Below are 72,089 nucleotides of genomic sequence, written 5' to 3' on the forward strand. Positions count from 1 at the left end.
ATGCAAAACAGTAGTGTCACAACATGACGCCAATTGGCGCCAGAGCCAATTACTTCAGAGGGGGATTATTTACATGGGACCAAAAAGGGATTGAGTCCATAGTCCATAGCTATAAGGAAAAAGGATGGTTAATCAAACATTAGACCTGGGGCCAATCTGGCGGGGCCAATTCAGACTCTCATCCTTAGGGGGGTTGGCTGGAAATGTAAGATACAACATTATGCATAAATACACCTCATGTATTATAACGCCAATCCCCACCCCTGTAAAGGAAGAACAACAACAGAGCATTACAGCACATACTAGTCAGGAGCACCTGTAAGAAATCAGTACGGCAGGCTCATTAACAAGGCATAAACAGGGGCCTGGAATAACTCATCAGGCCAGCATAGGGGCACACCTGCAATAAAAGGGCACCACAACATACAATCCACCTTCAAGGGTAAAACATCAGTGTACCTTGGCTGTAGTAATGCCAATAATGACCGTAGGCTCAGGTCACAACATTTCCAGTGAAAATCCCCTCTACACCACTACAAAAGAGGCAATAACGTGGGGAATTATAACCTTGGCATCACACAGTTAAGTAGGATTTCTAGGGGGAGGCCTAGGTATCCACAAGAGGTCTCAACAGGAGCACCTGGGGCATATGTCTCCTTAGCTCACAGGGGGGGGGATTGATACTCTCCACCCCAATAGTATTCAATGAGGGCAATCCCGTGTTTATCTGGTGGGGCAGGCCTTATTCAAGGGGCAGACAACCCCTCAACCCAGAATGCACATCTCATTAGGGCCCAAACACATTGGCCCGAAACAGGAGTATGGGAGTAGGGGGGGGGCAACAGACCTTCAACAGCAGTAAAGGGACCACCGGGCCTCCTCCCTCCTTATGAGCCCCCTAATCACACTGGGGAGACCATGTCCTCCCCAATAACCTTTACTCCGGGCACCTTACTGGGTTTGGTTCGGTCCCCACGGCAGCTGCGTACCAGTTGGTGAGTCTTTTACTGATGGAGTCCCCTCCGGGACTTGGAAGTCATGTAGGTCCCTCCCAGGGTTGCTCCGCTCGAGCTCCCACTCACCAGCTTTCCAGAGCTCTTCCTTCGGTACTGCCAGTAGCAGCAAGGCTTCACTGGCTTCCAGGCCGGGGCGGAGGCAGGCACCGATCATGTGCCTCGAGGCCCCCACCTCCCGACAACTGGGCTCCCTCTGGGGCACCCCCAGGGGGAATAGACACCCTCGCGACGCCTCTTCCAGGCCGGCAAGGCTGGCACCGACAGTGTGCCCCGGCCCCGCCTCCCTCAGCGGCACGTCCTCCCGGCAACGGCCCTTCGTCCACGGCCACAGACCGGCGGGGTGAGCTCCCGCTCCGGTTGCTCCTCTCGGGGCCCCCTCCTTGGCATGGGGGCCCCGCAACGAAGCTTCACCCGGGTCCCCCTCCTACCTCACGGGGACCCGGGGCTTCGACTCCGCTTCTTCCTGTCTTCCCGGCCGCCCGGCAGGCGACCAATCCCTGCGCGGCGTTGGCGGGGGCGGGCCAATGACGCGGCCGGACGCCCCCGTCACATGGGCAGGTCGAGGCTGGCTTCTCGGGCCCAGCGCGGCCCTTTCTCTACTCCGGCGGCCCTCTCCTCACACCGGGGGCCGCCGCAACGGCATCCACAACGGTGGGGGTCCCTCTGGCGACACCGGGCTGCGGCGGTGACGACGGCACCAGTAAGGGGTAGGCTCCCTTCTTGAATTAATTATTTATATAGCAGACAGCGCAATGACGCGAGGGTAGGCTCCTCACAGTATGATTCTCCTCAGGAGAATAGCGCTATTTACAGCGCACTGCTCCTTGCGCACACACGGCAGTTCTGGGGCAGATTGGCGCTTCCAGATTATAGCGCTTCCTAGGGGGAACACAGCAGGCCCTCAGAACGCGTTTTTCTTCCCACAGCACTACTTCTCCTCACAATCTTCTCAGCACTATGGCGCTATTCACAACGCACTGCTTGTTCAACAGTCCAGGGGCAGGTTGACTGAGGCAGATTAGTGAGGCACAGTTCCCTGGGGGCACTATCCTCCCCGGGCAGCTCCTTCCGGTCCAGCGCTTCCACAGGGGCCGCAACTTCCCAGTTCAGCACTTAAGGCAATGCAGCAGCAGCACTTCCCAAGGGGCCACAGGTTCCTCGGGGGCACCAACCTCCCCAAACAGCGTCTGACAGGCGCTCCTCACGGAGGGGGGCGAATAGTTCCACAGCCAGCCCCAGGGGCACACTCCTCACCTCCTGGGGGGTTCAAGCCCACAGCATTCCTCCTCATGTGGGCACCTCTTTCCTTCAGCGCTGGCGTAGTTCAAGGTCCCACAGCGTCAGTGTCCTGGGTAGGGCCCTCCCTTGTCAGGGGCCCATGGGGACAGCAGCGGGGGGGGGGGTTTATAGGGGTGCAGGGCCCAGCTCACAGGCCCATGTGGCGGTCGCACCTCACAGCAGGTCCCCCTCCCTTCCTTGTCCCAGCGCTGACTGACTCTCTGGTGACACTTCCCCCTATTTATACCCTCCTCCCTGGCAGTGCCAGGACCTTCTAGAATGTTGGCACATCTAGCCTAAACTGGTTCTAGGGGAGGGGGTGAGCACCCTGGGTGCCAGGCTTTCCCTCCAAAACTAGGGGTAGCTGGGTAATGTTATCTAGACAGCTGACCTATGTCAGTCCAGTGGCAAAACCCATGGCCATGGCATCCATTTTAAAAACAATACATTTCAGTCAGGTACATTTCCAAAATGGGGGTGCAGTTTTAAAATGGGGGATTTTACAAGTGCTCACATTATGTCAGGTAATTACATTTTCACAAGGTGTCTCACACCACTCATGGCCTATACAGGTTTAATCCCATGGGGGAGACAATCCAGGTAAGGGGGTCAAAAGCGAAAAATTTTGGGGGAAAAAGGCCAAGTCCAACAAAGTGCCTCTGTTTGTTGAATAATGCCGGGTGGAAAAGTATGTTAACTACCTATGAATATGTTGTGCCAGGTCTTCTGACTCCAGCAAGTCAGATAATGGGTAGGCTTGAACACATAGGTTAGTTATTGTGTTATGATGTTGTAAAAGCTCCAATAAAGAAGTGTAAACAAAAAAAGCTTCGATTTAGAAAACACTTTCTGCGCTATCATAGACAATAAGGGGGCTACTTATTCACTAGAAAAGCAAGCACTGTAAATTATCTATTTATCCAAGACACTTTAGTAATGTCATATGTGTGGTTTGAAGGTCAAAGCTCAAGCAGCTGGATAAATAAGCAAAGCCTTCACAGCTGCGTTGAGTGAAAGCACTTTTCTATGGTGAACACTACTGCTGTGCAATTGAAATGTACTCCTGGCTCCAACAGGTGGGTTGAGGCAAAGCCCCTTTCCTGGTAATTCTCACGTAATTGTCTGGTGACATCTGCATTGTCGACCAGGCGAAAACAATGTTAATTATAATTAAAACTAATCCCAAATAAAGGCGTTCTCAATGTAAACCCTCGTGATTTAAAGATGCTCACTGATGTACTTACCATTTTGTAATGACTCCCAGTCCTTAGTACTGGTATGCGAAGCAAAGACTGATATTTGATTCAACTCCTAGTAGAATCTCTAGCATTCGTACAAATAAATAATATTTCCGTTGTGCTTGTTAACAGCACTCTCTCTTGTTTGCAGTCTATGTTTGTATTTTTTTTAATTAAGAGTTACTTACTTTCCCTTTAGTGTGCATATATTTTATGGGAAGTTTGCACCTTGGCTGAAAAAAATAATCCTATTTTTACAAGCTACATATCTTTGTGAAATCACAGAATGATATGGCTGCACCATCAGTTACAATACACCAATGCACTGAAAACTGACTCTTATTGTCAAGCCTAGTACTATTCCCTCATCATTATTTGTACCACAGTATGTGGAGCAGTAGTTTACAGAACAATTGAACAATGCACCACTATTTTTTTCATAACTCCCTTAGTCTTAAATACAGAACTGGCTGCCGTTCAGTGCCCTAATAACATTAAAGAACATGGCAGTGCAATTCCTGGTAGTGCAAACAAAGGCTGTAATGAATGCTGTTACTGTCTAAAAAAAAGATGAACTATCACCGGAGTACAATATGGGTCAAGTATAAAGCAAAATGTACAGAGTAGGACTTTGAAGTCTGTTACTTCCCATTCAATTAGTGAAAACCTTCAAATGTCATTAGGACTTTAGAAAGCGTTAGCCTTCTGTGTCACAGGTCAACTGTAAGTAAAATTAACAGAAGGATTCCAGGAAATGGGACATTCTTAGATATGTACTAAACCACTTGCCGCCTGTATCTGAAATAATTTCTTGAATTAATATGTGAGGTTCCATTCTCACTTTCAGTACTGTATTCCTGATAATATCCTACTACTGAATGAGTGGGTTCTGTATTGGTACTGTTTGAGAAATCATCAAATGTATTTTAAATTGTAATGCATTGGTTCTTGATCAATTGCAAAAGATAATAATTAATTCAACCTACAAGGGACAAATGCACATGAAAAAAAATAAGAATTGGCCCCATGTCCAACAAATCTCCACAAATTAAACTACATCTTTTTCTGCAATAATTGACGTTTTTGCTATTGGTTGGTCATTTCCTTTCTCAAACCCCCTTTATTACCTTCAAGAGCATACATATTTTACAAAACAACAGGGCATGTCCTGATTGGTGGCATGTGAATTTCGATAAACTTTCTTATCGAACTACAAAACTTGAGAGGAGTTTTTCAAACAATATTGGTAACAGCAAAGGTGAGGCTGCAAAAACAATATTGGTGACAGCAAAGGTAAGGCTACAATCTACAGATTTCAGTGCCAAACAGCAGTTCCAAAATGTCTCTATCTGTTTTAGCCAACATTAGATTTTTAATTTGAGTAAGAAATTTGAAGAGGACAAGTACGAGTTTTACTTACCTGGAAGCGTGAGGGAGATCACATACTGTTAAAAGGACACACTCTCGTTACATTAATTTACCAGGACTTTAAAATAGTTTTATGTTTCCATGTTTAAGTCTAAAAAACAAACCGAAAAACAGGTAGGAATGCAACGTGAAAGTTGGCTGGGGGTGAGTTGCCTTGCTCCAGAACATGCATTATTTTTGGCCCTCTCATCACTTTACCAGCCTATGTGGTGAATTTCAGTCAATGAATAACAAAGGGACATATTAGCAAGAACCTTGTTAAAATTTTCGCTGTTTTACTGGCAGGAAACTGCCGCTAAAACGGCGATAATGGGCTTGCTAATATGCGCTAAAGAATTCCAACAGAAGCCCAGGTTAGATGTGCAGGACATCTAACCTGGGCTTCTATTGGAATTCTATAACGCATATTATCAAGCCCATTATCGCCGTTTTAGCGGCAGTTTCCTGCCGCTAAAACGGCGATAATGTTAACGAGGTTATTGCTAATATGCCCCAAAGTGCTTTAAGACATCTAGGAGGCTTAACTCGTGAGCACAGATTCTGAACATCTCTCATAGTTATGGTGGAATCTCACCAGATTCCTGTATGACAAGAGATCAGGGAAGTTCCAGCTCTATCTCAAGCAATTGCAGGCTCATTATTTGTTATAGTGAATTATGCTTAGAGCTGCAGGAAAATAAAGCATATCATCCATCATCTAACAGAGTACAACCATTCAATGGTGTGAAGCCCAGTGGAGATCTGCCTGCTGGTATACGCTCCATTGTTAGCTGCAAGACATCATTAACATACCAGTGGAAGTTGACAAACAACATTGCACTGCAGATCAAGTGGTGAAGATGGGATGTTTAAAATTCAGACTCCAGATCCTGTTCATTTACTAATCCTAGACCTGAGCATTTCGACGAATATGTTCAGATCCTTCAGATTCAGTGGTATATTAGAGCAGTATTAGGGTTTGAGACACTGTTTTATACTCTGGCTGATCTTGATACCTTTCTAGTAAGTGTAGTTCACCTGTGTTGATTTGGGGTGTCTATCAATTGACAAGGCAACTCCTCAGGAGTGACAGGTTATTTGTTTCTTTGGGTGGTGAAGATGGACTCTGTTGTTCAGCCTATTTTACTTTGTCTTGGTTTCTTTAAAATAAGCCCCCCTGTCCATGACAAGTCATCCTAACTCATAAATATACTGACATCGCCCATAATACTAATAAACACACAAATATATAATGGTGGTGGGGTAGAGTCCAGCTTGGGAACTAGCCTAACCCGAGAGTCAGCCAATACGCCAATCACATTGGATGTGGAAGCCTCACCGACTTTCTGTGGCATTCTTTATCATTGGCAACTGCATCCCACCCTTCTATGGTGGTGCAACCAGGGAGATTTGACCTCAGTCAGATGGAGTTCTTCATAAGAAATAAACAAGTTAAAGACAGGATCCAGGTGAGTATAAAAACACTTAGAGATAACATGTGTCTGCCCACCCTTGGGCCAAAAATTGGTCAGGGGCATCAGCGCTGAAATAATTTCTGCTCCTATTACTATCAACATGCAAAAACAACAGTTGATGGACAGAATGCAGAACAATGTCATATATTCACCCCAGTAAAGAGATCTGGGCGTAAATCCATCGTTTTTTTGCTCTCCACACCACCCCAGTTCAGACATGGCCATATGCAAATCAGCCTTCCCTGTGCCTCATGGGAACAGTCCAGCCTGAACTGCCAAGCCATGTCTTTCCTGGACCGGAATCAAGCATCTTAGGACCGGTTTCTGGCTATCAGCCGTCTTCAGCCAGGATAGCTTGACTCCAGTGGCGTGGAGAGCATGGGACTCACGTCTGAGCATACCCATCCCACTCGGGGTGACAAATGCAAAAACAACAGTTGATGAACAGAATGCAGAACAATGTCATACATTCACCCCAGTACAGAGATCTGGGCGTAAATCCATCGTTTTTTTGCTCTCCACACCACCCCAGTTCAGACATTGCCATATGCAAATCAGCCTTGACCCTGTGCCTCATGGAAACAGTCCAGCCCGAACTGCCAAGCCATGTCTTTCCTGGACCGGAATCAAACATCCTAGGACCGGTTTCTGGCTATCAGCCGTCTTCAGCCAGGATAGCTTGACTCCAGTGGTGTGGAGAGCATGGGACTCACGTCTGAGCATACCCATCCCACTCGGGGTGACAAATGCAAAAACAACAGTTGATGGACAGAATTCAGAACAATGTCATACATTCACCCCAGTACAGAGATCTGGGCGTAAATCCATCGTTTTTTTTGCTCTCCACACCACCCCAGTTCAGACATGGCCATATGCAAATCAGCCTTGACCCTGTGCCTCATGGGAACAGTCCAGCCCGAACTGCCAAGCCATGTCTTTCCTGGACCGGAATCAAGCATCCTAGGACCGGTTTCTGGCTATCAGCCGTCTTCAGCCAGGATAGCTTGACTCCAGTGGCGTGGAGAGCAGGGGACTCACGTCTGAGCATACCCATCCCACTCGGGGTGACAAATGCAAAAACAACAGTTGATGAACAGAATGCAGAACAATGTCATACATTCATCCCAGTACAGAGATCTGGGCATAAATCCATCGTTTTTTTGCATAAATGGGTTAAGTTCCCATGTCTCCTGCAACACTACGATGTCTGGGTTCCCCACTATAGAGTCTATATGTGCATTGTGAATTTTCCCCCTCAAACCGTTAATGTTCCATGAACATAGTCTTATTATTTCTTTATTTTTGCCATTAGCTCCTGTTTGTAATGGACTACCATTTCATTGTGTCTGATTACTATGGAGTGCCATGTTGATCCATTTTTCGTTTATTTCTAGATTTCTTTCTACCGCGTTTTGCGAAGTGGGACATACATTTTTTACTGGTGATCTACCAAGAGCATTTTTTAAGACTGATACAATCTTTGACCCTACCATTTTTTGTTTCAGTGATGTATCAGCTTCTATAAAAGGGGTAGGGTAAACCTCTGGGATTTGTTTGGTAAGAGTTATGCCCCAGGTTTTGAATGTCTTTTGCTCCTTCATTATCTGTTCAGCTATGGATAATAATGATGTTAGTGAGATTAAGGTTGGAGTCTGGCTGCTCTGGTCGTCCTCCATAAATTGTACAGATATAATGTTGTTACTTACAATGTTATTCAGTGAGGGTATGAATTTAAAAAGTCGAAGTAAATTCTCTCGATTAAGTATGTCGTGTCTACCTCTAGAGCGGAATTCTGCTGTAATTTGAAGTTTCTCAGTAATTTTAGGGCTGTGTCGATTAGCAACCTCGTTTTTCTCAATTTGTTTAGTAATTTAGCTGAATGTTTTATTCCCATCCCTACATTTAATCTGCAAATGGTCTCGTTCAGGTGTTATTTCAGGGATGCTTTCTGCCCTCCGCATTATAAGGACGGTGTCTTTTTTTGTATCTTCCTTCGTGCCAGCATTGAGGTGGGGAATCATTGTTTCTGTCGCTTTGGTAGAGATGGTTCCATTCTTTTTTGTCAGAATTGTAAGTAATTAACTCTCTTTCTTCTTTATTTTGGTTTTTATCTTGGTTATGTACTATTTGCAGACTCTCTGCCGTACTATTTATTACTTGCACTTCCAGTACTCTGTTTTCTCCCCATACCGGAATTTGTGATTCATTTATTTTTTCAGATTTTATTAGAATTTGATCATTTATTGGGTTTTTTCTGAAAATAGGGAAGAAGTTGTTTTTATCTTTCTTTTTAGATCCTGGGGTAGATAATGTGTGCTCCTCGGCTATGTCACTTTTGATATTCAGCCTCGTTTTCTCATTTTTTCTTGCTTTACGGAGTTTTTTCTTTTGGCGTTTTGACATCGTAGAGAAACCGTCTGACTCAGTGTCGCTATCATTTTGGTCATTTTTGGAGACTTTACACGTAGTTTCACACATAGTTTCATTTTCCAATGGATCCTTTGCCTGGGAGATTGGTAGACTAACTAAATCTCCAGGTTGTCTTATTAGCTGTTCTGGTTCTTTAAGTTTATGGTTGTCCATACTAACCCCAGGTGTAATTTTTTCCATTCCCTCCATACTAGCGATGTTTGTTTTAGATTTATCTTTACTGTGTTCGATGTTTCTTTTAGCGTCTTCTATTATGCTTGTTAGTACTGCAGGTAGGGCTGATAGCTTATCCATGATAGGCACATAAATGCAGTCAGAGGTTGTTTTTTCATTTTCTCTTTGTGCTCTGATTATCAGATCATTTAGTTGGGCCAATTTGTTGTCAATTCCCGCCACATTGTTTGCCATCATTTTTAAAAGGTCAATTTTTATGTCCATTTTATTTGATTGATAATGAAGGGCTTCTAAGGTAAGGGTTGATGTTTGGTAGAAGACATCCCAGGGTTTCACTGCATCCTGTTGCTTAACTCCTATTTCTATTGTTTGGGCAATTTCACGCTTGGGTTGCTCAGATACCCCGGAGTCTATAGGTTCCTCCCTGGTATTGACACTAATGCCAACATTGTCAATCGTGTTTGAGGTTGGGTTATTAGTTCCCTGAGGTTCTTCCGACTTTTCCCCTATCGTCCTAGTATCATTTGTTCTTTCCTTGAGTGTGTTGTTAGTCTGAGGGCTCCTTAGGAGCTCCCGATAATGATTAGGGTGTATTTCAGTTCCCTCAGTGGTTGTGCCCAACTTTTAATTTATCTCAACTTTCACTTCAAGGGGGATCCTTTGAAATGATTGCTCAGACCTATCTTGGCAGTCTTGTTGAATAGTTTCCATAGATTGCGACAACAACTTGTTTGTTATAGTGACATCCAAGTTAGAAGTTACAAACTTGTTAATATCTTTCATCGTTGTTATATAGCAATTTCGCATCTCTTTTGAGGGTTCTTCCTGAGTTATCCATGGCTGTTGGTCTCCAGTTGATATGTCTAAGTCAACTGGTTCGTTTTCATTCCAGATTTGTTCTATTTGGTCCAAATCTATCATTTGTTTGTTATTTTGAGACAGATTTAGGGTTTCAGTTTTAGTATTAATAGGTTTCATGGGAGTTTGTAGTTTATCCTTATTTGTCTCCATTCTCATTGACATCATACCTCCTGCAGGATCCTTCAAAAATTGAAATTTGTCTGGTATTTTACCAGATTTCGCGAACATGCGCACGATCGGGGATATGAGAGACTGGGTCTGACCTGGTGCCTTTGTTTTTACTTTTTTTTGCTACAACAGATTGCTGCAATCTTTTAGTGCGTTTAGTTGCTGTTCCCACAGTCCTTACTTTTCCTGATCTCATATCGCTGACTGTGCTTTAGTTGTAGCTTTAATTTGTTCCTTGTGTCTGCTAATTGGTTCATTTGAGGCACCCCAGCACCCCAGCACAGTCCTACAGCTCCCTCTATCACACACATGTTTCAAGCCTGAAGATGTCAAAGCTCTCTATCCACACAACACCACGTGCTCTCCCAAGCCTGTCTTCTCCCTCTGAAGCTCTGGTGCCCTGCCACGTGAAATTCCACACAATCAGGTTAGTCAGAGCAAAGGAGCATCTGCCGTCAGGGGCAGCATTGCATTGAAGGCGGATTGAAGTGTAGAAGGACCCCCAGAACCTGAGGGGTATGTTGTCCAAAGTCCCAGTCTGATCGTGAGCTCTTGTAACGGCTGTGGGTGTGGTAGTTCTCCGCCTTGTCCTACCGACCCAGTAACCAACCCAGTTACCCAGAACGCATAAAAAATTGTATGTGAACACACGACCCCCAAACACTGCACCCCCTACCTATTCTGGTGTGGTTTTGGTCGCGATACGTGGTGCACAGTCTGATCCGCCGTCTGATCCTGGAGCAGGTCCTTTGGAGCAGCCTCTTGGTGCAGCCGAAAACCTCCTGCCCTCAGCAGCTTGGTTTTATTTGAGTTGATGGTGGTGTTGTTATAACAGCGCTTAATGCAGCTCTCACACCTGCCAGCAGCCAGTAACACTTTGTAGCACCTTGTAGCACCTTGTAGCACCTTGGTCCTTGAATCTTGCTCCTTTCTTCTTTTCCTATATTGTGGCTTGCAGAGGCACAGACTCGCAATGGCGTAGGCAGAGGCAAGTAGGGTGCTGTTATCACAGCGCTCAATCAGCTCAGTCAGCGCTCGCACCTACTCACGCCTGCACGCTGCAGCGCTCAGGCACCACCGCTCCCTGCTCCTCCCCCGCTCACAGTCACTCCCTCCAGTGGTCAGAAGTAGTCTTGGTGCTCGCCCGCTTTTCAACCTATTCCGATGTCCTCTGGCACTGGATGTGTACAAATACAGTACACTCAACCCCCAACAATATGGAAACAATTTGCTCCATGTATTTTTATTTTCCAGAAACATTCCTATAAAATATTCCAAAATTTAAGACGCATTGGTCTGAAATTTTATTTTTGAAGAATGCTCTGGATCTCATTCCGAATCTATTTCAGTTCTCGACGACAAGCCTTTACACATGATTCTGATATATGTAGTGGAGCATGGTGCTGATGTATTGAAGCCTGTCTGATAAGTGCTTGCATTTCACTGCTTTAATTCAAGCAACCTGCCAATTACTTTTTTTCTGTCATCCCAGCTGTAAGTTAGTATTCTAGTTTTAAATTATTTAGCGTGTGTCATTGGTGCCCCTAGGGCATTCAGATTATTTTAGTGTCCCGGGGTTTTCAATCAGAGCAAAATAAATCATTGCAGGGCTTCGACAGCTGCAGCTCAGCCAATGAGCACAACTACGACTAGGTAAGTGATGTCACAAACTTCATGTTACTTCCCAGGTGCGATTGCAGCCATGGCCACTAGCTCACGTGCCTTCTCCTCCACAGATGTACAAACAGAGACCGGCTCTCTCAAGTACATCTGATTCCAGAATTTACCGAAGAGGATTTAGCTGGGGAGGCAGTGCCCAGAGCTATCGGAGAGAAATTTGAAGCACCTTCAGCGGATGCAGCTGAAGTGGCAGGAGCGCTGAATGAAGTGCTGCAGTAGAAGAGGCAAATGTCCCTCAGTGCAAGCTAGTGGGAGGTGTTGGAGGCAATGGGGGCAGCTGCACCACTGCGGGCGCTGGTTCCCTGCCAGACTGCCATCTGCTGTGCTTCTGGATGGTGGTCTATGTGATGTACAGTGTGGGGAAGAACTTCTCTCCCCCGCACCCTTCAAAGGTATTACCGTGACTCCACAGGTGGGCGGAACTCCACAGAATTCCACTGAGTTTTTAGCTAACGGCACAGAACTTTGCTGAGCTGAACTCCGTGAGCTCCGCACTCCCCTAGTCGTAAGTACCCAAGGTGTGTAAAGAATATTAACTCACCCATGGTATGAATGGCACAAAGAAATGTAACACATTTGCAGCCAAATTGATGATGAGCTGCTTTGCGGCTCATAAAGCAATCTACGTGCCGCAAATCAGCTTTGTCTCACATTGGATTGCATCATGCTTCAAAAAAAACACAAAAAGCAATGCCTTTCAATAAAATGTACTTTTCCAACACATCAAAACGAAGAAATGGAGCAAGCAGCAGCAGTCAGGGCAACAACCCTAACACCAGCCAGGATGTCCAGACAGAACCCCAGGGAAGAGGAAGAGTAATTTCAGTGAAGAGGAGAACCAAACTATAATAACGGAGGTGACAAAGAATGAACACCTTCTCCTTGTCACTACCAAATTGCCGTTCGGGAAGAAAGAAGACATTTGGCAGTCCATAGTGGAGAAGATAAACAGTGTAGGGGAAACTAAAAGGACAGTGCCAGAGTGCAAGATGCACTTGTATGACTAAAGGTGCAGGAACAGCAAAATCTATCCAAGAACCTGAGGGCAGCCATGAGGAGCTGAACCCCTTGGTGGAGCAAGTAGTATTAGTCATTTAAGGAGTGTTGTTGGCAGGAGTTGCGGTCAGAAAGGTGCCGAGTTTGAGGACCAGGACGATCTACAAGATAAGGGGCAATATGGGCAAAATTAACCCTGGGTGTAGTGTGCGTAGTGGGGCTACGCGAAGCACCACAAAGTGTGGGGGAATCTACGCCCACCCACACACTTTGTGTAGCCCCACTACACGCAGCGTATGCACATTTGTCTGGAAGAAGTCGACGCGACACCAGGAAGAGGGAGCCCCGGGACGCCCCATCGCAGGTAAGTTCTTTTTAATTAGTTTTACAATGTTTAACATTATTTTAGGCATTTAGAAGAGGGCGGGAGGAAGGCGGGTGGCAGGCAACTCTGCTGCGCCATGGCGTGTGCATAGTGTTGCCTACTACGCCTACTTTGCGAATCGCGAAGTAGGCAACACTACGCACACTCCGTGGACGGAGCGGAGCACTGCACCCACCCATATTAAAAATGTCATGCAGTGTGGAATAGCAGGCTAAGTTCATGTGCTGCACTGTGCTATGTGCAAGGGAAAGGGCAGGAATCTCTCCCATGTTTATTCATGCATCATATAAACCATTCCTGCTCTGTAAAGTTTGTTAGATCCATGTGTGGTGTGCTGCCCCAGTCCAGGTTCTCTTTTGTTTACTGGGACTTGTAGCGCAAAGTATGGTATGAGTGACCAGGATTACAAGTTCCACAATACAAAGTAAAACATGTGGCCTAGAGCAGCACTTCATGCATGGGCATTTGAATCCTGCCCAACCTGACTGTGACAATGCAGGTCCCCTTGCACCATGAGGTTATTATGTCTGTCTCTGGCATATGAAGGAAAAATGGAAGTGTGGAGTATGAGTGAAGTATGTGAAATATCTCCAATTAGGATCATGTGAAGAGCCACATGTACAGTCGCTAGCATGAAACTCCATTGCCCACACTGTCCTGATGTGCGGGCTGAGATCACACAGGTGTCATGCACCATGTTAGAGACCACTCTACCTCTTGTCTTGTACAGATGAATACCGGAGGAGTGGGTAAATGCAAGTGATGCACACCAGATGACCATGAGTGTTTGTTTAAAGCGTAAATGGTGTGTGAGCTTGGTGGACCCTTGGTAGTATAGTGCAATGTAGATGTGACTCAGCAAATTTAACTTGCACTGTGCCTAATTGGGGAGCTATCAACAGTGATGGCCTACCCCTTGTACGCTCTATGGCTAAAGGAAATTTCTTTATTTTAGTAAGGCAGAGGGTATACATAAGCCTTCTGTCTGTATAAACTGCACTCTGTTACAGATTTGACCGGCACATGCGCCTATATATGTGTGTCTGAGTAGGCCACCACCAATCTACCTATTCCCTCTATCTTCCAACTGTGAAAAAAGGGGAGGGGAGGTTGACAGTACCTCACGGAAGCAACACCAAGGGGAGGATTCTGACAGGCTGGTACTCGCCTGATTCCTCACTTCTCATCATCAGCTACTGTCAACCCGAAAACAAAAATGGGAGAAAAAGATAGTGCAATCAAACCAAAAAACCATCATGTGTTGCACGTGTTATATAACCCATTGTGATGTTCCCATATCCCTAACAAGTGGAATACAGATATATCACCATTAAAAAGAGCAAAGCAAACTGGCAACTAATATCTTTATTCTGTGCTGTTAGCTCACTCTATTAAAAGTCAACCGACATGTTTCATCACTGTTTTTTACTTTACCAGTGATTTTTTCAGGGTTTTGGGTCAGCATATGAATTGCACGTTTAAAATTCTTCCCTTATTGTACCTGTAGTCGGGTATAGGACAAACAGCACACATATATGTTATACATCAGTCATGTCTCAACAGGTAGCACCGTTTCCGGTGCAGATTAAAAGTAATAGGTGTACTTCTGGTTCCTGGCGATAGTAAAGTATACATTACCAGGTGGCCTCCACTGACGTGCCTACCCGGCCCCCGTGGAAGAATGTATCGTTGTTTACGAGCCCCTATCTCTGTAGTGGGTCCCTGTCGACCGCCAATAGGTCGGTATCTGCGGTAAGACAATAAGTAGGTGTGAGTCATATTGTACGTATACCCCCTTCCATTGCCTTTCCTCATCGCATCCATCGATCTTTGGATCGCACTTCCACCAGTCTCTTTCACTGTTTACCTATTTAATCATAGTGCCACTCCTAGATTCCCATATCGTGTGTTGGTCTGCCGCTCGAGCTCCTTACCGTTAGCGCGCACTGGTGTGGTCTCTGCTCACCCCTCGTGTGTCTTTGCCTCAATGGCGTGCCGTTTACATCCTCGTTCTTCCGATCACGTGATCAGAGCGTACTATGAGAACGTGAACGCGTCATTGTGACTAAGCGCGAGTGCCATTTTGGATTGGGAGATTAGTCCATAGTATCGGATCCCTGCTGATTTTCAGTGTATGTGGTTAGTTTTGGACTAAAACTGCAATGTAGTGAATATAACGGCTACTGACAACTCAATGCCATTTTTCTTAAAATGTCAGATGACATCAAGCCATTGTTCATTACAATTATGTATGTAATGTTTATTATGTTTAGTGTTTGTATGTTGCCTATCCAGATAGTCATTGAGACAGAAAGAACTCTCAAACTTCAATGTCTAGGCCTTTTTCTATAGAGCTTAAGAGCCTAATGATTATGCCAATAGCTTAATGCAAGAAGGGTCAGCATTTATTTCAGCGCTGTGTTTCACTATCATGCAAAGAAGCCTACATGTGCAGGTAAAGCATTAAATGATGGTATATCTATTGGGGGGGAGCCCTACACTGCTGATACTTTATTCCACTCAATAATTTCATTGAGGCCATGTTCATCCGTGGATTCTTCAAATATCCATCGGGCCTCCTTCTTGAGCAGTCTGTTACTCATATTGTACTGATCTCCTTGCACTCTTTCAATGACTACCCAGCGTAGGTCCCTCGGTTTGTGCTTTTGACTGGTAAAATGTTGCACCAGTTTAGTCGAGAGTTTCGCGACTTTGAGTGTACTAAGGTGTTCCTGGATTCTGACTTTGATTTTTCTAGTCGTTAATCCAATGTAGTACATTCCACAGGGGCATGATAACCTATAGATCACATTGCATGTATTGCAGTTGCTGAAACTGTTTAGGTGCCAGGTCTTACCGTTTGTTCTTGTGATTGAACTAGTTTTTGTAGTAAGGGAGCAAATGGTGCACTCTCCACATGGGTAATGGCTTGGTGGGAGATTAGAATGGGGTACCTTCACCTGCGGGCGTGTGTGGCCCAGCCGGTCCTTCAAGCTCGACGATCGCTTAAAAGCAAACCGTGGTTGTGGCATTCGCATGGAATTGGTGCTTAAGATATGCCAGTGTTTCCTCAATATTTGGCGGATTTTGGTGGAATGTGGTCCAAAAGTAGTGATTATCGGAATGCAATCCTGTGGTTCTTTAATATGTCGATCAAGCAGAACCTCTCGGGGAGTATTTAATGCCCGTTTTTTGGCTTGCTTCACAGTTTTTTGTGGATAGGCTCTGGCAGTGAGTTTGTCAGCCAGTCCTGCGGTCTGCTCTAGAAAACTGTCAGTTGTGGAGCAATTCCTCCGGTATCTCATGAATTGCCCCACCGGGAGATTATTTCACAAGGCCCTGAGACGAAATGACCTATAATGCAACAGTGAGTTCTTATCTGTTGGTTTCTGGTGGACTGATGTTATAAGCTTATTATCTGTGGCGCATATATCTATATCTAGATATGTGGCTTTATGGCGATCTACAGACCATGTGAATCTGAGGCATCTATCAAGACTATTGAGCCACGATAGAAATTGATCCAGTGTCTCAGAGGAGCCCCTCCAGATACACAGGATGTCATCTATATATCTCTTCCAGAGGACAATGTTCCCCTGGAAGAGATTAGATGCATGATGGATGTAGTTTGCCTCGAATTGGCCAACATAAATACATGCCAGGCTGGGGGCAAAAGTTGCCCCCATCGAAGTTCCGGAGGTCTGCAGGTAGAGTTGTTGTTTGTAAGCAAAGAAATTGCATGTCAAAGCTATTTTGATGCACTGCAGTACAAAGGTTTGTGCAGTGTCATAAACGGGGAGCCACTGGATAGCAAAGGGATGAGTTCTGATATGCATACTGCAATCTAGCCTGAGCACTGCTGTGTCTGAAAGTGTCATACTATTGTGCATCTGTGAAGGGATGGTGTACTGCATGCCACATTTAATGTGGGCCTGAGTGAATGTGTAGCAGGTGTAATGAGGGAGCAGTAAAAAAGTGTCTGACTATGCCACATATGTCAAAGCAGGAGGATGTGAAATAGGGAATAGTGAAATGACAGAATGAGCTATGTGTCCAGGATCATAAGCAGCTTTTTGGGATGACTGGAGGTTGAGGTGTTTCGACCTAGTGTACAAGGTATACACATGTGACAGAATATCTTTATTAATGTCTTGTGGGGTACAGGTACAGCCATAGCTCTAACATGCAGGTAGGCATGTTTGTCAATTGCATATGATACCATATTTTGTTGTTGGTGTCACATGAGAGTTAACACCATCGCTGCTTGAGTTATTCTTCTTCTGTGCTGGGCCATAATGGAAATGGGTGTGGTCATGACGAGCTCAGCTCGTCATTAGCACAGGAGCACGGAAGGGGTTAATGTCTGATCTGGGTGTCATAAGTGTTTGACACTTATTTGAATCCCTGAGTCTAAATGTTGATTGCCAAAGGAGTCATGTACAGGTACAAGTGAGCGAGATGAATGAAGAGATGTGTGATACTCTGCAGATAACCAAGTTTGGTAATGGCAAAATGGGGTGACCTTCAGTGGTAGCAATATTCAACGTTTGTGGGGCCTATCCCTCAGATGCTATACAGTGCCACCTGTTATGAACTAAGCAGAAGACTGTGTGTGCTTTGAAATTACTTTATTACACAGAGATAACTTAACCACAGTAAGTACATGCCCTTATACATTCCCGCAATGTAGTAAGGCTGCTTGCTATGTAGAGTTGTATGTCAAATATGAGCCCTTGGCCACATGAATGTACTAAGTACATGACAGCACAAGGCAGATTGGTGTGGTGTGGTGCACTTTGTGAAAGGCACAGTACAGGACCAAATCTAATAAATGAAAAACCTTACATCACTTTCAATGGAGCTGTGGCCTAACTAATGGCTAGAGGAGTGTAGACATTCTGGTGACTTGGTGCGATTTGCACAGTAGTGGTGTCAATAAATGAACCTCAGATCAGTCTAGGCATCATGAAAAACATAAAGCTACCCAACATGGTAAATGTGGCCCTTATCTGCACTAACTCTCACAGGCAGGGCAGAACATCAAGCTTCGTAACTGCATTGCAATGTGTGGTATGACATGAAAAGGCACCCTTGTCACACAGTGGTTTTGTGGTTGCATGAACAATGCAAAGATATTGCCATGTGAAAGGCAACTGCAGTGTAACTTGGCCCCATTTACTTTCAGTAACATATGTTGGACGCATCAAAGTTGAACCTAAAGGGAATGAAAAAAAAGTCTGTATGTTAGTCAAATTACATCAGTAAACATCTATCATAAATCATCATTACCATAGTCCAATTTCATTGCAGAGGGACAAACAATACCTACTGTTCAGCAGCCTGTCTTAGATGTCCAACCTGTTGGTGATGACTTACTGCCACTCACTAACGATGACACTATCCAGCAGCTCCTTGACTCCATTGGAGCTCATTCTATGGTCATGTCAAGAGATGGCAGGATCACTGGGTCTCCAGAGGAACTGCCTACCAGAGGAAATGCCCCATCTGCCAGCCCAGGTCCAGCTGTGGACTCCAAGGATCTTCAAGTTGTCTTCTAATGGCTAGTGGTAGGAGTCCAGCAGCTGCTGGTTGATGCGGCGCGGGGATGGAGAACATAATGGGCAACCTTGAAGGAGTGCCTTACTCTTATTGAGGACACCTCCATGACTAATAAAGACACCAATCCTTGGCTCCATAGAATGGATGATCCCTGGCTGATATGGCTGGTGTCATGAGGTAGAGTCAAGGACAACAGCCCTGTAAATGAGACACCAGTGAGGCTGCCACCCTGCTGGGAGCCATAGCTATCATCATAGTATACTATGGGTGCATCCACAGTGACATTGTCACCTTGTTGATAAGCCATCAGGCCCTTGTCAGGGCTGTGCAGCCTTCCTTTGCTGGTGCAGACAAATACTGCCAGGGACAGCGACGCCACAACTTCTACCCCCAATGTGTGTGTGTCTCAGATCCCTCCCACACAAACACTACCATCTTCATGGGAGGCACTACACCCATCAGGGAAAGAAGACGTGGACTTCTCCAGCTTCTATCAGTGAACTGCTTAGTAACATTTGTCTGTGCCTCCTAGCTAGTTTCTTAGTGGTTCCGTGTTTAAAATCATGCCACCTCCTTTCTCACTTGCTACTGTCCCTTTTTATTTGTGCACCTATTTGTGCACCTATTTATCTAATCCAGGTGTGTACTGGAATTCTCCCCATCTCTACATGTCACATGACATGTATCCCATATGGACTCAGTCTGGATATCCTTTGGTCACCATCAATGTAGGTGCTGTTGCCCCAAAAACTGAACATATGTTTATGCAGACTAGGCTGATGAGCCTTCTTGAGGTAGATTGGGAGGGAGGGGCTGATATTTGCATCTGAATAGGGTTGAGCCTGTCCCCACAAAAAGGGATGCATACTCACCTGCTGTGCGTCTGGAGCCAGGGAAAGAAGGGAAGGGAACTTATAAGGTTCTAAGGCCTCTTTGATGTCTCCCCCACTTAAAGACACATTTTGATATAAGTACTGAATCCTTGACAACCCAAAGTTATTTCTCTTTCGGGTCTTGAGTAAAATTGGAGCAGGCAGCAGGAACGAGCACCAGCGGGCAGACAGCAGCCTCAAACCTACCAGGTGGATGTCAGAGGTCTTCCACAGCACAGCGGAGCTGCTGTGGAGAGAGCCGGTCTAGACCAGAGGTCAGAGGTCTCGCTTGCACTCCCCTGTAGTGGGCGCCATTAAACAGGGGATGGTGGAGGGACGTGCAGCTCGGAGGGGGAAGTGGGTACTATATGAGGGTAGGGGCTGCAGCGGCAGGAAACGGAGGCAGGAAAAATAAGGGAAATTAAAAAACAAGCACAGTAGTTAAAAAAACAAGACTGGAAAATGGTAAATTTTATCCTATGATAGCAGAGGCTATGGAGCTGCAGGTGAAGCAGACAGTGAGTGGAGATCCCAAACAGAGCCTCGAACCTACCATGTGGAGGTTAAAGTCTTGCTCAGCACAGCGGAGCTGCTGTGGAGAGAGCCGGCCTACACCAGAGGTCTTGCACATGCTCCACCGCAGTGGCTGCCATTAAATAGGGGAGGGGGAGGGACTGCAGTTGGGAGGCAGGAGCGTGGACTGTCCAGTGGGAGGGGCCGCAAGGGCAACATAGGTGAGAAAAGTAGGCAAGGGAAATTAAAAAAGAAGTGGAGTAATTAAAAAAAACAAGAATGGAAAATGGAAAATAAAATCCTACAATAGCGGAGGCCATGGAGCAGACAGTGCGTGGAGTGGGCTAAATACCAGGCTCGATCCCCGGTGGAGCGGGCAGTAGGAACAAGCACCAGAAGGCAGACAGCAGCCTCAAACCTTCCAGGTAGAAGTCAGAGGTCTTGCACATCACAGCACAGCTGCTGGGGAGAGAGTTGGCCTAGACCAGATGTCAGAGTTCTTGCTCTGACGACAATGTAGTATTTGTACACCAAGTCTTTACATTAGCTGGGCCGCCGGTCCAGTGTTATTGTGGGCTGAGTAGCTGCATGTGTAGCCAGGGTAGCAGCTGGAGCCTGCGGTTGGGGTAGCAGTTTCGGGCTACGGACACTTGTACCTACCTTCCTGGCAGCTGTAGTGGCTGCTGTCTCCTGGTGGTCAAGGATAATCCAGGATCCCAATGCCTTTTTCTGCTCGTAGAGCTGGTCCATCTTCCAGAAGATCTTGGAGATGTGGCGGATGTAAAGCTACAATCTCATATCAAATGTCTTGGCATCTTCAGCTGACATATTAGTTTGGGTGGTAAGAAATAACAACTCTTAGATCAAGCTGTACATGTACATAATGTGCGTGTAACTAGGCAGACATAGTAACACAAGCATATGTGCCTGTCCAAACCAACTCAAGATTGTAAGATGGCGATATGGACACCATACCATCACTACAAAGACATCCCCTACTTAAGCAAGGAAAATTAAGTCAGGTACTGTCTATGTAGGTGCACAATGTGGAAATGTAGTTACAATGAGATTACAACCATTTCATACTGAACAATGAATGACACTCATGATGTACAGATTTCAAAAGGTACGGAGGGTCTAGACAGTGGGACATTAGGTTTTGGGATTGCATCATGAAGGTGGGCTCAGTCTTGCTCATAGATATACGTGTAAGTGGTTAAGGTGATACTATCCAGGTAGTGTGCTTCTGCGTTGCATTCCCCATCGGGAGTCCCACGAGGCAGCACCCATAGCTGATTTCACCTACTAAGTGTTGAGTCTCATTCAAACATTTTCCTGTACACACATATTCCCAATGGCTGAAGTTATCTACACAGATTTGAGATTGCACAATGCGTCTCAGTAGTGTGTGTATGTTTGCTGAAGTACTCACCCGAACAAGAACGTTGTGCATATTATGCAGGGACCCCTGCACCATGATGCAGGTTATCCACGTTGTTGGCACCCAATCTCAGTTAGACCACCAGTATGTACAATCCCAGCTTGTCAACATCTAAAGAATGCTGCGACAATACAGAGTATCCGGCAATGCATGAAGGCCTTTTAGGTATGGGACAGTGGGAATTTACCAGATATGGGTTTGGCATGTAAAGGCCTATCTATGTGCAGACTAGTGTGTTTGTCCAGCTGGTCACAACATTCCAATTAGACTGAATCTAGGCATTGAGACCAACTGGCACTCCATAGTCTTCACACCAATTACAATTGCACAATAGGCTTTCAAAACAACACACTGCACAGAGATCAGAAGTCTAACATCCAGCTAAGACCAGGAAAGCAATGTGATCACAACATTACCATGTGGACATCGACACCCGCATTGCACATCAATCAGTACGTCAGGTATTGATCTAGACAACACCGTGGTTACCCAGAACAGCGGGCCTATATCCCAACAGATTCTAGATCATTAGTGTAAATGATCCTGTATCACAGCATTTCACGGGGAGATGACATGGCCTACTCTGAGGGTAGGGTAAGAAATTGAAGATCTGGAATATACAAACACATGTACAGACACATATCTTATTGTGAGATTGGTATTGTTGATAAAGGTAGGGCATCCCTATATAGATAAGACCACTTTTTTTGTCGCCCATAGGGACCATTGTGTGTTTTTCTCCAGACACATATGTAGACACGTCTTATGTTAATGAAATGGGTCAAATCCATTGATGAAGACAATTTGGGCATATCACAACAACCTATGCAGCTTCTATCATATTCAAATTGATTCAATTTCGATGGCTACCCTGCTGACATTAAATATGTGGTGAGTACACGCACAGCTATAATTTTACCAAGGGTTGATTTTGGTTGTAGCGTGCTCCCGGGATATCATCTCCAGTCCTGTTATCTTTAGCCGACTAACGCTATGCCGAGACCTGGTTTCATGCACATGGCCACATGGATATGCGTTCACTCGTGATTCTCTACACTACAGAGACTTGAGCAGCTGTCGCGTTCACTTTATATTTTATCGACCGACAAACAAGTCTTCAAAACCCATTTGTTCGGTCTCCCACGCCACTTACAACGCATGAGAGGCCCTGAAGAAGGGCACACTGATGCCCAAAATGCATCGGGAATATTTTGAATCTGCAATGAAAGATATATGATTTATGGATTCAACAATGATTTGAAAGTCTGAAAGATACAGACATCATTAAATAATTAATTCAAGACTTTGGTTATGAACTTTTCATTTACGCTATTGGAGACTAAGACAATACGCCTGAATAGGCTTCAAAGCTGTGCCCTAAGGGACATCCCCTAATTAGGGGGTGCTTAAAATTTATTTACCCTGCTGACACTATCATACATGTTTCTTCTATGTTGCTTTTGGTTTGACATAGTGCTACATGGACAGGTATGTATCTACAAACAAATTAAGTGTAACACAACAGGTATATTTGCCCGCACTTATGGTCACTCACACTTAATTGGTATTGCGGGAAATCTCAAAGCTGTGCTGCATACATGAGCATGGTTGTTGCATGCTAATGGAACATATGTGGCATGTTATCTAACAGTATGTGTGACTTAGAATTCATGATACCTACCTGTTCATCTATGGTAACACTTTTTGGACATTAACGTTGCACATCATCATCACTTGTGTCATACACAAGTTTGTATATATGCAACAGAAACCTTGCCAAGCAAGCACAGCAACAGACTCTTGACTGTGCTGCTACATGGGAAGAAACAATGCCATTGTTTTGTCCAACCTAATGTGTTTGTTATGATGGTCACTGTGCCAAAAGCAGGAGGACAATAGAGGTGCTAAGATAAACACAAATGTAAAGATGCTTAGATCCTGTGGGCCTTCTTACATACACCCTACATTTACAGTTAAATTCCTCCTTGTTCGTACAAAGGAATCTGTGGGCAGGTTCAGTGGTATAGCTACACTCCGTGCCAAATGGTAGTAGGTGATCATTACCTCCCAGAACACATCACATTCTAGTAATTCACATGCATCACACAGGCGTGAAAATGTTTGATACATGTATTCATGAAACATATTGGTAGCATTTTTGTCCTGGAAGCTGTAAATGTAAATGTAAATGCCAGCATTTGTAAAGCGCACAGCTACCTCCAACGGAAGTGTCCCGGCGCTGTCCGCATACCGCTTAGGAACCATTCCTAGTTTTTCCCTGTGAAATGTCCACTCCTGGGCACCCCCAAGGTGAAGCCAGGCATCCCAGCGCTGCTGGACGCTGTCCACCTCGCCACGGGTGAATGGGAGATGTCCTCCTTCAAGACAGGTAATTGGACATTGCAGTGTAAATAGTGCAGTTACATATGTTTACTTTCATATCTTACAAACTGTCATGCCACTGTTTCAGTTGTACACAACAGGTTTGACACACTTTTCTAAATAGTATATTTATGTGGGACACAGCTGTTCAGCTTGCAGGCCTGAGCTGCCTAAATGATGAATGTCTGAGGTCTCCATGATCACATGCTTGGACCATGCCTCAGGCATGTGATGTATTCACTAATGCTGGACAGCGTCATGTCAGACTCCATTCTACCATGGCACATGGGTGACGCCATTTACCCTCGGAAGGAATGAGTAGTCATTTGATGATAAGGACAGACACACACTGAATGTGATATTTTAAATACTATACTCAACCATAATGGCACTGGTGCACACAGAATTTCTTGGTACCTTCCAAATTCGTACAAGGATGTATTCCAGGTATGATTCTCTGTAAAATCAACTCTTCTGCACATGTACATCATAGAAAATGGCATATTGACATGTGTACATGTGTAGCACAATGCAGCACACATGGATCATTTTTATGAAATGGAGTCTGGACACATATCTCCAGCTCAGCCGTCAACAGTGTTGCTCTGATAATCTTGTAACATATTTTCATCGCAAAATGAGCCACTCCCAGTTATGTGACCAAGGTGCTCAAAAAGTTACTTTGTGAGTGTGGACATCTCACAAAAAGTGTAGGACTGGTCTCACTCACTGCCTGGTGTCATGCTTCATCATTGGCCAGTCCTCACCCTCTAAAAACTAGGTTTGTTAGAGGGTGGGCATACACCTAACGACAGGGATGCACTTCTAAACTAAGTGGGGGCCAATATATGATGAGTGAAGTCCCAAAAAATATTACAGTTACAAAATTAATTTTAATGTGACAAGTAGCTCTATGGTACTAAAAACAAGTGAACGGTATGTTGGGGAAATTATTGTCCCCTTACCGTAATAGATGTGGTCGACATGTTTCTGCCAAATGGCCATATTGGGTCTGTGGCATTCATCAGGACCTTAAAGAGTAGGGGCTCCATTCCCACCAACCTTGTAGTGGGAGGGTACCACTTTGTGGGGTGACCTGTTTTACGCTCCACTGTTCATTTGCTCATAGTAAAGCCCAAGGGCCAGAAAGGCAATGCCCCATGGAAGGAAGAGAGAGGGACACCCCTGTAGTCAGACTTGCCTCAAGGTGCGTCTCCCATAATTTCAGCTAGATGTGTGTTTCCCTGACACACATCAGATGCTGTTGTTGGGTGTTGGAAAAGAGAAGGTACTGCGGTGGGAGGCAGATGATTGCATCCAGGACAGACGGTAGGAAGGCAGAAAATAATAAATGCAATATTACTGCCACTATGGCTGTTGTGATCTGGAAGGAACTAGATGCCAGATGTGGAGGATTGCCATAAGCTTAACCTGCGGAGAGATGTTATTGGGCCTAGCAGTTGATGGCTGAAGATTTTGTCTAATCGTCCCTGCTGGGTCTGTAAAATCTCATGACCTCATCCTCCATGAGGTCAATGAGGGAAACACGCTGCCAAAAAACATGCTCCCTTCTCCTGCACTGGTGGTGATGGTCTCCTGGCGACTCCCACCTGTAGAATGCCCACCTCCATAGTGTAGTTGACCTTGCCAGATTGTTTTTTGTGGCTTTTCTTTACGTGCCACAGATTCTGCATCATTTTCCATGTCTGGGTTTCCGATTTGCAGGACTTTTGACACATTACAGGCTTTGTGCCCCACTTGCAGTTGATGCGTCACTCATTGACAAAACCATAAAAATCACTGCGTTAGTTTTATGATCCATTTTGCAGGGGAATGCCCACCTTGCATATTTTACTGTGTGTGTGCACCATAGTAACTACAGGTAGTACATAGGAGTCTGGTAACAGCCAACGCTGATGTTCTGACAATTCCGTCCAACACCCTGTTGAATCCAACATTCCCATATTTTCTCTCCACTTACTCAATTCCTTCTCGGTAGCCTCTTCTTGAATCGCAGATTCTACAAGTCGCATGTGTGTTGCGGGCCCTGCAAGATGGGTCAGAGAGGGAGGAATGTGTGAAGACATGATAGAAAGTGTGAGAACGATTCAAGAAGAGGCTACCGAGAAGTAATTGAGTAAGTGGAGAGAAAATATGGGAATGTTGGATTCGACAGGGTGTTGGACGAAATTGTCAGAACATCAGCGTTGGCTGTTACCAGACTCCTATGTACTACCTGTAGTTACTATGGTGCATGATCCCGCCCACATTAGTGCAAAAGGCATATGTAAACTTCTGGCTCCAGTATGGCAGAATGAAGGAATTCCTAAATGTGCAGAAAATGTGGTGAAGCATTGCAACGTTTTTTTAATGCATAAGCCAGGAAAGGGAACTCTAACTCCAACAGGTCATTTTGCACCCCCTACGTATCCTTTCGAGGTATTGCAAATCGATTATATTCATATGGATCGTTGTAATAACCTCAAGTATGTTCTGGTGGTGGTGTGTGCCTTTTCCAGATGGATAGAGGCCTTTCCCCTAAAGGACAATACTGCTTTGTCTACTGCCAAAGTTCTTTTGAAGGAGTTTTTCCCAAGGTTTGGTTTGCCGCGCATTGTCTGGAGTGACAATGAGAGTGAATTCGTAGGCCAAATCATGCAGAAAGTGTGTACAGGTCTAGGTATTAGGCAGAAATTCCATGCAGCAAACCACCCTCAGTCAGCAGGTTTGGTAGAGTGCTATAATGGCACTCTCAAGCTTAAATTGGCAAAGATTCAGGCCAGCAAGGGTCTTGCTTGGCCTGATGCCTTACCATTGGCACTTATATCCACGAGAACTACTGTTCATTCTCGTTTAGGTCTTAGTCCGTATGAGGTTGTTTTTGGGCGCCCAGCTAATGTCTGGGGAGTCTCTTGACCTAAAAAGTATTCTGACATCCCATACCCAATGTTGATAGACTACTTGCATGACCTCTCCACTAAATTACGTGTTCTTCATCAACAGGTTCAAAACGCTCTGCCGGAGGCCTCTGCGGATCCAGGTCACTCAATCCAACATGGAGACTGGGTGTGCTTGAAGAATTTCCAGCGGAAAAAGAGTCTGGAACCTCGTTGGGGCCCGCCTCTGCAAGTTTTGTTGACGACACGTACAGCAATTAAGGTCGTCGGGAAAAAGAACTGGGTCCACGACGTGCACTGTGAGAGGGTACATTTGCCTTTACCTTTTGATCAGTGGGTATCTAAGGGCATGAGTGATAGTGAAGGCGAAAGGATCCCTCGATTTGTACCTTTTAGTAGTGCACGCCTGGATCAAACGAACTCGGAGAAAGAAGATGACGACGTGTTGCAAGAAGCTGTACCATCACATCTGCGATTGAACACAAACAACCCAAAGACTTTCTTTAAGGAGCAAACCATCCCTAATAAGACTCGGTACAATTTAAGACCCAGACAATTAAAATACAATTGAATTTTTCCTTTTTCTGATTACGTTTTTGAGAGACTTTTTTTTCCACATCCATCAAGTTGCAGGCTCACGGTAGGAGTCTTAAGCTGTGACCTGAGTAGTGACATAGGTCTGCAGGACTTGCAGTGTCATAGAACAGCTAATAATCACAGCTAAGTGATCTTGGAAGATTACAGTGAGCAACGCTTTAAAGTATATGAATGCTAAAGTGGAAATTAATAATCAGAATTTAAAGATGAAAAGTAAATTTAAGAAATTATTGGTTAGCCCATGTGGCATAATCTTATGTTTTTTAATATATTCATGTATTTTATTAGCGTGTGTAAGTTGGGTTGTTTATACTATGCAGCAAGCACCTGTTCCGACTTCTGTTTCCTTATCTTTCCTTACTCCCTACATCGGTTTCATACACTCCCAGAACACGAACAGATTAGGAGAACAGAATACTTTAATAATTAATGTATTCAGTTATTGCATCAGCGTCAACTGGTAATGAACACCACTGATTGTTGGGTCTGTGGGCTCATGCCTCATAATACAGAAAGAGGGATGCCATATCTAGTCCTTCCGTTCTCCTATGAAGGCTCCGCTTGGGCCTATTTGGCTATGTTCTCTAATGTTTATCAGAACCAATTACAGTATCCTCCTGGTAGTCCATATGGTGGTGGAGCAGATTTTATTCACAGTTCTTTGATAAAGGGAATAGTGGCCATAGCTAGAATTGCTGAGATTAGTAAGATTCCCGTGGATGAGAAAAGCATATGATGGCTGGAATATAACCCGTTATGTTACTAGCCTTACACATAGGGCTAGGTGAAGGAGATCCCCACCAATTTGGACTGTACCTCATCGAGGTAATTTCTGCCTACAGATAAATGGCTAGAATGTCAAAAATCAACAGGAGAAGAGTGTCTGTTCCCATACTTATGTCTATACACCTCAGATTCCCTCACCATTAGTGCCATCACAAGGCACATATTTTATCTGCCATGACAGAGCTTATACATGGCTTCCTACCTACTTTTCAGCAACTTGTTATGTGGCTTTTCTTCTTCCTCCAACATATACTGCTCCTTCAGGTCATCATAAGAAGAGATATGGCAGGGGAGTTATTGATTTGAAAGACACAGCAGAACAAGAAGGAGGTGACTTTATTAAAGGTTTGCTTCCTTTCAGGGGCCCAATGGCCAACAGCAGAGACATCAGACAACTAGTTTGTGTTGTTGAGGCTACCATAAATGTAACTTCTGGAGCCTTGAGTAATCTGACAGCCGAACTTCAGGCTGATCGCCTTATGACTTTGTAGAACCGAACGGTTCTAGACATTGTCCTTGCAGATCATGGAAGAGTCTGTAAATTGATCGGGTCTAGTTGCTGTATTTAGATTCCTGATAATGGCCCTATGGTATACCAAGCTATCTCCAAGTTGCATATCATCTCCGAGTCTATACATCAGTAGACGGGAGATTAGTCTGTGATGGGATGGTTTTGGGGACTACTGTCTACATGGGAATGGAAGATACTAACTTTCCTTGGAATGGTCTTGGCCACCATTTTCTCTTGTGGTCTCTGTGTACAGTGTGGACCAGCCAGCCATCTGTGGTCTTTGTGCCTCTATGTGTGTCCCAAAGCCTGTGTCACAGAAAACAGAGAATATTAGAATGATGTTGCAGCAACAGCTCGATGACCTCATGGCCATTGACATCGACTCAGACTGACTTGAGTCCTTGGTGTTTTGCCTGAGTAATGGCAAAAGGAGGGTCTGAGGTTCTTCGATTTCTGACTTCGTCACGTATTCAGCTTCCATTTTATGTCTCGTCGCCATTTTGTGTTGCCCTCACTCAGGCAGCACGGCGAACTGAGTGTTTTTGCTTTTCTCAGCTGCTGCGTGTCTTTTCTGTTAAAGAGTAACTCTATTGCCCTTGTTTACGAAACCGATGTCAGGGTCTGGCCGAGTTCGTTAATCCATATCTGGGTTGACTGATCCCCGACTCCACTCACTATTTACCTTCTCCTATTCTCTCCTTACATTATCTTATCCGACTGGCCTTCACTATTCTCTCCTTGTATTCTCTTGTTACACAACTATCCTTTGAGGCACACAAATACATCCTGCCACCTGAAAATTGGATTGTTGGTACCAGTACTGATTAATTTGTTGTGAGGGGTAACACACAGGGTCTGAGAGACATCTGATAGCTTGTTTTCCAACTTTTCCTATTGGCTTGTTTTGTATGTGTAAGGAGTAAACTGTGTAAATGTGTTTCCTATAAAAGATTGTGCGCCACTGATTGAAGTGGCAGTCTCCTCAGAACCCACCTTGCGTGTAACTTCTGGGTTAACTGTGCTTGGCTGTAGCTAATAAACCTGGCTTTCCACGCTCAACAGAGTGTCTTGTGTCTCTGTTCGACAAGGCAGGTGAACTCGGGGATTTTAAGCATGCCCTGCGCCGCCAGGCCCATAAGGCCCGGTTCTCCACCACATGCAAACAAGGGGAGCCCCTCCGAAAGATATTCTACAAGGGGAGCTCAGACATAGTAAAATCCCTTCCGTGAGTGTTCCACAATGTCTGCCGTTCTTTCCATCGCCAGTGTGTGCCATAACCTGGCATGCCATTGAGTAAGAGAGGAACCCTCCACCTTCTTCCGTGCAGTCTCAATAGCTATCTTAGCGGTCCGAGGCACAGTCACATCATGCAGCGATCCCCCTGTGTTTGGCTCTTCAAGGTGGAATCCCTAATCCCCGGGTGAGAGTGTGTTCTAATGTGTCCAGGATCGGATGGTCCAGAATCCCTTTAGTATGGGAAAGTACTCCCTTCCAGAAGGGCCTGTGTACGCGCAGTCCACCATATATGTTTGAAGTCCCCCAGTAGTTCACAGCCCCTCCAGCACATGTTGGAGAAGCTAGGGAAGATAGTTTGTAGCTTCTGAGGGTGCAGGGACCATTCGTTCATAATTTTATAATGAGCTTCCCTTAAAAACATGGAGCGGTTATACTTGGGTATAGCATTATATAGTGAGGCCCATTGTTTTGTTTCCAGTGGGGAGGCTGGTATCTAGGGGTGTGGTGCCGACCCAGAGATTGTATAAGTGAATATAGGAAAGAGATGTTCACTCTTGTAAAGGTTCCTGACTCTACAAACTTTTTGATTGGGAGTATATCCCTAGTAGCAGCCTGTCGTATCTGAGGTTGTGTAACCCAATGTTTGATTTGCATGTTGTGATATTCTTCCGAGGGTTGAAAGTGAAAAGCTTTAACACATTCTGCGAAGGTCATCAATTTTTCCTGTTCAAACAGATGAGAGAGCATGAGACAGCCATCCACCCTCCAAGCCTCAAATGACCCCTCCTGCAATGCCAGAGGAAACTCGGGGTTGAAGTGAGTGGGTGTGTAGGGGGAAAGGAAGGTGGCAATGGGAGTGGATCTAACTAGCTCATCCCAAACCCTTAAGGTGGTTGCCGTAGGGGTACTAATGTAGGCATTATGTGGGTGGTAGTGTTTCAGCTTCCACAGGGGGTCCCAGATCGTCCTGAGATGATCCAGTCCAAGGCTTCTCCTTGTATTCCGACGTTGCTGAGGTGTTGAATGAGGGTGCTATGACAGACTGTGTCGAAGGCGGCGGAGAGGTCGAGTAGGATGAGGGCAACTGTTTCTTCTTTGTCCAGAAGCGTTTGGATGTCATCTGTTGCTGCAATGAGGGCGGTTTCGGTGCTGTGTTCGGCTCTAAAGCCGGACTGTGAGGGGTCGAGGGAGTTGTTTGATTCCAGGAAGGCAGCGAGCTGGCTATTAACGGCTTTCTCAATGACTTTGGCAGGGAATGGGAGGAGGGAAATGGGGCGGTAGTTCTTAAGTTCAGATGGGTCAGCTGTGGGTTTCTTCAGGAGGGCACTGAGTTCGGCGTGTTTCCAGCTTTCTGGGAAGGTAGCAGAGTTGAAGGAGTAGTTGATGACATCACAGAGATGGGGTGCGATGGTGGAGTCTGCTTTGTTGAAGATGTGGTGGGGACAGGGGTCGGTTGGAGAACCTGAATGGATGGAGTTCATTAGGCGGATGGTGTCTGGGTTCCATGCGCTAAGGTTGTTAGAGAGCGGTTCGGGTTTGGGAGTGGTGGGCTGTTCTTTCGAAATGTTCACACAGCTGTTATGTATGTCGGCGATTTTGTTGTAGAAGAAAGAGGATAAAGAGTCGCAGAGGTCTTGGGAGCGAGTAATGTCGTTTGAGGCTGCGGTGGGGTTGGTAAATTCTTTGACGATGCTGAATAGTTCCTTGCTGTTGTGGGCGTTGTTGTCGAGTCGATCCTTGAATGCTGATTACTTGGTGGATCGGATCAATTGGTGGTGTATGCGGGTGGCTGCCTTGAAGGTGGTCAGGTTGTCAGTGGTTGGGTTTTTTCTCCATGTTTTTTCGAGAGTACGGCATAATTTCTTGGAATTCTTAAGGTCATCGTTGAACCAGGGGGCCTTGTTGCTACCTTGTTTGATCTGGTGGTTTTTTAGGGGGGCTAATTTGTCAGCGCTGTGAGTGATCCATTGTTTGAGTTTGGTGGCAACTTCGTTTGGGTCCGATGAGAGGGCTGGAGGGTTTTGGTTGAGCGATGTGAGGAGTTGGTCGGTGGTGATTTTGTTCCAGTTTCTTCGGGGAGCAGGTTGTGGGGGGTTGTGATTCGTGGTAGTTTTGTAGCTGAAGTGGACACAGCTGTGGTCCATCCAATGGAGAGCTGTGGTATGATTAAAGGAGATGTGTTTGCTGGAGGTGAAGATAGGGTCGAGCGTGTGTCCGGCTAAGTGGGTGGGGGTGTCAACAAGTTGTTTGAGTCCGAGATTGGCCAGGTTGTCCAGAAGGGTGGTGGTGTTGCAGTCGTTTTTCTTTTCTAGGTGGAAGTTGAAGTCTCCCAGTATAATGTAGTTCTCGGAGGGGAGAGCATGTGGGCTGATGAAGTCGGTGATGTCTTCTCTGAATTGTTTACGGGTTCCTGGTGGTCTGTAGATAAGGGTGCCTCTAAGTGTGGTCCTGGGGTCGGTGTGGATCTGGAAGTGGAGGTGTTCGGCGGTTGCAAGGTTATCGTCGGAGCTGGTCGTGAGTCTGATGGTGTTCTTATGGACAATAGCGATGCCTCCTCCTGTTTGGTTGGTGCGATCTTTTTGGATGATCTTGTAAGCGTCCAGGATGGCTATGGCGATGTCTGGTGCTGATGATGCATTCATCCAGGTTTCTGTGAGGAAGGCGATGTCTGGTGACGCTGTGTCAAGTAGGTCTCAGAGTTCTGTGGCGTGTTTGTGGATCGAGCGGGTGTTTAGCAGGATGCTTTTCAGGTGGTTCGAGTCGGAGCCGTGTTTGGAGGTCGTGGTTTTGGTGTGGATCTTGATGCAGGCGAACTTGCAGGAGTGGCAGGTGAAGGGACCGTGGGTACGTCCTGGGGCAGCTTCATAGCAATGTGATGTACGTCCGGGGTTAAGGGCTAGGAGGGTTGCGGCGTCATATGTTATGCGTGCGGAGTGGGTGTGGCGGGGGCCAGGGGGTCTGGCGCTGGGCGCGATCCAGGCGCAGACGGGCGTAGACGGGCTTACCTTTGGCGCGCATGGGGCGCGTCCGCTGCGCGTGAACGCTGCGTGCATAAGCATCTGTCATAAATGGTTGGCGGGGTGAGGGGCGAGGGAGGGTCAGCTGGGAGGCGGGAGCGGGGCGGAGCTACGGGCCGGGAGGCACAGTTACAAAATGGCGGCAAAAACAAACGACAACACGGGGCGAGTATGTATGTGCAAGCAGGCAAGGATCTTCACAACATTCAAAGCGGACTTCTAATTAAATTAAAGCGCTACAGAAATATGCCAGCACGATCAGACAACAATGATTCAGGCACATATATAATATGTCAGCACGAGCAGAACAGCAATGAATCAGGTACCAATTGTAATGCGCTGTAAATATGCAGTAAGCGCTACGCTTTAAAATGATGCACAGAGGGCTGAACGATTGAAATGTCAGAGAGCAGCAAAGCAGCTAAGCGCTACGATACCCGTTGGCCAGGGGAGCGTGGGGGAGCGACCACTACTGCCAGGCCAACAGGAGATCCTAAACTATTACCATGAGATTGCCTCTGGGTCCCCAACATCCTTCCATTTGAATTTATTGTAACTTACAAAGTGTTCATAAAATATAGCTGTTTACAGTATAGTTGTCTAGACTGAGACCCCCATAGACAAATGAAGTTGGAACATTTTTACCACGACCAGTATATCCAAAGATATTCATAACAGAATCTCTGATAGAAGCTAGATGCATACAAAGTTCAATACATATTTCGGAACTGCTTTTTAAAATGGTATTCAGACAGAATATCGAGTTAGAAATCTCGACGTACACATATATCGAGTTGAAATTATCGTGACACAGAAATATCGACAGTAAGAATATCGTGGTCAAGAATATCGATTTTAAGGTAGGAAATATTGTTTTTCAAAATATAGAAGTCTTTATATCGTTTGCAAAATTATAGTTGTTTAAAATATCGATTGTTAATCAGTGTTATGCATTTTAGTATATATTTTAAATGCATCTGATGTATTTTTTTTGTATAAGAATGGTTTAAGCTTTTTAATATATGTGTTACATTTTTAGTAGTAATCAAATTTGTTCTGCAGTGGGTTGCAGGTTTATAGGTGAATAAGGTGGGAAGTATTATAATAAATGAATAATTCTTTTTTATTAATTCATATTTATTTAATTGAGATTTTATAGTGTTAATATTAACTAAGTATTAATTGATTGTTAACTAATATTACATAATCATTTCATAATTAATTATGGTAATTGGGTGATTACTTTAAGGTATAAGTTGTGGGGTTTATAGCGGTAAAGTGTGGAAAGTAATTTGTTTTAGAATAACTAATAATTAGTTGTTAATCGATATTCATTAATTGATTGAAAATTAATTATGGAAATTGTGTAATTAATTTTGAGTGTGGGTTGTGAGGTTTATAGGGGTAACGGATGGGAAGTAATTTATGTTTGATTAATTTATAATTAGTCGATCATTAATATTAATTAATTAATTGATATTTAGTTAGGGTAATTGATTTTTTTGTTTGTAGGTTTTACTTTCATTTGGGTAAAGGGCGGGAGTAAATTAATTTACTTACTTTATAATTAGTTGTTAAATGCTATTCCTTTTGTAAATTGAAAACAAGTTTTAATTCAGTAATTATTTTTTTTTACATTCTATTTCAGCTGTGGGTTATGGGGATTATGGGGTAAATTGTGAAGTTAATTAATTTTTATGAGTTTTAATTAGTTTTTTTAATTAATATTATTTCTTCAATTGGTAATTAATTATGTTAATTATGGAAGTGATTTTGTTTAAATTTAGATGTGGGTTGTGAATTATGTGGTATTATAGGGTAGGAAATAAAAACAACTACATTTATGTAATAATTCATGTTTTTGTTCTAAATATTTTCTAATTAAAAATATATATATATCTGTTTGAAAAATATTTTTAATTTTATTTTATATAATATTTGTAGGTATTTGTCATGTATTTAACATTATAATATGTTTTTATTTTTAAAAATATTAATAATAAATATATTTGTATTTACATTTTGAACATGTTTATATCTTTTTTAATGTATTTAGTTTTTGCATTTTTTTGTTGTTAATAATTTGTTTGTTTATAATTTTTAACAGACTGAAGTGGGAATATTAATGTTACCCATCCGCAATTTAACACTTTCCCTACTGTTGCAATGATTGCAGTGGGAATAGTACATGTTATCTCTCCAGAATCCAACACTTTCCCTACTGTTGCACTCACTGGAGTGGGAATAATCATTTGTATCCCTCCGCTATCCAGCATTGTCCCTACAGTTGCACTCATTGAAGTGGGAATAGTCATTTTTACCCCTCCACTATCTAATACGTTCCTTACTGTTGCACTGACTGTAGTGAGAAATTTAAGTTTAAAGTTTGTAAATAGTTGAATGTTTTAATTTATGATAGATTTTTTAAAAGGGGTTTTATGGTATTTATATATATATATTTTTGATCTGGAGCAACACACCTAGCTCGCAGTGAGTGGACTATGTATGATTGCAACAATTTTTGGGGGATCAAAGCATAGGTTCCCGCACCAGACTTAACATCCCTGATTGTCTAATTCTACACAAAGACCACTGCACTACTCTAAATCCTAAAACACTATCTCCATCCTGACCCCCTACATTACTCAAACACCACTGCGCTACCCTAAACCCTAAATCTACCCTCAGCACGACCCCCTATACTACCCAAACACCACTGTGCTACCCTAAACCCTAAAACACTACCTTCCAGCATGACCCCCTATACTACACAAACACCACTGTGCTACCCGAAACCCTAAAACACTACCGCCAGCACAACCCTCTACACACCACAAACACACTGCACTACCCTGAACCGTAGAATACTACTAGTAGCATGACACCCTATACTCCCCAAACACCACTGCACTGCCCTATACCCTAAAACACTAACCCAGCAAGACCCCCTAGACTATACAACCTCCACTACACTACCCTAAACCCTAAAACACGACCCCCTACATTACACAAACACCACTGCGCTACCCTAAACCCTAAATCTACGCCCAGCACGACCTCCTACACTACTCAAATACCACTGCATTACCATAAACCATAAAACACTACCCCTGCATGACCCCTACACTACCCAAACACCACTGCACTGCTGTAAAACCTAAAACACTACCCCCAGCATGACTCCCTACATTACACAAAGACCACTTTACTACCCTAAACCCTAAAACACTACCTCCAGCACGACCCCCTACACTACACAAACACCCCTGCACCACCCTAAACCCTAAATCTACCCCTAGCATGACCCCAAAGGCAGTGCACCCAGGAAATGCAGCAGACGTGCAAGGTATAGGTGGACGTGAATGGAGTCGATCATGTGTTTGGGATGCCCTACCATTGCATCAGTGGCTCTGCTTGTAGCTCCACTGGCTTGCTGTGGGCCAGTCTTGTGGGTGAAATGGCACAGCTTGGTTCATAAAGCCAGGTCTGTGTGCAATAGGTGCAGGGCAGGGGTGTAGTGGGAGTATGTGTGAAGGCCATTTCACACACGGTATCTACGACGTAGGACTTTTGAGTGTGGGGTGTGTACTCGTTGTTCTCAAATCGGGTAGTGCGTAGTGTGGGAGACGGATGCAAATATTATCGTATCTGTCAGGGGAGCTGGTTCCTTGCAAGTTCCTTCTCGGAGCAGCAGATGTGCTATCACAAGATAGCTCAGCAAAAAAACCTTTTATCCCTATAGTAACTTCTTCAGCTGCGTTCATACAGGATGTGTACAGAGTACGGTCATAGGTGTTGTTGGATGTCTGCAACCCTGGTCATCATGGATGACATGCCCAACCTGTGGCACATGGGCAGGTTGCTGTATGTTACATTGCAGGAGGATGTGTGCGTATCTACATGTCCAGGATCACTGCCAACGCTGAGGTGAAATTGTAACGTCCGCTGAAGACAGCACACTGTGATGTTGTAGGGCCTGTGCCCATCATGATAACACAATGACCACACAGACACACTTGCTCAGATGCAGGTTCGGGGGGCATTGGCGGTCCTGGGGTTATTGCGATGAGTTTTGTGGCCCTCATGGGTATCCGTGTAACATGCTCATTGACTCTATGGCACCTGTTCCGGTGTGGCTCTTGGCTGTGTTCCCTATCATGTTGCAGGTAGTCGTCCTGCTTTTCACCAGCAGAAAACAGTTGTAAAATCCCTGGTGCTATCGCGGCTTATCGCCGGAATTTGTTTCGCATCGCAGTTTTTACCTTTTGTTGTGAAAGTTGCTATTTGGTTTTTTTCTGTGTACAGAAAAATAAATGAACTGGGCAGTGTATCCCGTAAAGATCCAACACCTGACCCACTATTCTTCATTGATTTTGTTAGTACACTGTAAATGCACCCACTACCACAGTGCAATTCAATACAGGATTTTAGTATTTAAAATAAATCGTAAAGTTGCACCTTGTGTGTTTGTGCATGGGAAAGCCTACCCTGCATCTCATTATCAGCACTTTAATGCAAATTAAGTTGAAATAATTCGAACACACTATTCAGAAGTTGGTGCAGACTGCAGACATCACCAGTATTTCTGCGATAACTTCCCCAAAATTTAACACCATGGTGGACACCACCAAATAACAGTAATAAGAACGAGAAAAAGTCACACAGCACTTAAGTAACAACCAAAAACGTTATTGAAATTTAACAAACTCAACACAAAACATCAAGGCGGAAGACTCCTGTCAGGTCCATCAATGTTGATGACACAGCCTGGAAAATAAAGCACAAAATAGGGACGTGTGTAATGCGCATATCAAAGGAGTGAGACACAGAGAAAGAGAGAAGGAAAAAAAAGCCAGTGAGAGAAGGAAAGAAAGGGAGGGAGAAAGAGTGAGAGAGATAGAAAGAAAGGAAGGAAGAGAGTGAGAGATAAAGTGAAGAGAGGGAAGTGAAAGAGAGAGAGAGACACTGCCGCCCCTGTGCTTCCATGACCAAATAATTGCCTGCTGCCACCGGAGTGTCTACCAGTGGGCACTTCACGTGCCCATGAAAGCTCCAGGGCTCGGACCCGCCACAAGGGTTTGGTGCACATTATGTGGACCCACTCCGTGGCCCTGCAGATCCCAAACATGTCGCTGAGTCCTGAGTCATCAATGGCGGACATCACCTCAGCTTATGGTGCCAGTAACCCTGTGCGACGCAAGTCGGCGCCACATGGTGGTAATCAGCTGATTCCGAGACAACTTAGGGTGCGGCTAACCCTGTGCAACTCAAGTCTGCGCCACGTGGTGGTAGGCCCTTGACAGCAACATCATCTTCGGGTGGCACTAACCCTGTGCAACTCAAGTCCGCGCCACGTGGTGGTAGGCCCATGACGGCCATACAGCTCAGGGTGTGACCAACCCTCTGCACAACTTTTCATGGTCTCTTTATGATTCAGACCCGTGGAGCGTCCGCCATCCAGTCACCACCGGCAATAAAGGATGTGACGTTGTTGATCCATTATATGTGGTCACATGGCCTGTGACACATGTGCTGGATGGGTGTAGTGTGTGTGCAAACCTGCCCTCAAGGATTGGCCGTGACATGTTGACACCTAGACCACTGACCTGCACACCATCAGCGAGTACGCCTGCGACAGATAGCTAAGTGGGGCCAACGTCGAAATGTATTCGGAGTGGCGTGGCATGGCATATGATGGAACAGGGTAGGGATAGCCACAATGACTCTGAGGCTCTTGGGTGTGGTTCAGTACATGTACGGAAAAGGATGTGACTAATGCCTGTTGCCTTATTGTAGTGTTTACGGCACCAGAAACACAATAGGCTATGTAGCATACTGTGACTGGCATCCCATTAGATGAGCATCATTGACGTAAGGTGAATCACTCTCTTTACATTCTTCCAATTATTCATAAATAAATTAGGTAAAACATAACACAGCAGTGCGTCACTGGATGTTTATTGCACTGCCAGTGGAGTTTAGCAGCTGGAGCAGTAGAGGGACAGGACAAGCACACTTCACAATATGGGTTCGTGGAGGGCAAACCAAGGTTCATCCGGGGTTGACAGGTACCGCAGAACTGGAAGGGTACAGTCCCCAGTGAGTTCGCCGTGTAATTGGTCATTGAAGAGGATATGGCAGGCCATGTCGTGGACCAAGGTGAGTGCATCAGATTGTTACGTGGGACAATGGAAGGTCGTAGGGCCATGTGTTGCACCAAGGATAAACGGAAAGGTGGCGGAAATTAATCATAGTTCCTTCTTCTGATTTCAAACCCATCCACATCCTCGTCCTCATATGTATGTACTGCCTCACCTGTGGGGTTTTCTGTACCAGCTGTGGAACTGTGTGCCACTGAGACATAAGTGGACAAAGGTGGATTGTTTTCTGCACTGTGTGCCACTGACACATCAGTGGACTGTGATGGACTGTCTTCCGCACTGTGTGCCACTCACACTTCAGGGGGCGCAGTGCATATGCCTGCCACACAGTGAGGCACTAACACACAATGGGGTAGAGATCTGAAGGGCGTTGGGGCTGCAGCATTCATCTGCGCCATGCTTTGTGGCAGCAATGCCATGATGAGGATCTGATGGGCATGGTAGATCCTAGCTACATTTTAATGTTCAGCGGTGGGTGCCATCCTTTATGCCTCCATCCACAGTACGTCCTCCATGAGCCTCTGAATGTGTGGCAGGTCATGGCATTTAAAAAAACGTTGAAATTCACCTTAAAAAAGTAGGTTTCAGACACATTATAGTTAGAAATTAGCATTTAAAAAACCTTGGAAATTCACTGAAAAAACCATAGGTTTCAGACACGTTATAGTTAGAAATTAGCATTTAAAAAACCTTAGAAATTCACTGAAATAACCATAGGTTTCAGGCATGTTATAGTTAGTTGGACATTTCACTCTTACAAAACCCTAGTTTTCCCATGTTATAGTTAGTGCAGCAAACTATAACTGGCGCACCTGCAATGAACTGCTGACAATGTCACATATTACATCATTCATGATATGGTCTGTGACATCACTGATGACATCAATGATGACATCTCAAATGACATCACTGATGACATCATCCAGTGGCTGTGTCTTTCTGTAAAGTTTAAATTTGTTTTATATATATGCCAAGCTGTATTGAAGAATGAGTGGGTGTGTAAGTGTCTGTAAAAAGGATATAGTAGGTACGTGACTGACTGAATGCATGGGTTAGTGACTAAACTGTGTGAATGTTTGTATCTGTCTGTCTGTTGTTGTGTAACCTGCTGCATAGAATGACCCAGACAAAGTTACATGACCAAGGTCTTCCCCACTGCTAGAGGTATCATGGTTGAGTGCGCAGTCAACAGCACAATGTAATTAAGCATGGGCGAATTTTGCGAATCTGGCTTCCGCAAAATCTGCGAATTCTCGCGAATTTGCGGGTTTTTTTTTGTGTGTTCGCAAGGGTTTCTGCCAGTTCGCGAGGGTTTGGTACCAGTTCGCAATTGCGAACTTACTTGTCGGCTCGCAACGGTCGCGACTATGTTGTTTCTACGTCTGGTTCATCATCACAGGTTCCCAGCACCCTCTGTTTCACCACTGCCACCCTCTGTTTCACCAATGCCACCCTCTGTTACATTGATGCCACCCTCTGGTTCATCATCACTGTAGATTATGGGGGGGGAAGCAAGCACACCTGCCCTGCTTCAACTGACATGAATTAATTTGGGGTTAGTTTATTAATGTGTCACTGTTTTAAAATTCCAGGTCTGGCACCTGCTTCCTTATCAGTAATTTGCTTTCTGTTGCAGTGCAATTTTTTTTTCCAGGACCTTTGTGGCCTACTTGTAGCTATTCTATGAGCCTGCTTTGAGGGTCTGAGCAGGGTCATACAATTGTTGCAACTAGCAACTGAACTCTGGAGGGGCCCCAGTCAGGAAGCACTACAGGGAATGGTTACGAATGATGAGTTTGAACTCTTGCACCTGCTGAGTGCTTTCAGTTTTGCAAAACTCGTTTTTCTGCAATTTCGCAGGATTCGCGGGGCGCGAACTTGCGCGAGATCGCATTCGGAAGCAGCGAATTCGTGTGAATATGCGATTTGTTTTTTGCGGCGTGTTAGTTCGCAAGGTTTTGTGCGTTTTAGCGAGCCGCTTGTAGCGCAAGGCGCGAAGTTACCCTCGCGGTCGTTCAAGGGCGCGGCCATCTTGTTTGCATGACGTATTTCCGTTTCCGGGCGCGAAGTGTAATAGCCGCAAAGTGTGCGGCTCGCTAGTACAATTTCGCGGGTGTTCGCAAGGAAAATCTCGTGCGAACTTACCCGCGCGGTCGTGAACGGGCGCGGCCATCTTGTTTCTCATTCATTGCTATGGTTCTGGGCATGCTTTTGGTATCCTCTCTGTATCTCTGACATTCTTTGCTTGTTTGAAGTTTTTTTTTATCTATTTTACTTATTATCTATCTCTCTATTTTTCTTGCACTATATTTTTGTGTTTTCTGCTACTTTTGGTTAATTTTAAACTACTTTTTTCAACTCTTTACTTTTCTTCTCTTCCCTATTCTATTTTCTTTATTATTTAGCTTCGTTTCTGCCCAGACCATGGTGAAGGGAGCTGGGAAGCATCCCGAGAAGGGGAAGGGTCCCGCACCCCGTGCCCGGCTCCCGTGCGGGCATTTGAGGGGGGAGCAGCTAGTACCCCGGGAGATCTTCAGCCCGGAGGAGGTGGCAGCACTAATTTTTTATGTTCAGCGCCGCCTCCCCAGGACCATCATGGCAGCCGGCAGGATCGGTAGCGGGTACGGGATCCGGGAGCGCCGGAAACGGTGGGAGAAGGTGTGCCGGGCCATGTACCACCACTCTCGGGTCCGGCGCACCTACAACCAGGCCACCCACCACTGGAAGGATGTCCTGGACCATGAACGCAATCTGCTCGACCTGCTTGGCCTTGAGATCCCCGGGCTTGGTGAGTAGTAGTAGCTATTTCTTTACTACTCTGTTTTCTCCTGCTCTGTGTGTTATTATATTGCAAATTTTTGTTTTTTACCAAGAGCAATAATGCTGCTCACTACATTGTAGGTAAATTATATTTCAAAATCTTCTGTGCATTTCAGGTGCACTGCTCTCCTTCTCAGTAGTGTTGCTACTATGCTTATTTGTTTTCGATTTTGTGTTCATTTCATTGGCCTGTGAAATTATGTATGAGTGTAGTTTAAAGAACTGCATAATGCTAGACACTAAGGTTCAGATTTTTAATTACCGGCGCATCCCTGCAAAGTAGCAGGGATGCGCCAGTAATTGTGCGCCATGCCACCATCACCCATGGTGCGCCGTATTTACAATGCGGCGCAACATGAGCCCAAAACGTCACCAAAGCGTTACGCATCTGTGCCGTAAAGGCGGCGCATTGCTGGAGTTGCGTCGCAACGATGGCGCAGCTCCATCAATGCTCTGGGGTACCCTATCTCCCCAATGCTGCGTCAAGCCGTACGTCTGCTTCAAGCAGGCGCAGGGTTTGAGTCACGCATCATCGTCGTTAAAGTGAGTGATTGAAATCTTGTAGGTTTCCCTCAGCCACTTTTAGGATGCGTTCCTGCGCAGGAACGCCCTCCCTTGCGCCGGACCGCCCCCTAATGCCGCAGGGCTTTACAACGTGATGCATCTCCCATATGCGTCACGTTGTTAATATACGCCGCACCATTGCTCCTCTTTTGTTCTGCCGCTGCGTCACAAAAGTCACGCAACAATGGAGCAAAAGAGCCGCAAGGGGCTTCTAAATCAGCCCTTATAGACTCAAGTCCAGTTCTTCCTTTGTACACATGGCGATAAGAAGAAATAGTGGTGGTGGATTGATAGTTTGAGTATTTTAATGACTGGTTAATGTAGTAGGAAACTTTAGTGTTGTCGCTGATCTGCAATCACGATGGACTTTTTCTGTCACTTCGCGTGCTGCGGACTGCTGCCTGCCAATCCTAGGCAAACCTTTTTAGTACTTTGTTTAGTGAGTTACATAAGAAGTTTCCAATTCGACGGTCCGCAAATCAAGCAATACTAATAACGTAGTAGACCACATGAGATCGGTCAATATATCCAGTGGAATAGTTGTCTATTTGCTATTTCGCCAAAATATTTTGTTATTGTTCTTTTGAAATGTTTGATTTGGTTGACAAATATCATCCATGTTTTCTTGTCTTTCTTTCTTTCATGTTGTACATCAGCTCCCCCCAGGGGCAAGAGGACACAGGAGGAGGAGGAGGAGGAGGGTGCTGTTCAGGATGCAGGCCAGGATCGGGCAGGCGAGGGCTCCTTTGCTGGCCCCAGTAAGTTTTAATTTTAATATAGAGTACTTATTTTTTCCTAGCGTTCCTCATTCGAATTTTTCTAAATCGTCTTTGATCTTATTGTAGACTGGATCTAAATTCTTATCCTGCCTCGACTATGACTCCCTGTGGTATTACTAGATTATTCTTATTAGTCTGTCTGTGTAGCTAACTAAGATTGCACATTTGGCAATTCCATTGGACTCCCATTCTAGTCAGCAATAGCTCTATGCACTGAGTGCAGTCCTCTGGGATTGTCCATAATGTCTTTTCAAGTCTTCTAAATGTTTATGCTTTGACAATTGCCAACAATAAAAAGGTGAATGACCACCAAGAAAGAATAAGATACTACTTTACTTTTGGTTTGGATAGTAGGACAATCCTTTCTAATACTGTTGCAGGGACAAATCTGCACAAACAGAACTACGGACACTAAATAATGCATTGCTTAGCTTATCAATTATAATAGGTGCTGTTAGACTTTCCACATACCTCAGTGATAACAGACTTTGTAGTTGAACCCCCAATCTCCTTACTGACTAGATAATGTGGCAGAGTCATTTAGCTCCCAAAGTCACCGATGATTGATCCCCAATGATGTCAGAGGCACGGACTCATGCTTGCAAAAATTCCAAAACCTTTAGCTCATCCACTCTAGTCTGGAGGACCAAAAACCACAGAGTCTATTTAAGTTCAAAAGCTTTATTAAAAGTAAACACATTTATTAAAATCAAGTTTGTCATAAAAGTAAACGTTTAACTGAAAATGGAAAAGTGCTTAGTGCTGACGATTAATTGGACACATTTCTTGTGGTCGAGCCAAGTTCTCACCTGGTTTGAACTTGATCCTGCTTGTGTTCTTAGAAGTCAAGCTTCTGTCTGTTAGGAGAAAAAGTGGTACGTGTTAAAAATAAAAAGCAAGCATTCATCAGTTGTGGCAAAAAGGTGCAGCAAGACAACAGCCTTCCCTGGAAAAAGGAACATTTTTACTTTAAAGTAGACAGTCGCAAATTATTACATTGTATTCTGTTTTTTCACATTTCTTTCTTCCTCCTACACCAAATATTATATAGTAGTGAGTGGTGTATTCTAACATTCTTAAATGTACTTTGTAGGTGGAACATCTGGAGGCGGGGCCAGCGCGGAGGTTCTGGTATTGGATGAGGGGAACAACTCTGGGGAGGAGGCGGTGCAAGTGCCGGACAATCCTGTGAGGGATAACACGGTGGTGGCGGGCAGAGGTAAGCTATATATTCCTTACTTATTGAGATTGAAGACTGCAGAGTGTGCTTTCTGCACGGGTGTATTATAAATCAACCAGGTAGTAGCCTCCTCTAAATGTACTTCGACTTAGCTGTGAAGTTTTTGGCAAGAAGAATCCCAATCAGATCTGAGATGAACTTGATGGATGGGATGACCGAAAAGCGAAAGAAGGGTGTAAGTAAGTGTGGAAGGACGAAAAATGTAATGATGACTGGCAAAGAAGAATGATATGTGTTTGCTTGGTCCCCGAGGTGGCTGGGAAGGAAAGAATATGGTATGGTGCATGGCTGGGTGAATGATGAAGAAAGGATGGGTGGAAGGAGAACAGCCTGGGAGGGTGAAACAGAAACTGTATGTGTGCATATACTTTGAATGGATGGATGCCTGGATCATGGTACTATCTGACTCTTAGATAGCATATGTGTATCTAGAGAGAGTAGACGGTCACTGGATGAACTAAGTGTTACTTTGAAGAGCATGTAACACCGCCCCCGCACGTCCGTTCCAGTGTAGGAAAGGCAAGGAAAAGAAGTTGTGATTTTGTCCAAATACTACCATGAATAGTAGCAGTAGTTTGTATTGCAACTGCAAGCATATCATATATCCGGTTATTACGGTGGACACTCCCTACCTCTCTTAATAACTTTAGATTAGTAGTAGTACGTCATTCATGTGTGGGTGTATCACTGTTCACTCAATAATAAGGAAAGCACCTAAAGTCATCCCATATGTCATCAAATACATCCCATGTGAAGTGATAGATAATCAGATTATTTAGCTTCTTCATTTTCCTTTTCTAGTACTCATTTGCACTGTAGGGTGAAAGCTAAATTAATTTAGCAGTAGCCCTTTTAAGTATTCTCAGTGCCACCCGTAATAGAAAAGTAAGAGCTTCACCACCTGCATGTACTGGACCGGTACAGTAACGCAAGTCTGTCTCACTCATCATGGCGTGCGTCTGTTTTTCTCGGGTGCAAGTTCACTGCGCTGGCATTATGCCGGCTTGCATAAGATAACGTACCAATTTTCCTAAACAAGAGAGAAGAAGAAGAATAAGACTGGTGTACTTTCATAGTCGACTGTAATGGAAGTCCATAGTGCTCGTAGAATTTGTTCCTTAAACTCCCACTAATGTTAGAGCAAGGATGAAGAAGTCGGAGGTTACATAGATACTGTCCTCAATAGTTATGTACTGTGCTTTCAATTTGCTACTTGTACTGTGACACAACTTTCTGCTCAATCATTTTGTGTTAATCTTAAGGAGCATTGGTTACAGACTATGTCTGTCTTTCTTCATACAGTTGCTCCTGCCAAATCCAACAGACCATCAAGGAGGAGGGAGCTGGCTCGAATGGCCCGGCAACGGAGGCTGATGCCACTGTCGCCGAATATCGGCGGCTGGTGGCCCTGGAGGAGGAGGAGACGCAGTCTACCGGTACAACAACAACATCCACTGGGACAGCTGCATCCTCCTCCATGCCCCCACGGGCTGCCAGCCAGCGCAGTGCTCCAGCGGTATGGAGCCGGGCTACCAAAGCCAACCGCCACCGCCGAGCAGCAAAGACAGCAGCTGCCCCCCACAGGATTTGCAAGGCATGCCAGCGCCGCTTATGCCTCAGAGTGTCCTACCTGGAGCAGGAAGTCCTAACCTATAAGAACTTGGTGGAGGGCCTCCGCTTCGACCATGCCACCCTCCACAAGGAGCATGATGCCCTGGCCGCTAAAGTCAACAGCACCCTGCCGTAGTGTCCCTTGCCCCTTTTTTAGAGGCTTTTGGGGGGTGGGAATTGGGAGTTGGGTTGTTTTTGGGACTTTTGAAGGACAATCATTGGGGTTAGGGAGGGTCTTGCGGGAGATTATTTTGTTAGGGCTACAAAAATATACTTTTTGAAACTTTATCTGACCATACCTGTTTTTTACTGCTTTTGAGTCTGGTGGGTGGGGGTTTAACAGTAAGTTTGTTTTCCTGAATAGTCCTAGGACTTTAGTAGTACTACCGTCAATCTCTCGTCTCTCCTAATACTCCATTATACTACCTCCAACCAAACGCTTATCTTACCTGTAATTTGTGTTTGAAAGTAGGGCTTGGCCCAGGGCTGGCTCCACGGGAAATGGCGATGAGGTTGGCAATCCACGGCGGATGAAATTTCCTCCTCATTGCGGTGGTACTAGTGGTGTGACACAGTGGCAGTTGCATGCCTATGGAAAAAAAGAAAATGAAACCTGGTTTGTCCTTACTGTAGCATTACAACGGTACGATAGAGAATATAGCAGGTGACAGTACACTAGAACAGTGCCACAATGTAGCCTAACAAATGGTAAAGTATTGAAAGTATAACTTGTACTTGTGTTGGATTTCTTTGACATTGGCTACTACTACAAGAAATAGTACTGAAGCTGAGTAAGTCTAGAATATATCCTCGGATTCCTTCACCAGCCTGTTGCTATGACCTTATCCTCCCCAGCAAGTGTGTGGAATTATTGATGTCATTTAGTCACACATCAAGCAAAACCACACAGCCCGGGGGAAGAGGGTTAGGGTTTGGAAAATGGATGGGAATGGGGGTTTCTTTTTGGTTAGGTTTTGTTGAGAGAAAAAAAAAAGCACAGCATGGACAAACAATAATTGAACATAAAGAAATGTTTGGGTACAAAGCTAACCATAAATCTTTTACGTGACATAAAGAAGTGCATGCACTACTGAATGCATTGTTACTGAAAAGTAAGTAGTACTTTCGACAACCGTGAATGACAGAATGCGACAGTACAGGGCTACATTAAATTAGGTTTAAAAAATAGCCGAAGTAAAACCTATAGAATGGCTGTAGGGATCAATTTAGAAGCAGAGAGAGATCCAAGAAATGCAGTCACACTCATAGAAGAAAACAATGGATACTGTATCTGTATGTTGTTGTAGTTGTCCTGTTGAATTTGGTAAGTAAGTTGCATGCAGCAAACAATTCCTCTTATTAGCGGCACTCCTCCATTCCAGCCGACGCTTCGTCCATCAATGTTGGTGACCAGAAGACACCCTGTCCACTGCCTGCCTGCGGATGCTGAATTGCGGCTCGCTAATGTGAAGCCTGACTCCATCCTTTTTTCCCCATTGCACAGACTGAACCCGGCCTGTAATTATTGAACGAAAAACAGGAAGTGATATAATATTACAACACCACTGATAAATAAATATAAGGTATGTACGCTGTGTAGTGCAAAAAGTCACGACGACCCACCAACACCAGCAACACACCGCCCGCAGAAGCTGGAACAAGATCACAGCAGACCAGCTCGCCACCTCCCTGAGCCAACACCCTCCTGCCAGCTCAGCGAACCCCAGCCAGGCCGCCGATAACATCACGAAGTGGATCAGCAACTGCGCGGACAAACTCGCCCCGCTGAGGACCCCGCCTAGCAGACCCGGCAGCAAGAAGGCCCCATGGTTCACCGACGAACTCAAGAGCTCCAAGAAGAACTGCCGAGCCCTCGAGAAAGTCTGGAAAAGGGATCCGACACCGGACAACAGGACCTCCTACAAACTTGCCACCCGGAAACACCACCAGCTGATCCGCGCCGCCAAGAGAACAGCATTCAAGGACCGGTTGGACAACAACGCACACAACAGCAAGGAACTCTTCAACATCGTGAAAGAGCTTTCCAACCCCAGCGCAGGAAACAACGACATCACCCCATCGCAAGACCTCTGCAACTCCCTCGCCTCATACTTCCACAACAAGATCACGGACATACACAGCAGTTTCAACAACCAACCAACGCACACCACGACCGACCAGCCACCCCCCCCCACCACCACCCTCCACGCCTGGACCCCGATCAGCACAGAAGACACCATCCGCACGATGAACTCCATCCACTCCGGATCACCAACCGACCCCTGCCCTCACCACGTCTTCAACAAGGCCGACGCTGTCATCGCACCCCACCTGCGAGACATCATCAACACATCCTTCGACACCGCCATCTTCCCTGAAAGCTGGAAACACGCCGAACTCAGCGCTCTACTCAAGAAACCAACAGCGGACCCCACCGACCTCAAGAATTACCGCCCCATCTCGCTTCTCCCGTTTCCAGCCAAAGTCATCGAGAAGACCGTCAACAAGCAGATGGCCGCCTTCCTCGAGACGAACGGATCCCTCGACCCCTCACAGTCCGGCTTCCGAGCCAAACACAGCACCGAGACCGCCCTCATCGCCGCCACCGATGACATCCGAGCCCTGATGGACAATGGAGAAACAGCGGCCCTCATCCTACTAGACCTCTCCGCGGCATTCGACACGGTCTGCCACCGCACCCTAATACGGCGCCTCAGCAACATCGGAATCCAGGACAAGGCGCTGGAATGGATCATCTCCTTCCTCGACGGAAGAACACAGCGAGTCCGCCTACCACCGTACAAGTCAGAGGCCTCCGAAGTCATCTGCGGCGTCCCCCAAGGATCATCCCTGAGCCCCACCCTCTTCAACGTCTACATGAGCCCCCTTGCGGCCATCGTACGCAAACACCACCTCAGCATCATCTCCTACGCCGACGACACCCAGCTGATCCTCTCCCTGACCAACGACCCCGCCGCCGCCAGAGCCAACCTGCACGAAGGGATGAAAGAGGTAGCCGAGTGGATGACGACCAGCCGCCTGAAACTGAACTCGGACAAGACGGAGGTCCTCATCCTGGGCTCCTCACCCTCCACCTGGGACGACTCCTGGTGGCCTCCCGCCCTGGGCACCGCACCCAAACCGACAGACCATGCACGAAACCTGGGCTTCATCCTGGACTCCTCCCTCTCCATGACCAGGCAAGTCAACAGCGTCTCCTCGGCGTGCTTCAACATCCTACGCATGCTACGGAAGATCTTCTGGTGGATCCCCACAGAGACCAGGAAGACCGTCACCCAGGCCCTCGTCACCAGCCGACTGGACTACGGCAACGCCCTCTACGCCGGGACCACCGCCAAGCTCCAGAAGAGACTCCAGCGGATCCAAAACGCCTCAGCCAGACTCATCCTCGACATCCCACGATCCAGCCACATCTCCGGACATCTGAGAGACCTTCACTGGCTCCCCATCAACAAGAGAATCACCTTCCGCCTCCTCACCCACGCACACAAAGCCCTACACGACCAAGGCCCGAGCTACCTCAACAGCCGAGTCAACTTCTACGCTCCCAAACGCCACCTCCGATCAGCCAACCACGCCCTCGCCGCCGTCCCCCGCATCCGAAGAGCGACTACAGGAGGAAGGTCCTTCTCCTACCTGGCCGCCAAGACCTGGAACTCCCTCCCGTCCGACCTGCGCCTGACCCAAGACCACCTCTCCTTCAGGAAGAAGCTGAAGACCTGGCTGTTCGAGCAGTAGCGGCACCCCCCCCCCCCCCCAGCGCCTTGAGACCCTACGGGTATGTAGCGCGCTTTATAAGTGTCACTGATTGATTGATTGATTGATTGACACTTTGATTTTCCTAATAGACAGTACAATATTTCTGAAAGTGCGTACTCTGTCTGACTCACCTTTTGAAGGATAAATAAGTATGGGCAAATTAATTTAGCGGATCTTTCCCCTCAAGCTAGGTGTACTGTAAACTGTGTTTTAAAACAAAATTAGACCTTCCCAACAGTGCTCCCACCCAGACCCTTACTAAAGCCAGTCGCAAAAATGTAGAAGACCCCCAATCAGATCTCAAAAAACGAGGCCTAGCAGAAAACTGGTGACAAAACGTACTTTGAAAGTAAAAGTAGGCCCAAATACCCCCTTACCCACCGTGGATTGTATTCAAACCACTTGCAAGCAAGCAAAAGTATCCATAGCCAGCATCGCTCCAAGACTCGAAAACCCCCCACCCAAACACATGCAATAGAAATACTGCTAACCCTAACGAGCCCTAAGTTAAAAATAGTGGCAAAGGCTTTCTTTAACTATGCCAAATCCCCCCTTTCCCACCATGGATTTTCTTCAAATGACTTGCAACCAAAATTACACATTCCCTGGGCGTAGTTCGCGGAGTCGGACTCCGCGGAGCTACGCGAAGACGCACTTGCACTCCGCGAACTACGCGTAGCTCCGCAGCCATGCGTAGTTGCTTGCTAGACCCGTTCGCGCGCCTTTTTTTGTCTTCGGGAGCGCGGTGCACGTGTTCGGGGCGTTGCCTGCATGCTCGGGATGGCTAGCGCGCTAAGTTACCCAAGAGGTTTGTCCCGCCCGCTTGCGTTCCCTTATTTCCTGTTCCGGGTCACAAGTAACGTGTTCGGGGTGTGCAAGACATGTTCGGGGACTCATCTTCTCGTTCGCACTACAAAAGTGCGTGATCGCGCTAAATATCGCGCGAACCTACCCACGCGGTCGCGATGGGCGCAGCCATCTTGGATCACACACTCTGGCTATGGTTTTGGGCCTACTTTAGCATCTTGCTGATATCTCTTCAATCCTGGTCTTTTTACCCACTTTTTCAAACTTTCTTTAGGTATTACCTATCTCTCTCTGTGCCTAGGTTTATATTTTTCATTTTATTTCTACTTTTACAACTTTTCTATTGTTTTATTTTACTTCCTTCTTTTACCTTGCTTCTTCTTTCCCCTACCTATTTGTCTTGAACTTTTCTTCTCCCCTCCACCCAGAACCATGGTCAAGGGCGCCAGCAGCAGCGGCGGCTCAAAGGGCAAGGCGCCTGTGCCCCAAAAAACCCGGCTGCCTTGCGGCAGAATGCGCCCCCTAGGGGTGAGGCCCCGCCAACTTTTTGGGGAGGAGGAGGTGGCTGCCCTGGTCTTTTTTATCCAGCGCCACCTCCCCTTGATGTTGGCAGCAGGCGGCAGGCCCGGCTCCGGCTACCACCAAATTGAAGAGCGTCTCCGGCGGTGGGCGAAGGTGCGCCGGGCAGTCTTCCGCTGCTCCGGTATCCGGTGTACCCCCCATCAGCTGACCCACCGCTGGGCAGACATTTTGGACCGGGAGCAGGACCTGTTGGACCTGCTTGGTGTCGAGGTCGTGGGTCTTGGTGAGTGGCTTCCCCCCAAAAAAAAGTGTGTGTATAATATATATCTATAGTAGTATAAGTATTGTTATTGTATCTTTGTAAATCTTGGCTGAATAAGTAACGCGATGACTGGTGCTCCTAGTTATATTTCCGATGTTTTCCGTTATATCTACTGTAATTGTATGACACTGGTCTGTGCTGCGCTTCTTCATCTTCACTGACTCTTGCGTGTTCAATTTGGCGCTAGCTTTTGCTGTCTATTGATGTGAGATTTTCTTTATTGTAGAGAACTGAAGTTAGTTAATGCTATTAATAGAGTCTTGTCCTTCCTTTATCCGTCAGTGAAATAGCGGTTGATGGATAATTGTACGTGTTTGCATATTGTATCATTTTTTTTTCACGGCCTTCTCTTCTGCATGAATCCTCCTCTGGCAATGAATGCTAAAGTTACTTTGTTCTTCTTACCTCAGCCAGGGCCGGCTTTAGGCATGTGCAAGCTGTGCAACTGCACAGGGCCACCAAACGCCAGGGGCCATCACACCAATATATATCCTTAATTTAATAATCCTCAGAGGATGGATACATATTTGCGTGGCGGCCCCTGGCAGGGATTTGGTGCCTCCGGCGCTGTTCCACTTGCAAACACCCTGACTCCCCCCTCTTCACTGGCCTCCGTGCTCCGCCCGACCTCCTCTTCCGGGCCCCCCTACCTACGCTCCCTGGCCAGGACCACCATGAGCCTAGAGCCGCCCCTGCCTCAGCCCTCCATAGAACTGATGTAGTTTGTTTAGTGAGTGGTAGGGCAGCAGTAGCATTCAGTGAGTAGCAGAACAAAATATGATGCAATGAACGTACAATTTCGTGTTAGTATGCACAAAGTTAAGCATGTCTCCTCCTTGTGATCTATGCATTTTGCTGGCAAAAATAAAAAAGAAATGCCTACTTACAGATAATTGATTACCCCATTCTTGAATTGGTGGTGTTGTTCAGGTGTTACTGCCTCTGTGTTACTTAGTAATCTGCAATCAGAATGTTTATGGAACATTTGATTTGTTTTCTCCAAGTATACAGTCAGTGAATCATGCAAGGCAGTAGTCATTTGGTAGATCAATGTTTGTTTCTTTTAATGTTGTAGCAGTCGTTTTTGAAATGCTGTGCTGTCTATGTTTCACAGCACTCAATGCTTTTCTCTTTCTTTATTATTTCCTACATGAACCACAGAACCCAGGGGCAAGCAGAAGGCTGGGACCGAGTCGGCGGGTGAACCTGAACCACAGGCACAAAGCTCCTCTACTGAGGATCCTGCTGCTGTCCCCAGTAAGTCCAACAGTGCTTTATTTTGGAACAATGATATTTCCCTAACTTTCTAACGGAGCTTATTTTTCCAACCGATTAATATACATTTCATTCCTAAATAAATTTTGACAAATGCTTTTTTGATTTTGATTATGTTTTCAAAATTTTGGGTATCTGTCCCTGCCTTTCTGTTCCTTCAAAGAGCCTCTGTTATGACTCTCTGCGCTACTACTAGACTGTCTGTAGGTAAGCGTGCCCTGTTGCCCACTCTTTAGTTAAGGTATTAATCTTTTAAAAAAATCTGTGATAGAATAGCTGCAGGCACAGGGTCCACTCCTGTCTTATGCTTTTTCCTCTGTAATGTCTTTTCTTTGCCAATTGACACCAACCAAGTATGCATCCAGATGTTGGTCTAGTATTTTGTAAACGTTAGTATACCACTACTACTCTTGTGGGTATTCTATTCTTCTATGCAGTCACATACATAACTATGTATGCACCACAAAATTGGATGTGATAGGCAGGTTGGACCTTACTTACTTACAGTCTTACACCTCAGTCACAGAACTCTGAGGAACCCACAATTCACTGAACGACAACCTATATGGGCTCAGTCATTGGTCAATTATTCAATTATCCCACTCCTGAACCCCAATACCAAGATGCCCAATGCTTTTATTACACAATCCATAACCTAAGTAACCCCCTTTTGCTCACTCTCTCGTGTAAGTCTACAAGACAACAGACACTGAAAATATACTTCCGAGTCAATGTGGTACTTCAAAAGCTTTATTTTGTTAGAAGTAACTAAGTAAGTAACATAAATGTTTTTTTAAGTTGTTCCATGAAATACGTCAAGGCCCACCATAAAAAATCCAGAGTTAAAAAAGGCTGAATAAAGTAATCTACATTTGTACAGCTACCAGTTCATGATAGGGAAATCTGGGAAATGTCGGAGACCCCTCACCATTGAACGTATACTGGTTACATATGCCTCTTTTTGGTAAGCACTGGAAATCTTTGCTTCGTAGAAGGAAATCTTCTCATCTGCCGAAAAATAATGACAAAAGTGGTGCTTGTTAGACAGTATGAAAAAATTAAATACATTTATGCAAGTTTTTAGCAGTCATGCTAAAAAAAAGGTGTAACCTGAGGCTGTAAGCAAACTCGATTCCACAATCCACATTGAAAAAGTAAATACGGGCCTTTTTATTTTCCAAACTCTTCAGGTGTATGCTTTGAACAATCATGTGGCCTCAAAGGCGTCTTCTCGTATTGCGCAACAAGCTGCGAGGTAGCATGCGCAAAACTGTAGACATTGATGTACAAACTGGTTAGGTTACATGGTTCAGTCTAACTTTCCAAGGACTAGAGTAGCAGTAGAGATGAGATGAGCTTGGGTACCGTACCATAACAAATGAATGCTAATATGTGTAGTGAGTTAGTTACTTTGCTGTACTAGGCAATGTGGACTACTACTGATTACGTTGTCTTTACTGTTTTGCAGAACTCCATTCTTGGTGAACAAGTACAATGGGGGCTGTGCATCCATCTAAAAAGGTGTACTTATTTCTATAGGTGTAGAACCGGTACCATCCACCAGTGCCGACGGGGACAGCGGTGCAGCGTCAGCAGAGGCGATCCCGGAGGGGACAGGAAGACCAGAGGCACCTACACCAGCACCAGCAGCAGTGTGGGAGGAGCCAACAACATTGGGCGATGGTAAGTTACATTCAATAGTGATCCGCATTACTTGGTGGGTGGGGAAAACTTCCTCACTGTACTCTGATATTTATAATGAACTTGAAGTTCTACTGGACAATATATGACGCCACCTTTATTTGTCATTACCAAGGTTAGCATTACCACTGGCGAGAATTGATAAAATAACAGGCCTCCTCTATCTGACTACAACTCAGCTGTGAAAGGTTGGTGGCAGACTAAAAAAGTCTTATCCACAACATTACATGACCGCGATGGATTAACACTAAAGAGATTGATTTTAAGTATGATGAAAGGAGCAAGGAAAAAGCACCAATCATCTAATATAGAAGGATACTTTGGAATCAGCAATGCAGGTGGATGATAGCAGTCGGATGCATGGGTTGTTGTGGAAGCATAGAAAGGGGAAAACACAGCTGCCTGCGAGGGTGGGAGACACATCCAATATCGGTGGGTATTGGTGGATAGTGTCAGCAGCAGTGTTTTGGTCAAACCCAAGGGAAGGAGGGGACGACTGGATTCATTCCGAGTCATTGCTGGCGAAACACAAACCACCTAAGGTTTGTTGCGCGATATAAAGAATGATAGTCTCTACTAGACATTTACTAGTACTAGCTGGCCCCTGTTAATTAATGTTAGTTTGAGACTGTCACTGTTCCCGGAAGCACAGAGTATATGATATAAAAAAACGAGATATGAAAAAGACAGGTGTTCGTATGTGTGTGACCGTTGAAGTACACCCATGCTATGCTACTAGGGCAGGCATAATGCCGTGCCAAAAAGTCAAACAAATTAAGTTTATAAGCCGTAGAATGTTCAAGATAGATAAAACACCATTTTTTGTCCTCAGCTTGCTTGCTAGTGCTACTGTACTGTGCCACTATGTGTTGAATACATTTTGTGTTCTTGATTTGCTGGGATTTTGGATTACAACAATTCTGTCTCTTTCTTTATAGTTACTCCTTCAAAACCAACGAGAAAGGAGTTGGCAGTCCGGGCCCGGCAGCGGAAACTGCAGGCCATTGTTGAGGCCTACCGCCGGCTGGTGGCTCAGGCCGAGGAGGAGGAGGAGGAGGCGGCGGCAGCAGCTGCTGCCTCTTCCAATGCCCCAGGCCCCAAGCCTGAAGGAGTACGTCGCCGTGGTCAGGCAGCCTCCCGCCGCCAGATTTTTTCAGCATCGGCCACCCCCCCACAACAACATGCATGTCAATGTAGGTGCCGTCAATTCCAAAGAAAGATTCTCCTCCGGGTAGCCAGGCTGGAGGGTGAAATAGAGGAGCGTGTGAAGCTCATTGTTGATAAACACTTGAAAGCCCGCCGGCTTTGAGATGGACCCTGTTTGTTTGCCCCTTTTTCAATCCTTTTGTTGGTGGGTGGGAATTGGGTGTTGGGGTTTACATTACATTGAACGTGGAGATTTGGTTGGGGTTAGGGGAGGCGGGTAGGGACAGCTGTGGGGTAAGATTTAATATATATTTTATTTTTGTATCATCTTTATTTATATTATGTTAAAATAAACGAGACACAAAGTTATGTTCAAAAGAAAACATTTGAAGTTCATTTGCGTTTCTTGGGGGGGTGGAGGGGGGACTGTTTCACCAAATAATGTACATTGTGCAACATCGCAAGGTTTAATTGGCCATGCAGGTCGGCAGACAGTGCTTTCTAATAAAAAAATATATTGCCCACATCTTTAACATGCAGACAGATAGATGCGGTAAACCCTCACCGAGTTATATTTGTAGTATTAGAAGAACTACTAGTATGTCTTGCGTTATACCTCACAGCAAACTTATCTTACCTGTGATTGCTGATGATGATTTATGATGAAGTGTGGCCCTGCAAGGGCTACATTTGTTTCCCAAGACAATGGAGAAGAATCTGTGGTTCTGAACTTCTGTGATAGTACTAGTAGTAGACAGACCCTGCCAGTAGCATTTTGAGACAAAAAGAAAGAGGCAGTCATTTGCGTGACAGACAATGTGGGGGTAATATTAAGTACAGTACATTACACGACTGACCCAATATTGCAACTGCTAAACTGAAACAAAACAATGGTTTTGGGGACTGGTAACTAAGTGCAAGAGAAGATAAGAAGTTCAACTGTAGTTGTAGTACTCACGGCAACGTCAAACTTTTCTAAATCATAATGCTTTAAACTTAAACCCAAACAATTACGCCAATTCATTAGATGTATTCGTTGTTTGATGGTAATGGTAAATTATTTGGCATTATACACAGAGCTTGAGTTGGGAAGCCGAAGAAGATCCTGGCCATGCCTTGTTGACATTTCACTATTGTTGCTTTCACCACATCTGCCCCAGCAAGCGCGTGATCAAATTGTTGGTGTATATTTAATGTAACAAACATCACACCTCAATGAAACCACGCAGCCCGGGGGAAGAGGGTTAGGGTTTGTTGAATGGACGGGTACGGGGGTTTTGGGAAAGAGAAAGAAAAACAGTACGCATGGAGACAACAAAAGCAAAACAATGAAGACGATGATTTATGATGTTGATCCACTAGCCAATGAATGTAAGGAATAAACGTAAGAAAAGGACACGCTGAATATCATTCTTGGTTTCCCGCCATCCAATTGCTTGATGATGAGGATTAGTGGTAAGGGTGAGTTGATGCTCATAGTATAATAGCAGTGGGTGAAAAACGTCCAGCCTGTAAAAAGAAAAGGCAAATACAAAAGAATGTGAATGACCTAAACAAATTGTAATACAGTAAAGATCAAAAAAATAATACAAGAGGAGTAGTCGTATGAGAGGACTTTCAGACTGAGGCGGCTTGGATACAATATGTATAAGTCTACTAGTTGCACATCATTATTAATCTAGAAGTACAAAAAAAGACAGGAGCCAGCACAGAACAGGCCCACGACGACACAGGGTCGCCCGTAATACAAGCTGCATTTCCCTAAAAATTTCACAGAGCCACAGAAAGGGGGAATAAAAAAGCAACCTAGCATTTACAAAATTAATCAACAAAATCAATGCGTCATTCTCAGTCATCAATCATACCACTATTGTACTCTACCACTGCACAGTGCACACACATGTAGTAGCCTGGGTCTACTGTGCTGTGCCTCTTATTTGTATTTATTACCTTGTATTCCACTCCAAGAAACATCGTACATCAATCAGCTCAGATCCAACTGCCTGACAGCAAAGATATGGTGGTCACCATCATTATCAGGTGTGGCACGTCTAGTCCAACAGCAACAGCAACTCAGTCTGTAGTGAGTGACTATGATAAATTAAGTCCTGACTGCATCTGTAGTAGTAGGAACACAAGTGCGTAAATAATTTATATTATTAAATAACATGTAAAAATTGGCTATCACGTGAGTCTGAAGTTACTAGTATACTTCAACTCCATGCACATTTGCTCAGAGTCAGCAAAACAATACATCCAATGCAATGCATGGCATCATCATTTAATATACCTGTCTTGCTCTTCTCTTTCACTGTCAGATGATTGATCACAGATGCTGCCGAGCCTTTTAAAAGTAATGCGAGTCACAACAAGTTGACTTCAGTTGTGGATGCCTGCTCAAGTTTCTTTTGACACTGAAGAGTCGTCTATGAATGCCTGCTCAAGTTTCTTTTGACACTGAAGAGTCGTCTATGAATGCCTGCAGACAGAGGTGGTAGCCTTAAGACTCAGTAAGGCAGTGATGAGTTGCAAATTTCAAATGAAATAGAGGATGGCTGTAGTCATGTACGGTTCACTTGTTATGGAGGGACTGTTAGAGGCTACATTATTGTTATTGTACTATACTCCATCTACAACATCCAATGTATGGCTGGCAAGATGGAATTGTATTGACTTGAGTGGGAGTCAAGAAGATGGAGCAAGACTCTGAGGAGTGCAGTCAACATGGAACATAAATGCACAGGCGTGCAACTCCAGGAGGTAAATAAAAAGATACAGTGAAAATAAATGCACAGGTGTGCAACTCCAGTAGGTACATAAAAAGAATCAGTGGTGGGGATGGATTTGGTTGTGGTTTTTATTAGCAGTTTTGCACCAGAAAGCCATTGTTAATAAGAAAATAAATAACACAAATAAAGGAAGGGAGAAAGTAACAATTTAAAAGCCTATTTGTCAAGTCAAGTCAAGTCAAGAAATTTATATAGCGCGCTACATACTCATAGGGTCTCAAGGCGCTAGAGGGAGGGTGGGGAATTATTTGTCTAATATCCAAGTTTTAAGTTGCTTTCTGAATGCCAGGTGGTTCTGAGTAGGGCGAAGGTGAGTGGGAAGTGAGTTCCAGGTTTTAGCTGCCAGGTAGGAGAAGGATCTACCTCCCATAGTGGTTTTGTTGATGCAAGGTACCGTGGCAAGGGCTTGGTTGGAGGATCGCAGCTGACGGGAGGGGGTGTAGAAGGACAATCGTGTGTTGAGGCATTCGGGCCCAAGTTCGTAAAGTGCTTTGTGTGCGTGGGTTAGGAGGCGGAAAGTAATCCTCTTATTTACGGGGAGCCAGTGGAGGTTTTTCAGGTGACCAGAGATGTGTTCTTTACGCGGGATGTCTAGTATGAGCCTGGCTGAAGCGTTCTGGATGCGTTGGAGTTTATTCTGGAGTTTTGCGGTGGTACCGGCGTAAAGTGTGTTTCCGTAGTCCAGGCGGCTCGTGACCAGTGCGTGGGTGACCGTTCTTCTAGTTTCGGTGGGGATCCAGCGAAATGTTTTTTTGAGCATGCGAACAATGTTGAAGCAAGATGATGAAACGGCGTTGACTTGTCTGGTCATCGAGAGTGAGGAGTCCAGGATGACGCCCAGGTTCCGTGCGTGGTCCGTCGGGATGGGGGCTTTTCCAAGGGCTTCTGGCCACCAAGAGTCATCCCAGGCGGAGGGGGAGGTGCCTAAGATGAGGACTTCTGTTTTGTCTGAGTTCAGTTTCAGACGGCTGTGCTTCATCCACTTGGCTACTTCTTTCATTCCTTCGTGTAAGTTGGTTTTGGCGGTGTTAGGGTCTTTGGTGAGTGATAGGATCAGTTGAGTGTCATCCGCGTAGGAGATGATGTTGAGGTTGTGTTGGCGTGCGATGGCCGCAAGGGGGCTCATGTATACGTTGAAGAGGGTGGGACTGAGTGACGATCCTTGTGGCACGCCGCAGATGACTTCAGAGGCCTTTGACTTGAATGGTGGGAGGCGGACTCTCTGTGTTCTTCCGGTGAGGAACGAGGTGATCCATTCCAGTGCTTTTCCTTGGATTCCTACGTCTCTGAGGCGCTGTAGAAGGGTGCTGTGACAGACTGTGTCGAAGGCAGCGGAGAGGTCGAGGAGGATGAGGGCGACCGTGTCTCCATTGTCCAGTAGAGTTCGAATGTCAGGGAAGAGGAGCTCGTCCTCAAACTCTGGGGGTTCGGACAGAAGTAGGTCATGTAACACAGTAGTGATGATGTCTTCGGACTCGCTTTCTTCATCCTGCTCTGATTCACGTACAGTATAGTCTGGTGGTATGAAGTGTTGATTCATTTTTATCATTGTCAGCCTCTCCACGCTTTTGGGGGAGAGACTGGTCCTTTTCGATGTCACAATGGAACCAGCAGCACTGAAAACCCGCTCAGAAGGGACACTGGCTACAGGACAAGCCAGATACTTTATCGCCAGCCTGCTCAGCACTGGCCACTGTCTCCTTCTTTCATACCAATAGACCAATGGGCTTTGCTCCATGAACACCTCTGTTGTGTCATCCAGATAGGCCTGAACCATCCGCTCAGTGTTCATTGGTGCTCGGCTTTGCTGGTCCTCTTTCCCCTTTGCAACAGCAACGGACTTACCCATCCCTTTTTGTAGAAAAAAAGCAGTTATGCTTTTGGTTGTGTCTGCTGAATCAGATCGTGTAGGTGCTGCTTTTGGTACTGTGGTGCCTGCTGGGAAGCAGACGCACTGCTCTCATGCTCTGAAGAACTTGCCTCAGGAGGATGGCCTGGAGTACTTTGACTGTCCAGGGCTGGCACTGGCAGGCCTTTAAGTAACAGCCGTTCAGTTTCTAAATCATTAGCTTCCACAGCTATGGAAGTTTTGTAATTGGCAAATCCCCATCTGAAAAAGGAATTACTGCGCTACTGCTGACAAACAATTTGTACCGTGGATCCAACATTGTTGCAGTTATGTAATGTTGATCTGACACAATCATTTGAAGCCTTGCATTTACAGATAAGCGGTTGGCTAAGGCCTTGGCCAAGGTATAAGCATCAACTTTTTCTTCATCACCTTCGTATGTTTCACAGACCTCCTTCAGCTGTTGCTCAAGCATGTACAACAATGGGATGGCTTGGCCCATAGTACAGTCCTCCCTGCTAACTGCACGTGTGAAGACCTCAAAAGGTAGTAGCATCTCTGTCAAGCATTTAATGATGTCCCACTGCCACATCTCAACGGTCAGGGTTTTAAGATTAACAGTAGGATCCCCTAATCTTCTTGACATGACATAAGCATTCAGTGGTATGTACTGCTCAAAGAGACGCTCAAGCATCAAATAAGTAGAGTTCCAACGTGTTGGGACCTCCTGGATCAGTGCTTTGACTGGCAATTTATGCTCACGCTGAATGACGCGTAGCAGCTTCCGTGCTTTAAAAGAATGGTTAAAATGCGTGCATATTCTTCTGCAGATGGTCAGTATGTTGCTGACTTTGGCTTCAGTTTTCAGAAAGTCTTGCATGACTAAATTAATGCAGTGTGCCAAACAGGGTACCCTGAAATAATGTCCTTCTCTCGTTGCCTTCACTACATTACTGCCATTGTCGGTGGCAACAAAACCAATCTTAAGGCCTCTTGGTTGCAGCCATTTAAAGACCCTGCTGTTAAACTCACACAAAATGTTTTCAGCAGTATGATTTTTCTCCATACCAAACATGGCTACAGTTGCATGTCTGCGAGTATCATTAAAAACTCCCAGCAACGTCAAGGCCTGAAGTTAACTTGTCTTTAACACCTGCAAAAGAGATCCAGTGTGCGGTGATGCACATGTAATCTGCTGTGGCTTTGCGACTGCTCCATATGTCTGTTGTCAGGTGGATACAATGGACAACACTCTGTTGTAAGGCTTTCCCAATCAATTCCAGCATGTCGTGGTGTAGTGCTGGAATAGCAACTCTTGCAAAATAGTAGCGACTGGGAACCTCCCATTTTGGGGAGAGTGTTGCCACTAATTCCCGAAATCCCACTGCCTCAACAAATAAAAATGGGAGAAGGTCGAGTGCCAACATTTTTGCAAGTTTCGCATTAGACAAACGTGCTATTGGGTGGTTCCGCTCGTACTTTCCCTCCTGCCTAAACATACTAGTAATGGTACGCTGCTTGGTATTTCTTTCTGTTATGCTAGACGGACCACCTTGCAACGCAGACTTTGCACTCCTTGGTGTCTCCGGCTGACTCTGGTGCCACTGAGAAGTTGCTGATGCAGAGGATGTGGACTGCACCACTCCAGTGCTGGCGACAGGGCTCATTTGTATACCACTCCCAGATAGAAGGTCATCATCTCCCTCTTCTTCCTCCTGGTCAACCATGAGTGGACCTTGTAGTACTCTATCCCCACCAACACCAGTGCTTACATTTTTTAAGCTTGCAAGGTGGTTCTCCCACTTGATTAAGTGTGTTTTTTTCAAATGGGTCGTTTGGCCTTCAGTACCATAGTTTGTACCAATCTTACCATGACTAACATTGGCATGACAAATGGTGCATATAGCAATGTTCTCCTGATGTGGGTGAACCGTAAAAAAATCCCACACTGGGGAGGTAAACTTTTGTCTCCTGCCATAGGAAGAGGACCCACTTCCAATGCCGGATGAACTGGAGGATTTTTGTTGAATTTCCCTATGTGACAGCTCAGTACTAGTACTGCCACTACCTCCTTCTGTTGAGGTGGCGCTTGTGCTGGATGTCGGACACTACCGGGCCTTTGCTGATGAAAAAATGGGAGCTGGTGTTACTTTGGGTGCTGAGTGTGTAGGAGTTATACGTGCTACCTGCTCATCACTAATCGCAGCCCTTCTGGATAGGGTGAAAATGTTGGTCTCTACATCCTCTGCACCAGGAATAACGCTCGTTATGATAACAGTGTCAGACCCGTCTTTATCACCAGCAGTATCCTGCTCACCTACATCGACCTCCATAAGTTCAAGCCTTGGTGGATCCTTCCTTTTTCCTATCCTGGTCTTGGGATGTCTCTCCTTTGAATGCTCAGATAGTTTTGGATGCCAATCCTTATCAAGGTCATCTGAAGGGATGCTTGGCGAAGAAGTCGATGCACTGCCACTAACCCTCCTTTCCCTTGGTAAATTGAAAGACAATAGATCACCTCCAGAAGTGGCTTCCTCTTCTTCTTCCTCAGAATGAGGCTCTACTTCCTGAACTGCCCCGACTTCGGGAGGAACAACTACTACTATTGCGTGCGGAGATGGTGGTTGTTGTTCTTGAGGAAGTACTATAGCGGGCTGTGGTTCTTCAACAACTACTATTGCGGGAAGTGGTTGTGGTTGTTGAACATCTACTGCTGGCGGTGGTTGGTGAGCACTTTCATCTTGCAAGGATTGTGTACTACTTTGAGACAGTGATAAGTTTAGTTCAGGCTCAGTATCACTGCTTTGTAACACTAGGCTGGCTACCTCTTCGACCCTCATGTGCTTGGCCCTGGGTTGGTGGCTTGCCCCCGTTAATACGGATGTGCTGGCCCCAGCTTGCACCCCGGACACCGCTGCTGCAGGCGTACCTTTTGGGGGCCCAAAAAAGGTTTTGGGGTCCATACCACACCTAAGTGACACTTCCTTCTTCTGTACCTTCTTCTCAGCAACTTTCTTGGTGGTGGAGGACCTGGTATCTGTTTCTTAGGGCCCATCTTCTTCTGATGTCAGCACACAGCAGCACTCAGTAGCACAAATTGCAGAGATGTGTGGTCAGATGAGTCACACACCACACGTGGCGTACAACTGAAGGACGTCCGTCTGGCAGTAGAACGGGCGATGGATGAAAACAACCAGCACCTCCTCAGTCTTTTTTTGTGCACCTACAAGCAAAGAAGACAGAACAACATCAGTCAAACAAGCAGTAAGCCAACATGAACAATTGAAAGACACACAGGCCAATGTATAGAACACAAAACAGAAGACTAATACTACCAGCACCACAGCTCCCAGCCACATGAAGTCCAGAAAGAACCAATAAAGTCAAGCGGGCCTATATACCAATATGGACAGAAAAAGGAGGATGCCTGCTACACATGACAGGTTAATGCAAGGAATAAAAATACCCCATGGCTAAGAGGTTGGAAACCTACACAGCAAAAACACATACAAGGCATAACATTATTACACACACAAAAAAGTTACCTACACCCCTGCCCAGACAACACATTTGGGAATGCAATGCCATACACACATGCCCTAATGATGTTAATTGAATAGACCGAATAGAAACAGCTACATAAAGCAGCCCCACTAACTACTACCTCTGGGACTCTGGCCTACTGTCAGATCAGACCAAAAGCAGGGAGGCCAATGATAAATGCACAAAGGAAGTACCTACAAAATGGCCACCACCACATGGCCTGTCCACCAACAACAACATGGCAAAATCATCACAAAGGAAGTACACACAAAATGGCCCCCACCACATGGCCTGGCCACCCACAACAACATGAAAAGAAAGAGAAGACAGACAAAAAATGCCTATGGCAAAGGGACAATGCTTAGCTTCACAAAATGGACACACCACCGCCCAAATTGGTCACCCCACCCATAAACAAGAAATGATTACATAGAGGACAGAAAGAAACTGGAAGTAGTCCATGCTCCAATAAGACAAAACTACAACCAAATGACACATAAATGAGGACTTTTTGTAGCACAAGAAACACATTAAACATTTTCGAGGAACTTTTATGCAACTCGGGACATATTGTTCGCGAGATTGCAAAATCGGCGTGTTCGGCAGCGCGAATTGAATGAAACGTCGTTATCGCGATCCCGAGCCAGTACATTGAGCGCGCGAACAAGACAAAAAATGTAATGTTGCGTGTCCACACTGTGCGACGTTACCAAAAGTACGCAAGCTGTATTCCTAAGGTTACCTACTGGCAGGGAGTGCCATATTAGTTACACACAAGCAACCAAAAGCTGAAAGTACCAACATAAAAAAAATGTGAAGCAATCCAAAGCCATACACGATGTAATTAAAGATACACGACAAAAAGAGTTGATTAACTTTAATGCACCTATGGCTGTGAGTAGTAGTACCTCTGCCCTACTGCCAGAATAGTCAAAAACCCTGGATGCCTATGGCAAAAGCACAAAGGAAGGACACAAAATGGCCGCCACCATAGGGCCTGGCCACCAACAACAACATGGAAAAATCACAAAGGATGTATACCCAAAATGGCCTCCACCACATGGCCTGGCCACCAACAACATGGCAAAATCAGTCACAAAGGACGCATACACAAAATGGCCGCCACCACATGGCCTGTCCACCAACAACAACATGGCAGAATCATCACAAAGGAAGTACACACAAAATGGCCCCCACCACATGGCCTGGCCACCCACAACAACATGAAAAGAAAGAGAAGACAGACAATAAATGCCTATGGCAAAGGGACAATGCTTAGCTTCACAAAATGGACACACCACCGCCCAAATTGGTCACCCCACCCATAAACAAGAAATGATTACATAGAGGACAGAAACTGGAAGTGGTCCATGCTCCAATAAGACAAAACTACAACCAAATGACACATAAATGAGGACTTTTTGTAGCACAAGAAACACATTAAACATTTTCGAGGAACTTTTATGCAACTCGGGACATATTGTTCGCGAGATTGCAAAATCGGTGTGTTCGGCAGCGCGAATTGAATGAAACGTCGTTATCGCGTTCCCGAGCCAGTACATTGAGCGCGCGAACAAGACAAAAAATGTAATGTCGCGTGTCCACACTGTGCGACGTTACCAAAAGTACGCGAGCTGTATTCCTAAGGTTACCTACTGGCAGGGAGTGCCATATTAGTTACACACAAGCAACCAAAAGCTGAAAGTACCAACATAAAAAAAAATGTGAAGCAATCCAAAGCCATACACAATGTAATTAAAGATACACCACAAAAAGAGTTGATTAACTTTAATGCACCTATGGCTGTGAGTAGTAGTACCTCTGCCCTACTGCCAGAATAGTCAAAAACCTTGGATGCCTATGGCAAAAGCACAAAGGAAGGACACACAAAATGGCTGCCACCATAGGGCCTGGCCACCAACAACAACATGGAAAAATCACAAATGATGTATACCCAAAATGGCCTCCACCACATGGCCTGTCCACCAACAACATGGCAAAATTAGTCACAAAGGAAGCATACACAAAATGGCCGCCGCCACATGGCCTGGCCACCCACAACAACATGAAAAGAAAGAGAAGACAGACAATAAATGCCTATGGCAAAGGGACAATGCTTAGCTTCACAAAATGGACACACCACCGCCCAAATTGGTCACCCCACCCATAAACAAGAAATGATTACATAGAGGAAAGAAAGAAACTGGGAGTGGTCCATGCTCCAATAAGACAAGACTACAACCAAATGACACATAAATGAGGACTTTTTGTAGCACAAGAAACACATTAAACATTTTCGAGGAACTTTTATGCAACTCGGGACATATTGTTTGCGAGATTGCAAAATCGACGTGTTCGGCAGCGTGAATTGAATGAAACGTCGTTATCGCTTTCCCGAGCCAGTACATTGAGCGCGCGAACAAGACAAAAAATGTAAGGTCACGTTCTCACACTGTGGGAAGTTACCAAAACTACCCAAGCTGTATTCCTAGGGTTACCTAATGGCAGAAATTGACAGATTAGTTAAACACACCCAAAACCTGACATACCCCACACATAAAAATACAAACCAAGCCATCCATGATTTTCTAATTAAGGGTACACCACAAAAACAGTTGATTAACTTTCATGACCCTATGACTAGTACCTCTGGCCTACTGGCAGATTAGGCCACAAGGTTGGAGGCCTATGGCAAGAGCAAAGTGGCTGGGAAACATAAAATGGCCGCCAACACATAGCCAGGCCAACCACAGAAAGTTAATACAATGAACTCAAGCATGCCTACACACTAACTACATGGAGTACTAGGGTCAGCTATTGGCTTAAAAAAACATAAAAAACATTTAAATTACACAAACAGAAATTCCACAACAGACATTGCTATTGCATAATGACCATAATCCAATGCCAGCCATGATGTTTGTTTACAAACTTGAATAACAATTTAAACACAGACCACAGAATTATGATTTTACCCATGGGTACCTCTCTATGTAGCAAGGATGAAATTTAAAAAGAAATACAAGTCGGGACCTCATAAAAGTACAGGCCCCCATCAATAATTTAAATCCAGGAATGAATACTGTAGTTAAGAAAATCTCAAATCAAGAAAAACCCAAGTCTACAACATCATACTCACTCATACATTACTGAAACTTACTTGAAAAAGAGAATTCCAAATCCAAAAGTCCTCAATAAAATCCAAGAAAAAGCAGTAATGCAGCCAACACACACAGAAAGTGATCCTTCCAGCTCAAAATCCAAATGAAAGTGAGCACCTCATGGACAAAGTACTGGGAGGAGCCTGGTGGACAGGAACAGGAAGTTGTAAACTCAAGAGCCCTTCCTCCTTAATCTTCAAAAATAGAGTAGAAACAAAAAGAGGACTCCTTCCCCCCAAAAATACAGCCAAAGGTACAACTTTAAGGGGTTTCTCACTTTTTTGCTAACCAAAATGGTAATTTATTATTATGGTTTAACTTTTAAAATGCACGCAAGTTATTCTGTACAAGATTGAAGGTTCTGCGCGTTCGGCAACTCGATCTTACCAACAAGCATCCTCGCGCGTCCTTATGACGCTATCGCGCATCCAAATGACGTTATCGCGTTCGCACAGTCGCATGGAATGGTGCGGGAGGGTTTACAAACATGGTGGCACACGCGACCGGGAAAAAGCGAACGCAGAACCAAGGTAAGCCATTGCCGCGCACGCGATAATGTTATTCAGCGCGGGAGAACTACGCTACGCACCGGATCGCGGAGTAATCGACAGCTACGCGTACTCCGCGGAACGCGGAGTTGACGAAACTCCGCAAACTCCACAAACGGAGCGTTGTTCTTCGCCCAGGGTTAATTCTCACGAGTGCTCTAAGACCCCAGAACTCAGTTGCAAAAATCTAGAACACCCCGAAACACATGCAATCCTGCTGCAAGGGCTAACCCTAAGGAACCCTAAGTTACAAAAAGTGCCAAAAGGCTTTTCCTTATGGATTTAGTCCCAACCACTTCTTTCCGGTATTAGACCTTCCCAGGAATGCCCCAAGACCCACCAACCCACCCGCCAAAAATCACAACACCCCCAAACAGCCAAAAAGGAAAATCTCATACTTACAATATTTCTCGGCCTTCGGTCCAAACGCGCTGTGCAGCTCGGCCATACCTCCCGTTTTCCGCCATGGATTTCCTGAAAAGCAAATGTAATCAAGATTAGACTGTCCCAGCAGTGCTCCCAGACCCCAAAACTCACCCACAAACACCCGGAACCCCCCTAAAGAGCACCTCAAAGGCAAGCAAGTCAGCAAAAACACAAAAAAATTCCGCCTCCGATTTGGTCCAAACCACTTTTATCCGGTATTAGAGGTTCCCAGCAATGGCCCCAGCGCCGTCAACCAAGGAGAAAAGTAGTAGAAGACCCCCAAACAGCCAAAAAGCAAAAGTACAAAAAAGGGGACTTAGTCATTTTCTTGCCAATTTCCCAAATTACTCCGCGCGCGCTCTGCAGCTAGGCCCTAACTCCCCTCTGCCACCATGGATTTGCTTCAAACCTCTTGCAAACTAAAGTATCCATAGCCAGCAGTGCTCCCAGACCCCGAAACCCACCCACAAACACCAGGAAGCCCCCCAAACAGGCCCCCGAAAATGCTACATTGAGCAAAATGTCAGAAATAGCAAAACAAAATTCTGCATGGATTTTGTCCCAATCACTTCTATCCGGTATTAGACCTTCCCAGGAATTCCCCAAGACCCGCCAACCCACCCGCCAAAAAGCACAACACCCCCAAACAGCCAAAAAGGAAAATCTCATACTTACAATATTTCTCGGCCTTCGGTCCAAACGCGCTCTGCAGCTAAGTCATAACTCCCACCACGGATTTCCTGAAAAGCAAATGCAATCAAGATTAGACTGTCCCAGCAGTGCTCCCAGACCCCAAAACTCACCCACAAACACCGGAAACCCCCCAAAGAGCACCTCAAAGGCAAGCAAGTCAGCAAAAACACACAAAAAATTCCGCCTCCGATTTGGTCCAAACCACTTTTATCCGGTATTAGAGCTTCCCAGTAATGGCCCCTGAGCCGTCAACTCACCCGCAAAGAAGTAGAACACCCCCATTGGGCGTAATCCAGCCCTCTGCTTTGAGGGAAATAGGAGTCTGGAGGAGGAGGATAGAGGAGCATGTTCTTCTGAACTTGTGAACCTGAGGAATGCAGACTGCGGCACCTTCAAATCAATAAGCAAACAAGTGAAGACAGTTCTGCTGATGGGCTTGTTTTTGTGATTAGGTGATTAAAGTTTGAATTATATTTACTGTGCACAACAAAGAAAGACAGACACACAGGAATAAAAGTGAATAAGGACGAAAAAGAAAGGTATTGATTCATTGTCTCATTTTCAGGGCTCGGTGTCAGGGTCCAGGAATAAGAATAAGGCTTCATCATCATACTCTGCGAATTCAGGCAGGGTGAGCTCAGTGTCACCTAACAGAGAAGAAATTCCCTCATCTACGTTGCTGTCCCCCTCGTCTTCATCCGGCGTGCTTTCTCGTACTTTGTAATCTGGTGGTATGAGGTGCTGATTCATCTTGATCATTGTTAACCTCTCCACATTTTTGGGCGAGAGGCGGCTCCGTTTGGGAGTTACAATGCCACCAGCAGCACTGAAAACACGTTCAGAAGACACACTTGCCAGTGGGCAAGACAAGTAGTTTAAAGCCAGGTTGGAGAGCTGTGGCCACAATGCTTTTTTCCCATGCCAATATGCCAATGGGTCAGCATTAACATAGACCTCTGTTGACTCATTCAGATAGTCCTGCACCATCGACTCAAGGTCCTCCAAGGTTCCTCCACTTTGCGTAGCTGTGGCTGTGACCTTTTGAGAACCAAACCCAAACAGATTTAGCCAATCCTCTTCAGCATCCAATGTTACTGTTGTGTCTGGTGCAGATGATCCGGTTGCCGGTGTCTTTAACGGCTGAGAGGTCATTTGTGCCACAGCCACAGGTGCAGAAGTGGATTGTTTTGACTGGGGATGGCCTGCTGATGCTGATGCTGATGTACTGCCTTTTCCTTCAATGAGCTGCCGTTCTCTTTCAAACCTCTTGGCTGACAAGGCTAGCCAACGTTTGCACTTTGTAACATCTTCATCAGCAAAAGGAAAGAATGCTCGGCCTGCCAGCGCCTTTTTGTAGCGTGGATCCAGAATAGTAGCACAAATGTAATGCTGTTCTGAGTGGATCATTTTAAGACGTTCATCACCTTGTAGGTGCTCTAATAATTTCTCCGCAAAACAAAAGGGTCTTGGTTTTTTTCATCTTTTTGAAACACAGAAGACACCGCCTTCAGTTGGTGCTCCAGCATGTACAACAATGGGATAGCTTTTCCCAAATTACAGTCCTCCTTGCTGACTGCACGTGTGAAGAACTCAAAAGGACGAAGCATGTCTGTCAGGCTTTTAACAAGCTCCCATTGCGCCGCATCCATCCTCAGGTCCTTCTGAGCTGTACCCTGTTTTAAGAAATAGTGATTGAGTTCCGTATACTGCTCATACAGACTCTCAAGCATGTAAAAGGTAAGTTCCAACGTGTTGCCACCTCCTGGATGAGTGCTTTCACTGGCATTCGACGTTCATGTAGCAGGCTCCTCAGATGCTTCCGGGCCTTAAAAGAATGGCTGAAATGGTTGTACATTTTTCGGCAGGTGTCCACTACCTCGCACGCTGGACTGTCTTTATCACTCAAGAATTTTTTAACAACCAGGTTTATACAGTGCGCCAAACACGGCACTCTGAAATAGTGACCCAGCTCCATGGCCTTAACTACATTGGCGCCATTATCCATGGAAACATAAGCAATCTGGCATTTGTTTGGGGACAGCCAGTGAAGGACCTTTGTGTTAAACTCATCCAAAATGTTTTGTGCTGTGTGACGTTTCTCCAAGCCAAACATGGCTAGTGTTGCATGTTTCCGAGCAGCTTTAAAAACTTGGTCCGGGTCAACACCTGCGTTTAGCTTTGCTTTTACCCCTGAAAAAGAGACCCAGTGTACAGTGATGCACATGTAATCAGCGCCTGCGCCACTGGTCCACATGTCTGTTGTCAGATGTATAGTGTGAACAGCACTCTTCTGCAAAGCTGCCCCAATCACCTCCAGCACATCTTCATGTAGTGCTGGAACCGCAACTCTGGCAAAATAGAACCGGCTAGGAACCTTTTATTTAGGGCAGAGCGCTGCCACTAATTCTAGAAAACCAACCCCTTCTACAAAAGAAAAAGGGAGAAGGTCCAGAGCTAGCATTTTAGCCAGCTTAGTGTTATACAGACGCATCAGTGGGTGGTTGCGTTCATATGGCGCTTCTGTGAACAACATGTTTCTAATGTTGCCCTGGACCACGCATTTACGGGATGATGATGACTTCTTCGACCCAGTTACGCTCGCTGATGAACTTTTTCGCATTGGTGTCTCACTCTCTCCCACACTCTTAGTGTGGCTCACATGGGGTGTGCTGCTGACAGGGGTACTGGGTGTAAGTGAAGTGTTTGACACATATTCTTCCTCCTCGTCATCATCAGATGAAACATCAACGTTTTCTTGACTAGCAATCCGGGCTTCCTTGATCTCCTTTAGGTGCGCAAACCATTGGACAGCGTGCTGTCTCTCAAGATGACCTCTCTGGCCTCCGGTACCATAGTTGGTACCAAACTTACCACGACTAACTGCATGCTTACAAATGCTACAAATGGAGAGGTTTTCCTTTTTTGGGCAAACACTAAAGAAGTCCCAAACTGCGGACTTGAAATGTCTTTGGGGGCCGGAGGAGGCGGCGATACTGGCGGTGGTGGTCCTGCTGCTAATGCCAGATGAAGTGGAGGATGTGGATTGCCGAACTTTTGTACGTTTTGCACTTTCACCACCACTAATTGAGGTCGAGGTGGATGGAGGTCCATTCTGGCGAGGAAGAAATATGGAAGCGGTACGTGTTGGTGTACTAGTTAACTCCAATGATTGTTGTGTTTCCATTGCCTCCTCATCGACATCATCATCACGCTCAGCAGCTTCTCGGGCTAGGGTCAAAATGTCTGTTTGCTGCATGCCCGCTGGGACTGCAGTGACCTTTATGATGACTGGGTCGTCGTCGTGAGAGCATTCATCAGCAGCAGTATCCGCCACTTCTTGTTGAGCCTCATCACACTCCATAACTATGAGTTTTTCGACGACCTTCCTTTTACGCTTAACTACCTTTGTCAGATCATGGTGTGCCTCACTCTC

Source organism: Lissotriton vulgaris, chromosome 9, assembly GCF_964263255.1.
Source record: "Lissotriton vulgaris chromosome 9, aLisVul1.2, whole genome shotgun sequence".
Lineage (NCBI taxonomy): Eukaryota > Metazoa > Chordata > Amphibia > Caudata > Salamandridae > Lissotriton > Lissotriton vulgaris.